Source organism: Rutidosis leptorrhynchoides, chromosome 1, assembly GCF_046630445.1.
Source record: "Rutidosis leptorrhynchoides isolate AG116_Rl617_1_P2 chromosome 1, CSIRO_AGI_Rlap_v1, whole genome shotgun sequence".
NCBI classification, from domain to species: Eukaryota; Viridiplantae; Streptophyta; class Magnoliopsida; order Asterales; family Asteraceae; genus Rutidosis; species Rutidosis leptorrhynchoides.
Window position 1 is genome coordinate 569105003 of NC_092333.1, and position 72089 is coordinate 569177091.

Sequence of the window (72089 nt, forward strand, 5' to 3'; positions counted from 1 at the left end):
GCTAACCAGTTTAATTTCTCGATTCCGACATATATTATCTGCTGAAATTAATTTACCATTTGCTAATTCGAGTAAAAATTTACTATCCAAAGGCGTCAATGGACAACTTAATTTAGCACAAAAATCTCTACTCATATAGCTTCTATCCGCACCCGAATCAAATAAAACGTAAGCAGATTTATTGTCAATAAGAAACGTACCCGTAACAAGCTCCGGGTCTTCCTGTGCCTCTGCCGCATTAATATTGAAAACTCTTCCGCGGCCTTGTCCATTCGTGTTCTCCTGGTTCGGGCAATTTCTAATAATGTGGCCCGGTTTTCCACATTTATAACAAACTACATTGGCATAACTTGCTCCGACACTACTTGCTCCGCTATTACTCGTTCCGACACCATTTGTTCATTTCGTTCTATTAACCCCTGGTCCGTAGACCTCACACTTCGCCGCGCTATGACCATTTCTTTTACACTTGTTGCAAAATTTGGTGCAGAACCCCGAGTGATACTTTTCACACCTTTGGCATAGCTGCTTCTGATTGTTGTTGTTGTTGTTGCGGTTATTATTGTTGTTGGGATGATTGTTGTAGTTGCTGTTGTTGTTGTTGTTGTTGTTGTTGGGCCGTTTGTTGTAGTTGCGATTGATGTTGCGATTGTTGGGATAATTGTTGCGATTATTGTTGTAATTGCTGTTGTTGTTGTATTGGTGATTCTTATCACCGTTTTCCTCCCACTTTCTTTTGACTTGCTTCACATTGGCCTCTTCAGCAGTCTGTTCTTTAATTCTTTCTTCAATCTGGTTCACTAGTTTGTGAGCCATTCTACATACATGTTGTATGGAGGCGGGCTCGTGTGAACTTATATCTTCTTGGATTCTTTCCGGTAATCCTTTCACAAACGCGTCGATCTTCTCTTCCTCATCTTCGAATGCTCCCGGACACAATAGGCACAATTCTGTGAATCGTCTTTCGTACGTGGTAATATCAAATCCTTGGGTTCGTAACCCTCTAAGTTCTGTCTTGAGCTTATTGACCTCGGTTCTGGGACGGTACTTCTCGTTCATCAAGTGCTTGAATGCTGACCACGGTAGTGCGTACGCATCATCTTGTACCACTTGCTCTAGATAGGTATTCCACCATGTTAACGCAGAACCTGTGAAGGTATGCGTAGCCTACTTCACTTTGTCCTCTTCATTACACTTACTTATGGCAAACACCAATTCGACCTTCTCGGTCCACCGTTTCAATCCGATCGGTCCTTCGGTTCCATCAAATTCCAAAGGTTTGCAGGCAGTGAATTCTTTGTAGGTGCATCCTACACGATTTCCTGTACTGCCAGATCCAAGGTTATTGTTGGTATGTAGCGCAACCTGTACTGCAGCTATGTTTGAAGCTAGAAAAGTACGGAATTTCTCTTCATTCATATTCACGGTGTGTCGAGTAGTCGGTGCCATTTCCTTCAAAATAGTCAAATGGAACATGTTAATCATACAGAATATTAAGAGTAGTTAATAGTATTTCGTAGCATAATATGAACTCATTTATAAAAGCTTTTTCTTCATATTAGCGTTTTATAAGTTTAAATTCGGGTAGTACCTACCCGTTAAGTTCATACTTAGTAGCTAATATACAATTCAACTACTACAATTCTATATGAAAAACTGATTGTAATAATATTTCGCGTTCAAACTTTTATACAATATTTTACAAACTTACAATACCGCTTATTTTACATAAAGCATGAAATATAGCACACAATAACTTTGATACAAGATAGTTGTGAAGATAATTCTAGCTAGTACACAAGTCGTTCAGCAAAGGCAATAAAGACACGTAATTCATACGTCCAGAAACAAGTCATGCATTCTGGTTTTACTAGTACTACTTCCCATCCTTGGCCTTGTGGAACATAACCGTTATGGCCGTTGATAAGACAGCGTGTTGTAACGTCGTCAAAGGGACGAGGGTTACGTAATGACCAACAGTCTCGTAATAACCTAAAAACCTCATTTCTTACCCCAATTACCGACTCCGTCACTTGTGGGAACGTTTTGTTTAATAGTTGTAGCCCGATGTTCTTGTTCTCACTTTGGTGAGAAGCGAACATTACTAACCCGTAAGCATAACATGCTTCTTTATGTTGCATGTTAGCCGCTTTTTCTAAATCACGAAGTCCTATATTCGGATATACTGAGTCAAAATAATTTCTTAACCCGTTGCGTAAAATAGCATTTGGGTTCCCCGCAATATATGCGTCAAAGTAAACACATCGTAACTTATGGATTTCCCAATGTGATATCCCCCATCTTTCGAACGAAAGCCTTTTATAAACCAATTCATTCTTGGAACGTTCTTCGAATGTCTTACAAACTGATCTCGCCTTAAATAGTTGTGCCGAGGAATTCTGACCGACTCTAGACAAGATTTCATCAATCATGTCTCCGGGTAGGTCTCTTAAAATATTGGGTTGTCTATCCATTTTGTGTTTTTATACTGTAAAATAGACAAGAGTTAGATTCATAAAAAAAAAATACTTATTAATACAAGCAATTTTTACATATATCATAAAGCATAAGCACACTATATTACATAAATTACACCACACAAATACAACTATCTTATTCCGACTCGCTCGTTTCTTCTTGTTCGGTTTTGGTTCGTTTTGCCAAGTTTCTAGGGATATATGATGTTCCCCTAATACGAGCCGTCGTTGTCCACACTGGTTTAGAAAAACCTGGTGGTTTAGAGGTTCCCGGGTCATTGTTACAACTTAAGGACTTCGGGGGTTGACGATACATATAAAGTTCATCGGGGTTGGAATTAGATTTCTCTATTTTTATGCCCTTTCCCTTATTATTTTCTTTTGCCTTTTTAAATTCAGTTGGGGTAATTTCTATAACCTCATCGGAATTCTCGTCGGAATCCGATTCATCGGAGAATTGGTAATCCTCCCAATATTTTGCTTCCTTGGCGGAAACACCATTGACCATAATTAATCTTGGTCGGTTGGTTGAGGATTCTCTTTTATTTAACCGTTTTATTATTTCCCCCACCGGTTCTATTTCTTCTTCCGGTTCCGATTCTTCTTCCGGTTCCGACTCTTCTTCCGGTTCCTCTTCGGGAACTTGTGAATCAGTCCACGAATCATTCCAATTTACATTTGACTCTTCATTATTATTAGGTGAGTCAATGGGACTTGTTCTAGAGGTAGACATCTATCACATAATATCAAACACGTTAAGAGATTAATATATCACATAATATTCATATGTTAATAATATATAGTTTCCAACAAAAATGTTAAGCAATCATTTTTAAAGAAAACACGGTCGAAGTCCAGACTCACTAATGCATCCTAACAAACTCGATAAGACACACTAATGCAAATTTTCTGGTTCTCTAAGACCAACGCTCGGATACCAACTGAAATGTCCCGTTCTTATTGATTAAAAACGTTCCATATTAATTGATTTCGTTGCGAGGTTTTGACCTCTATATGAGACGTTTTTCAAAGACTGCATTCATTTTTAAAACAAACCATAACCTTTATTTCATAAATAAAGGTTTAAAAGCTTTATGTAGATTATCAAATAATGATAATCTAAAATATCCTGTTTACACACGACCATTACATAATGGTTTACAATACAAATATGTTACATCGAAATCAGTTTCTTGAATGCAGTTTTTACACAATATCTTACAAACATGGACTCCAAATCTTGTCCTTATTTTAGTATGCAACAGCGGAAGCTCTTAGTATTCACCTGAGAATAAACATGCTTTAAACGTCAACAAAAATGTTGGTGAGTTATAGGTTTAACCTATATGTATCAAATCGTAACAATAGACCACAAGATTTCATATTTCAATACACATCCCATACATAGAGATAAAAATCATTCATATGGTGAACACCTGGTAACCGACATTAACAAGATGCATATATATAAGAATATCCCCATCATTCCGGGACACCCTTCGGATATGATATAAATTTCGAAGTACTAAAGCATCCGGTACTTTGGATGGGGTTTGTTAGGCCCAATAGATCTATCTTTAGGATTCGTGTCAATTAGGGTGTCTGTTCCCTAATTCTTAGATTACCAGACTTAATAAAAAGGGGCATATTCGATTTCAATAATTCAACCATAGAATGTAGTTTCACGTACTTGTGTCTATTTTGTAAATCATTTATAAAACCTGCATGTATTCTCATCCCAAAAATATTAGATTTTAAAAGTGGGACTATAACTCACTTTCACAGATTTTTTACTTCGTCGGGAAGTAAGACTTGGCCACTGGTTGATTCACGAACCTATAACAATATATACATATATATCAAAGTATGTTTAAAATATATTTACAACACTTTTAATATATTTTGATGTTTTAAGTTTATTAAGTCAGCTGTCCTCGTAAGTAACCTACAACTAGTTGTCCACAGTTAGATGTACAGAAATAAATCGATAAATATTATCTTGAATCAATCCACGACCCAGTGTATACGTATCTCAGTATTGATCACAACTCAAACTATATATATTTTGGAATCAACCTCAACCCTGTATAGCTAACTCCAACATTCACATATAGAGTGTCTATGGTTGTTCCGAAATATATATAGATGTGTCGACATGATAGGTCGAAACATTGTATACGTGTCTATGGTATCTCAAGATTACATAATATACAATACAAGTTGATTAAGTTATGGTTGGAATAGATTTGTTACCAATTTTCACGTAGCTAAAATGAGAAAAAATATCCAATCTTGTTTTACCCATAACTTATTCATTTTAAATCCGTTTTGAGTGAATCAAATTGCTATGGTTTCATATTGAACTCTATTTTATGAATCTAAACAGAAAAGTATAGGTTTATAGTCGGAAAAATAAGTTACAAGTCGTTTTTGTAAAGGTATTCATTTCAATCGAAAGAACGACGTCTAGATGACCATTTTAGAAAACATATTTCCACTTTGAGTTTAACCATAATTTTTGGATATAGTTTCATGTTCATAATAAAAATCAATTTCTCAGAATAAAAACTTTTAAATCAAAGTTTATCATAGTTTTTAATTAACTAACCCAAAACAGCCCGCGGTGTTACTACGACGGCGTAAATCCGGTTTTACGGTGTTTTTCGTGTTTTCAGGTTTTAAATCATTAAGTTAGCATATCATATAGATATAGAATATGTGTGTAGTTAATTTTAAAAGTCAAGTTAGAAGGATTAACTTTTGTTTGCGAACAAGTTTAGCATTAACTAAACTATGTTCTAGTGATTACGAGTTTAAACCTTCGAATAAGATAGTTTTATATATATGAATCGAATGATGTTATGAACATCATTACTACCTCAAGTTTAGTAGTTAAACCTACTGGAAGTGACAAGAAATGATCTAGCTTCAAAGGATCTTGGATGGCTTGAAAGTTCTTGAAGTAGGATCATGACACAAAAACAAGTTCAAGTAAGATTTTTACTCGAATTAAGATAGTTTATAGTTATAGAAATTGAATCAAAGTTTGAATATGAATATTACCTTGAATAAGAAAGATAACCTACTGTATATAACAAAGGTTTCTTGATCTTATATGATTACTTGGAATGGATTAGAAAGCTTGGAAGTAAATTAGTAAACTTGAAGGGATTTTTGAAGTGTTCTTGAAGTGTTCTTCCTATGATGATTATAGCTTGATTCTTGAAGTGATTTTTGATGAAGATGATGATTAACTACTGGAAAAATACGTTCATAATAGTGTGTATGTGTTGAGAGAGAATTAGAAAGAGAATTGGAAGTGAAATGGAGTGAATGATGAGTGGTAATTGGTGAGTGGTGAGTGGGGTTAAAAGGAGTTCTAGTTAGTTGACTAGCTCATGGTAGAAGTTAAAATTGATTAGTCATACATGACATAATCAAGAGTGGAATCCCATGCTAGTTTCTATTGGTATATACTCATAGTAAGTACGTTTTGAAGCTGTGTATAATACGGGTAAGAATACGACTAGAATTCCTGATGAAAGAAAAGAATGGAAAAGTAACTGTAACCATTTTCGTTAAGTATGAGTGTTTTGATATATGTCTTGAAGTCTTCCAAAAGTATTTTAATACATCTAAATACACTACATGTATATACATTTTAACTGAGTCGTTAAGTCATCGTTAGTCGTTACATGTAAGTGTTGTTTTGAAACCTTTAAGTTAACGATCTCAATTAATGTTGTTAACCCATTGTTTATTATATCTAATGAGATGTTAAATTATTATATTATCATGATATTATGATATATTAATATATCTTAATATGATATATATACATTTAAATGTCGTTACAACGATAATCGTTACATATATGTCTCGTTTCGAAATCCTTAAGTTAGTAGTCTTGTTTATATGTATATAACTCATTGTTAATATACTTATGGAGATACTTACTTATCATAATCTCATGTTAACCATATGTATAACCATATATATATCGTCATGTCGTTTTTACAAGTTTTAACGTTCGTGAATCGCCGGTCAACTTGGGTTGTCAATTGTCTATATGAAACATATTTCAATTAATCAAGTCTTAACAAGTTTGATTGCTTAACATGTTGGAAACATTTAATCATGTAAATATCAATCTCAATTAATATATATAAACATGGAAAAGTTCGGGTCACTACAGTAATCCTTCAATTATCATTATTTATTATCAATAACTATTATTATTATTAATTATTATTATTATTAGAAATTATCATGATTATTATTAATGTTATTATTATTATTATTGTTACCATACTTATAATTATTAGTATTATTACCATATTTATAAGTATTATAATTATTACTATCATTAGTATTAGTAAAAGTATTATTTATATAATTATTATTAATTTTGTCATTGTAAGTATCGTTATTAATATTATGATTATTATTATTGTTGACATTGTTACTATTATAGTTATTATCATTAATAATATCATATTTATATTTAAAAGTGTTAGAAATATTATCAACATTAATATTTTTATAAGTGTTATTAATAATATTATAAACTGTATCCTTTAAATATTATCATTATGATTATTATTATTATTATTATTATGAAAACAATAAAAATTATTTTTATTTTCATTAATATTAGTATTAGTATCATTTTATAATTTTTAGTATTATTATTATTATTAACATAAGTATTATTATAAATATTATTATTATTATTAACATTATCATATTTATTACTTTTATTAATATTATTATTATCACTACAATTATATTATTACTTCTATTAATATCATTATAAGTAGTATTGTTAATGAGTATTATCATATAATTACTAAAATCATTATCATAACTATCTGTCACGGACTTATCTCGATAAGCTCACGTGCGGCACTTAGTCTCTACTAAGTCAGCCTTACTCGGACCTTATAACGATTCAAGTAACCAAAAGAGAAAATATTATAGAACAAGTGGAATTGAAGAAAATACTTATATTGCTTGAGAATGCTTTACAAGAGAGAATGTTTGAGATTTGAGGTGTGGTGTGCCAAATGAGACCACCCCTATTTATACTACTTCTAACACAAAATGGATGGCTAAGATTAATCTAAATCAATGGTTAGAATCTAAGTACTAGAAACTTCAAGTATATACATGGAGATAGATATTTCCATGAACATTCCATACCATTCCATGGAAGAACTCATGGGAAAGTTCTAGGGAGCTTCCATGATGTTCTTGGGCCTTCCATGAAGTTCTTGGGTTAAAACCCTTAACTGGGTCATAATCTTAGTGGGTTGGGCCACAAACTTATTGGGTTGTGACATTCTCCCCCACCTAAGCTCGCGACATCCTCGTCGTGTGATCCTCGTGATACTTCTTGATTTTGTCTGTGAACTGCCACAATAAGTCTTCAGCTTCCCAACTTGCTTCACTATCGGGCAAGTTACGCCACTTAACTAGGTATTCTTTATAGCTCGGCACACCTCGTCTCCGTACCGTTCGATGCAACAAGATATCTTCCACTTCACGATCGAATGAAGTCGCAACTGCCATTGGTGCTCGTTTGGAAACTCCTCGTTCTGGGTCTTCCTCGTCCCCATGATAAGGTTTTAGAAAACTTACGTGGAAGACTGGATGAATCTTTAATTTGGGCGGTAGTTGAACTCGATAAGATACATTCCCAACACGTCCAATTACCGGGAATGGGCCTTCATATCTCCGGATCAATCCTTTGTGCACCTTCCTAAATGTTTTGAATTGTTGAGGTAAAAGCTTCACCATCACTTGGTCCCCAACTTTGAACTCAACATGTCGTCTTTTCTCATCCGCCCATTTCTTCATTTTCTTGGCCGCCTTATCTAGTGATGCTCGCGCCAATTCGGCTTGTTCGTGCCACTCCTTCATCGTTCTATAAGCGGCTGGGCTGCTTCCATCATATGAAGCGGCCAAAGCATTCGGGGTCAATGGTTGGCGTCCTGTCACCAACTCAAAAGGACTCTTCCCCGTGGACTCACTCCTTTGCATGTTATAAGAGAACTGAGCAATATCAAGAAGCTTAGCCCAATCATGTTGATTTGCACTTACATAGTGTCGAAGATAGAGCTCCAATAGTGCATTCACCCTTTCCGTCTGTCCGTCTGTTTGGGAATGAAAACTCGTGGAGAAATTCAAGTCCGTCCCCATGATCTTGAACAACTCCGTCCAAAAACGCCCTGTGAACCTCAGATCTCGATCACTTACTATCACATGCGGTATCCCCCAATACTTCACCACATTCTTGAGAAATAGTTTTGCGGTTTCATCCGCGGTAACTTCGGATGATGCGGCTATGAAGGTACCATACTTAGAAAACCGGTCTACCACGACTATAATACTCCCACACCCTTCTGACTTAGGTAAGCAAGTAATGAAGTCCATGGAAACACTCTCCCATGGTCCTTTCGGTGTAGGTAGCGGCTGTAATAGTCCTCCTGGTTGGCGTTGCTCTATCTTATCTTGTTGGCATATTAGGCATGTTCGCACGTACGTCTCTACGTCGTCTTCCATCCTTGGCCAATAATAAGTGCCTTCTACTAATGCCAGTGTCCTCTTAATACCTGGATGACCAGCCCACTTTGAATCATGACACTCCTTCAAGATTGTCCGTCTAAGATCACCCCACTTAGGCACATATAACCGGTCTCCTTTGGTGAATAATAGATCACCCTTGAGCCAAAACCTTCGCGTTTTCCCATCTCGAGCCAATCCAACAAGGTTTTTGGCTATAGGATCATGCTCTAATCCCTCCTTTATACGATCCTGAAGGAAGAATTGTGGTTTTGTGATCGCTGCAAACTCCGCCTTACGACTTAGGGCATCAGCTACCACATTGGCTTTCCCAGGCTTATACTCCAACACATAGTCAAATTCAGCTAAGAAGTCTTGCCAACGAGCTTGTTTGGGACTCAACTTCTTTTGGTTTGAAAATAACTCGTTGCCACATTATCCGTCTTGATCACGAACCTTGATCCCAAAAGATAATGCCTCCATGTCCTCAAACAATGAATAATCGCTGTCATCTCTTTCTCTTGCACAGTGTACTTCCTTTCTGTCTCGTTAAGTTTTCGACTTTCAAACGCGATTGGGTGACCTTCTTGCATTAGAACTCCTCCAATAGCAAAGTCCAATGCGTCTGTGTGTAACTCGAACGGAATGGTCACATCCGGAAGTCTCAACACCGGTTCTTCCATGACAGCTCCTTTCAACTCCTCGAATGCTGCTTGACATTTCTCATCCCACATCCAAGTTTTATTCTTCTTTAACAATTCTGTCAATGGAGCCGCTTTCGCCGAGTATCCCTTGATAAAACGACGATAGTAGTTTACTAAACCAAGAAAAGATCGTAAATCAGTCACCTTCATTGGTGCCTCCCACTCTTGAATTGCCTTGACCTTAGCCCCGTCCATGAGTAACTTCCCATTTTTAATTCGATGTCCAAGAAAATCCACCTCCTCTAATCCGAAAGAACATTTCTCTAGCTTCACATACAACTCGTTGTCCCTTAGTACTTGGAATACTTGCTTCAAGTGCCTCACATGATCTTCCATGGTATCGCTATACACGACTATGTCATCCAAGTACACCACGACAAACTTGTCGAGGAACGGGTGGAATAATTTGTTCATCAAAGTACAAAATGTGGCAGGGGCATTGGTTAAACCAAAGGGCATGACTAGGAATTCATAAGCGCCATACCTCGTCACGCATGTGGTCTTAGCCACATCTCCTTCGGCAATTCGGACTTGATAATATCCCGATCTCAAGTCTAACTTGGAGAAGTATCTCGCCTTCCCAAGTTGATCGAACAAATCAGCAATAAGTGGGATTGGGTATTTGTTCTTGATAGTTACCTTGTTGAGTGCCCGGTAATCTATACACATCCGCAAGGACCCATCCTTCTTTCTTTGAAATAGCACCGGAGCACCATACGGGGATTTTGACGGTCGGATGTATCCCGCATCCAGCAACTCCTTGAGTTGTCTTCGCAACTCCTCTAACTCGGGTGGTGGCATTCGGTATGGGGCTTTGGAAGGTGGTTTTGATCCCGGCTCCAACTCGATCGCATGGTCAACCTCCCTTCTAGGTGGTAACTTCTTTGGTAACTCCTTGGGCATGACATCCTTGAACTCATCAAGGACCTTCTCAATTTCCTTGGGTACCTCTAGTTTTCCCTTATCTTCGACCGTCTCTTACTTTGCTACTGCTAAATAGCATGTCTCATTCTTGTTGTACCCCTTCTTGAATTGCATGGCCGAAAGTGACTTGGATGCACTCTTGCTTCCACGTTCGGTTGACACCATACAAGTCTTCTCACCATCCAAGATACACAGTGAATTAGCAAACGGCATAGGAAAACCGCGTACCTTATCTAGGAACTCCATCCCAAGTACCAACTTGAAGTCGTCCATAGGCACGACTGAGAGATCAATCATTCCTTCCCATTCTTCAATCTTCACATATACGTCTTTAGCCACCCCACTAATCGGTCTGGCACTCGTGTTCACCGTCTTCATCATGCCACTCTCTTTTGTTTCCTTAAGTCCTAGCCTTTTGGCTTCATCGGTGGAGATAAAGTTATGAGTTGCTCCCGTATCCACCAAAGCTCGTAATCGATCTCCACAAATGTTAATATCTACGAATTGGAGTCCTTTAGCCACTACCTTGGGTATCTCCGTCTTGGCCTTGATTGCGTTGAGGATATGCATTGATCCTATGCACCGCTCCTCATCCTGACAACCCGCCTTTTGAGCTTCCATAGCATGAAGGCTAGCTTTCTTTGGACAATCTCGGGCTCTATGCGGTCCATCACATATGAAACATCCATCATTCTTGTAAGAAGTTTTTATGTTCTTGTTATTCCCGGTTGGTGGTTTACGTGTATTATCATTCCTTGATTGGGCGGGCTTATCTCCCCCACCTTTCTCATGGCTCACCTTCTTATCTTTTGACTTGAACGAATCTTTCCTATTAGCATGGTCAACTAGTGCCTCCGCTTGAGCAATTGCGGTGGCAAGGTCTTGGACTCCTCGTCTCTCCAACTCCGTTTTAGCCCAAGGTTGCAAACCATCGAGAAAATAGAAGAGAAGAATATCATCGGGAATATCTGGGACCTCCAGGCTAAGGTTCGTGAATTCTTTAATATACTCCTGAATCGTCCTGGAATGATGTAATTTACATAGACGACTCATCGCATCCTTTTGAGCATTCTTGGGGTAGAATTGATTCTTAAGTTCAGTAAGGAAATCATCCCAAGTATCAATAGTAACCGTACCTTTCTCGATATCTCCATATCGACGACGCCACCATAACGCTGCGGTATCCTTCAGGTAACGGGTTGCCGTCTTGATCTTCATTGCATCATCCACTATGTTGACTCCCTCCAAGTATTGTTCCATCTCCCATATAAAATCATCAATCGCTCGGGCTTCCCGCTTCCCCACGAACGGCGACGGCTTGGGAACGTCCACCTTCAGAGCATTGCATCCAGTGTTGCCACCCCCACTAGCCATGAATCTCAAACAAGAGTTCATGTTGGTTTGTAAATCCACGAGGCGTTGGTGAATAGTGGAGACCTCCCCCTCCATTTCGCCTCGCAATTTCGTAATCTCACCCATGAGCATACCCCTTAAGTCATGGATCTCACGTCGCATGTCAACGTCTAGCACGTTGATTGCACTCTTGCAATCATCTTTCAATTCGTCAAAGTCCCCGTCCAAACCATCCAAACTTTGGTGGACGTCTTCGACCTTTGCTTTCACGTCGTCCATGGATGTCTCTACATCCATGATCCTCTTGTCCAAGTTTGCGACAAAGTCTTTAGACGTACCTTGGTTCTTCTTGGCTCCTTGGCGAGTCTCTACCCGACCACGAGTCTCATCACCTATCACACCACTTGTTGCGCTTACATTCTTCTCTGTCTCGGTTGCCATCTCCTTGAATCGACCTTGCTCTTGATACCAAATGTCACGGACTTATCTCGATAAGCTCACGTGCGGCACTTAGTCTCTACTAAGTCAGCCTTACTCGGACCTTATAACGATTCAAGTAACCAAAAGAGAAAATATTATAGAACAAGTGGAATTGAAGAAAATACTTATATTGCTTGAGAATGCTTTACAAGAGAGAATGTTTGAGATTTGAGGTGTGGTGTGCCAAATGAGACCACCCCTATTTATACTACTTCTAACACAAAATGGATGGCTAAGATTAATCTAAATCAATGGTTAGGATCTAAGTACTAGAAACTTCAAGTATATACATGGAGATAGATATTTCCATGAACATTCCATACCATTCCATGGAAGAACTCATGGGAAAGTTCTAGGGAGCTTCCATGATGTTCTTGGGCCTTCCATGAAGTTCTTGGGTTAAAACCCTTAACTGGGTCATAATCTTAGTGGGTTGGGCCACAAACTTATTGGGTTGTGACATATCAGTAATAGTAAAATTAATATCTTTACAGTTGTTGTTATTAATATCATTATATTTATCACTAATAGAATTATTGACATTATTATTTTTATTAGTAATATTAATTATTATCAATATTATCATTTTACCATTACAAATATCATTTTAGTATTATTACAATTACTAGTTTTAACAAACAAATGATATATATATATATATATATATATATATATATATATATATATATATATATATATATATATATATATATATATATATATATATATATATATGTATATATATATATATATATATATATTTAATACATATAACATAACAAAATTAATATTTTCATATACAAAAGGAATACATGAAACACATATATATATTTTTGATATAAAAATGATATAACTAATAAATTTATATATATTTATTGTTCGATTACAATTATGTGTATTAATAAATAAATAAATGATATAGGTTCGTGAATCTGAGGCCAACCCTGCATTGTTCAATATCGTCATATGTATTTTTACTACAAAATACATTATTGTGAATTTCATTTGCTCCCTTTTTAAATGCTTTTGCAATATATATTTTTGGGACTGAGAATACATGCGCTGCTTTTACAAATGCTTTACGAAATAGACACAAGTGATCGAAACTACATTCTATGGTTGGATTATCGAACCGAATATGCCCCTTTTTAGCTTGGTAGCCTAAGAATTGGTGTTTATTATAATTGCCACCAATTGACGTGAATCCTAAAGATAGATCTATGGGCACTAACAAGCCCCAGTCAGAGAATTTGAACTGCTTTAGTACTTCGATTTATCATGTCCAATGTGAGTCCCGGAATGATGAGGATATTCTATATGCATCCTTTTAAGGTCGGTTACCAGGTGTTCACCATATGAATGAATTTTAATTCGCGAGTTACGCGTGTCAATATATGAAATCTTGTGGTCTATTAAAATGATGGAAATGAATGATTATGATAAACTAATGAACTCACCAACCTTTTGGTTGACACTTGAAAGCATCTTTATTCTCAGGTATTAAAGAAATCTTCCGCTGTGCATTTGCTCATTTTAAAGATATTACTTGGAGTCATTCATGACATATTTCAAAAGACGTTGCATTCGAGTCGTTGAGTTCATCAAGAATATTATTAAGTCATTTATTGATGGATATATTATGAAATGGTATGCATGCCGTCAACTTTCGATGAAATGAAAGTTTGTCTTTTAAAAACAAATGCAAATTTTGTAAAATGTATCATATAGAGGTCAGAACCTCGCGATGTAATCATATGTTATTGTATTCGTCCTTATGGATTAGGACGGGTCGTCTCATGTGGTATCAGAGCGGTGGTCTTAGCGAACCAGGTCTTGCATTAGTGTGTCTAACTGATAGTTGTTTAGATGCATTAGTGAGTCTGGACTTCAACCTTAGCTGCATGTTAAAAAGTTTTGCTTATCATTCTTAAGTCTAGACACATCTTACTGCATTGATTGCATGAATAGTGTATAGACAAAATTCATATCTTAGCGTATCTGTTACTGTAAACTTTTCCTGACATATTCCGTAAATTTCTCCGTATTCTACGAAATCTTTTGTTCTATATATATAGATATTCTATGTAATTAGAATACCATCCGATAGCCGAAAATCATTTTATACCGAAAAACCCTTTACTCAATCGTACGAAATGGAACTCGCCACTAGTTCAAGTTCTTCGGAATCCGACGCTATTCCGACATGGATGTTCACCTAAGCTCCAGAAGCAGCTTCACCAGAATGAATTAACCAATCAACCATCCCCAATCCATCTGATAGGTTCGTAGTCGACTTAATCAATGGAGACACGAAGAAGGCGATCCCTTCCACCAACTAAATTCACCTCTTGGTGAAGAACCTGAAACACTTACCGGCAAATAAGTCTGAAACACCATTTTCACCCTTATTTCCAGGATATCTCGTCACGATTATATTCTATCTAAAATTCTAAACCTCATTCATCCCCTTGTTCCTACCGACAATCATCCCGGAGTAATCGAAGAAGTCAACGAGCTTCGCTCTCGAGTAATCAATTTGGAAAACATGGTGCAAAACCTACCAGCTTCAGTAACAGCACCGGAAAACACCAGTACCACCAATAACATAAGCCTCAACATCACACGCCTCAACATTGCAATCTATACCTCGAGCATAATCTTCATTCTACATCTTGTTCTACATCGGTTATCTTCGTTCTTCATGATGATTATGTAATCTCTAATGTTTTAGAGATTATGTATTCTAGTTCTAACGGTAAATTAAATGAGTTAATATTATATCTACTCATTAAATCCATGATTACATCTGAAGAAAATATATATGTATATATATTTTCATAAAGATTGTAATTGAAAATTCTTTTGTACAAACTGTTAATGGTGAAAATATTTTAACGGGTAGGTAATACCCGAGGAATATTTAGATTTCACATTAATAAGTTACACTGTACATTCTTTGAATCTGATTCAACAGTCATTTACTATCTTACTTACATCCACCGATATACGTATCCGTCACCATAGAATAACCATTTTCATTCAATTTCATATTTGGATTTTGACCTATCAGAATCCAACAAGTGGCATAATGAAGAAAACATTTGACAAAATAAAATTTGTTAGAAACAAACAAATTAACTATGAGAAATTTTGTTAAGAATCCACGCTAACAAAATCCTAGCTAACTGTTCCTAGCTAACTGTTAACTCCGTATTACATTTTATTTATCGCAATTTATTTATCGCAATTTTAATTCTCGCAATTTTATTTATCGTCATTTAATTTCTGTTATTTATTTTACGCACTTTAAATATCGTCGTATAAATTAGGACACATATACAATGTTTTGACATATCATATTGACGTCATCTATATATATTATTTGGAATAACCATAGACACTCTATATGCTGTAATGCTCGAGTTCACTATACAGGGTTGAAGTTGATTCTCAAATAATATATATACCTTGAGTTGTGATCGATTCTGAGACATGTATACAATGGGTCATGACATGTATTAAATAATTCAAATATATTATATATTAATTGTTGAAATACTAATTGTGGACTACTAACTGTGGACTACCAACATTGGACAATTAAAATGAATTAAAATACTGATTATAACATATGAAGCTAAACAATTCTTCAAGTTTGCCACTTGATTTCTTCTTAAACCTCATTTGTATCTTGACAATTACAATCTGTGCTCAAACCTTTCATGATTCATGAAAACACCTCAATCGAGATGATGATCCAACCACATGTTATCCACAGTCACGCACCTGGGAGAACTTTCGAAATCCAAGTAGAAGTTTAATATGAATCTATGATCCATCGGCGTGTTATTACCGAAAATAACTTTACAATACCTCTCCAAAGTAGCCAATTTTGTCACAGCTCCAGCAAGTCAACTTCGCCTTTTCAATCGTACTAGTCTTATTATAACCTTGATGTATACGATTGCCCTTTCGTCATCACTACCGGAGAACCTTTTATATTCCACCATATTACCAGCAGCCGTACCAGCAACCTCGTTGCTCCTTGGCTTAGATCTCTTTGACAAATCACTATATTTATCTATCGAAGTCTTATCATGAACTCATCTACATCTTATAACGAGAATTACCCCATCAATTACCTGAAATTAGCAATCAGTATTTTGAAATCTCGCAGCATGTCTACGCCAATAATTACATATGTACATATAACGGACTTACATATTTCGAATGTGAAGTTTCTGAAAAACACCTCGAACTGCGGAATAGTTCTCGAAATGCTGATGAAGCAGCAAAAACTATAAATGACCTTAACAGTAAAAAGTTTGATGATAAAGAATAGTGTGTTGGCATAGCTCAGAAAAAGAGAAGGTTTGGAACTGGAAAACGGATTGAGCAAAGTATGAAGGAGGCTGTGGACAAATCACAAGGACGAAATCTACCTTCAAAGAATCCAAATGATTCAGTGTCTGCTGAAGTCATTAACGAATACCTTGCTTCTGACTCTAAACCCTTACGGAAAATATTCTTCATCATCCTCTGATATTAGAAATTCAAAGATATCATCGTATCTTGCATTATAAATATCCTCCATATTTCTGAAGATATTTCCATAATTATTTTTATCTGAAATCATTTACCCCTTCGCGATATCTGTATTACATCATAAAAGAAACTATTTTAGTTTCTAAATTCTGAAACTTTCAAGTTTAAAAATATAAATGTTTTTGAAGTGGTGTTGGGAGCTGATGCATGAGTTAGTATAATATAATGACACTTGATCAACATGATTATATTCAAGTAAGTCATGTTGAGTTTCTAATGGAACTTGATGATTCACAGACCTTAAGGTCATCAGGTGCCATGTTACATAACTCTTTCATTCTACTTAACCTCTAAACATATCAAGAAAATATTTTCTTGATATTTCTTATTTTCCGTGATTTCGAATAATTTAAAAATCAAATCGTGATATTACATTTCTTTCTGCTTAAAAATCTTAGTTAGGATTCATTCGAAACTTCATACCTACGAATTCTGGACCATTATTCGCTTGACTTAAAGTCGGGAAGAAGAAACAAAAGCATGGAACTCCAAAATATAAGGAAAAGTATGAAGCCCAATAACAACACAAAAATTACAAACCGTATGTATCAATGCATATAGCAATATAAAGACACGGGAGAACTAAAAACACTATAAATCCAAGTGTATAGTAAAAATAAATAGATTCTTCCGGTGATAGATGAAAAAGAAGAATGACAGATATGAAAGTTAAGAGTATATCAAGAATCATAACCGGATGGAGCATATTGACGAATGTTTTAAAGAATGAATTGAGGGAGAAAGAATAAAAGGTGTGAGTTGTAAGGAAATGAAGAGGGTGGATTTATAGTGAAATCTCAGACAGAGCAATCGAGACAGATCATTGCATTTAACGTAAGAGTATCCTAATTCCTTAATTACCGAAGAATCAAATCTTGTTACGAAGATTTTCTCCAAATCCCTTAAACTCTGGAAATCAATCTTATCTACGTCAAGAGATATGACAAATCTTCATTTACTCATTTTCACACTTCTGTGATAGCTTCACTCGTACTCTTCGAATAATCGAATTATTTTATCCATATTACTCCATGGTAATAAAACTCTATTTATCAACTCATATATGTCATGAAAACATTTTTATTGTTAGCTATGATGACTTTGATCAAATTTCGGGACGAAATTTCTTTAACGGGTAGGTACTGTGACGACCAGGGAATTTCCGACCAAATTTAAACTTAATCTTCATAAGCTTTCGACACGATAAGCAAAGTCTGTAATGCCAAGTCTTAAAAATTTTGAACTGTTATCATATATTAAATTACCTGGTGACTATTTTCGACGATTCACGAACCTGTAATCGTAAATAGAAATGTATATATAAATAATTATACATGTAAATAATTATATATTATAAATTAAATATACTAAAGAACTATTAAGTAATTATGACATAAAACTTAAACTTGTTATTTAAAACTGTTTATTTAAATATAGAAAGTAGATTGAATATACATAATTTATCAATGTTAACAAAGTAATAAATGTTATACCCCGGGATTATTTGTTTCAATATATATAATTAATATATTTATCTACTTGATAATTAAAACATAATTATATATATATTAGTTGAAATATATATGTATATCTGATTTCCATACAAAATTATTGATTGTATATAGATTGTAATATATTAAAATGTATAAATATTTAATATTCAATATGTGTTGTCATATAATATATATTATATAATTGGTAAATATTACATAATTAATAATATGTAGGGTTAATATGTTAAATGTAATTATAAGTTAAAAATATAGTTGTTATGTTAATATTATTATTACTTTCATTAGTAGTATCAATATTAATATTAATGTTAAAATCAGTAATATTAATAGTATTATTTTTTTTATACATAACATATAGATATAAAAATTTAATATATAAAATATTATAGTATTATTACTAATATTATTATTATCATTAATAATATTAGTATTATTATAATAAATATTATTATTATTACTAATATTATTGTTATAAATTTTATAGTTATTATTATCATTATTATTAATAATAATATTATTAATATTGCCATTATTATCATAAATTTTATTATCATTATCTATAATATTAATAAGATTATTGTTATTGTATTAAGATTAATTATGATATAAATGCAAATATATATAGACATTATAAATACAGATATACATATATACAAATCCATACGCGTTTTTATTTATTTAAAGTCTGTATCTGATTAATTTTTTTTTCTTCTTTCTGTTCTATTCGCCTGTGACTATCTGTCGAACCCACATCTCCATTATTAAATCAAACAGCTAATAATTTACGAACCCTTCAATTATCTAACACCTTTATCTGTTACAAATCACTTTCAAGTCCCATAAATTGAGGAATTTATCCGAAAACTGAAGAGATATGCTCGTTGTACCTCTGTTCGTTACACTTTTTGCTCATAACCCAAATTCGAATGTAATTTCAAAAACTAAAAATACCATTGTGTTAGGAATCCCTTATGTAATCTTTCTGTAAAGTTTCAAGATCCAATTCCATTTATCGAGCTTTAATTGTCAAGTCAAAGTTTTGGTTTTTTAAAAGTCAAACCGGTGTTCATCACGAAATTTGAATTCATTTTGAAATTTTTAGTTAAATTGATGATTAAGGAAGATTATATGGATGATTTGAAGGGTAGTTTGTGTTGAAATCTTTGTCCAAAACGATCTCAAAATGGTAATCAAATTTTTTTCCCATAATCCTCGTCGAACAGCAGGTTACTCAATTTTATTTTTATTTTTTTTCATTCTTTTTGTTAACCAAGAAACCCACTTTGTAGTTCTTTAATTAATTAAAGGTCGTATGCAAATACTAATTTCAAGTTTAGGATTGGTTTTGAGTCACTTTAGTTTGAGTTGATGAAGAAGATGAGTGATATAAGAATACGGGTTAAAAAGATATGAGTTCTGTTTTAATTCAGAAAACGGGCACAGCCCAGATGGTTAGGAGTGTTAACGGGGATTCAAGAGGTCGCGGGTTCGAGTCCCTCCAGTGGCGTAATTTTTTTTTAAATCTTGCTACAAAGGTTGTAATCCTTCAATTATCATTATTTATTATCAATAACTATTATTATTATTAATTATTATTATTATTAGAAATTATCATGATTATTATTAATGTTATTATTATTATTGTTACCATACTTATAGTTATTAGTATTATTACCATATTTATAAGTATTATAATTATTACTATCATTAGTATTAGTAAAATTATTATTTATATAATTATTATTAATTTTATCATTGTAAGTATCGTTATTAATATTATGATTATTATTATTGTTGACATTGTTAGTATTATAGTTATTATCATTAATAATAATATCATATTTATATTTAAAAGTGTTAGAAATGTTATCAACATTAATATTTTTATAAGTGTTATTAATAATATTATAAACTGTATCCTTTAAATATTATCATTATGATTATGATTATTATTATTATTATTATTATTATTATTATTATTATTATTATTATTATTATTATTATTATTATTATTATGAAAACAATAAAAATTATTGTTATTTTCATTAATATTAGTATTAGTATCATTTTATAATTTTTAGTATTATTATTATTAACATAAGTACTATTATAAATATTATCATTATTATTATTAACATTATCATATTTATTACTTTTATTAATATTATTATTATCACTACAATTATATTATTACTTCTATTAATATCATTATAAGTAGTATTGTTAATGAGTATTATCATATAATTACTAAAATCATTATCATAACTATTAGTAATAGTAAAATTAATATATTTACAGTTGTTGTTATTAATATCATTATATTTATCACTAATAGAACTATTGACATTATTATTTTTATTAGTAATATTAATTATTATCAATATTATCATTTTACCATTACAAATATCATTTTAGTATTATTACAATTACTAGTTTTAACAAACAAAGGATATATATATATATATATATATATATATATATATATATATATATATATATATATATATATATATATATATATATATATATAACATAACAAAATTAATATTTTCATATACAAAAGGAATACATGAAACATATATATATATTTTTGATATAAAAATGATATAACTAATAAATTTATATATATATATATATATATATATATATATATATATATATATATATATATATATATATATATATATATATATATATATATATATATATATATATATATATATTGTTCGATTACAATTATGTGTATTAATAAATAAATAAATGATATAGGTTCGTGAATCCGAGGCCAACCTTGCATTGTTCAATATCGTCATATGTATTTTTACTACAAAATGGGCTCTAGTTATTGAGTCAACAGCAAGCGTCGATTTATTGGCGACTTGACTGACTCTTAGAGCCTAAATTAAATTTCAGGCAGGATTTAAAACCCATGGAAATTTGATTTTACCATTTTCATGGCGTCTCAATTTTATTTTATTTTTTAAATAACTTTTTCCTACTTATTGGCCGGAGGTCCACTCGGAAGCAATCTCTCTATCCGTCGAATAGAGAGAGGGATGATTTTCTCTACTTTTGAGAGTGTTTTCACTTTAGGTGGAGAAATGACTTGACTTTATTCTCGGATAGGGGAAGGATTGTCTACATCTCACCTCCCCCATACACCACTTATGTGGTATTGGGTTTTGTTGTTGTTGTTGTTGTTGGTGTTGTATTTTTACTACAAAATACATTATTGTGAGTTTTATTTGCTCCCTTTTTAAATGCTTTTGCAATATATATTTTTGGGACTGAGAACACATGCGCTGCTTTTACAAATGCTTTACGAAATAGACACAAGTGATCAAAACTACATTCTATGGTTGGATTATCGAACCGAATATGCCCCTTTTTAGCTTGGTAGCCTAAGAATTGGTGTTTATTATAATTGCCACCAATTGACGCGAATCCTAAAGATAGATCTATGGGCACTAACAAGCCATAGTCAGAGAATTTAAACTGCTTTAGTACTTCGATTTATCATGTCCGATGTGAGTTTCGGAATGATGGGGATGTTCTATATGCATCCTGTTAAGGTCGGTTACCAGGTGTTCACCATATGAATGAATTTTAATTCACGAGTTACGCGTGTCAATATATGAAATCTTGTGGTATATTAAAATGATGGAAATGAATGTTTATGATAAACTAATGAACTCACCAACCTTTTGGTTGACAATTGAAAGCATGTTTATTCTCAGGTATTAAAGAAATCTTCCGCTGTGTATTTGCTCATTTTAAAGATATTACTTGGAGTCATTCATGACATATTTCAAAAGATGTTGCATTGGAGTCGTTGAGTTCATCAAGAATATTATAAAGTCATTTATAGGTGGATATATTATGAAATGGTATGCATGCCGTCAACTTTCAATGAAATGAAAGTTTGTCTTCTAAAAACGAATGCAATGTTTGTAAAATGTATCATATAGAGGTCAGAACCTCGCGATGTAATCATATGTTATTGTATTCGTCCTTATGGATTAGGACGGGTCATCTCAGAGATTGTCATGGATAACAATAAAAATGTTTTCATGACAAATACGAGTTGATGAAATAGAGTTTCATCATTATTGACTAATATAGATAAAACGATTCGATTATGTGAAACGTACGAGTGAAGCTATCACAAAAGGTTGAGATAAAGATTTAACTTTTGACGTAGTCACGTTGGATTTCCGGATTTCAAGGAATCTAAAGATAATCTTTGAAATCTATAAAAGATTTGATTCTCCGGTAATCAAGGAAATTATGATCCTCTTTGATTAATTGCGGTAATCTGCCTCAATTGCTATGTTTGATATTTCACTATAAATTGACCTCTTCCGTTCCATTATTTTCTCCACCTCTATACTTTCTTCCTTAATTCATACTTCCAAAAGAGTGTGAAAATGCTTAATCCAGTTCTGATTCTTGATATTTTCTTGGCTATCGTATCCTTCATTCTTCTGTTTCATCTTCCACCGGAGGAATTTATTTTCTTCTACTATTACCTTGGGGTTATAATGTTTTTAATTCTTCCGTGTCTTTATGTTGCAATACGTATTGATATACATGGTTTGTAATTTTGGTGTTGTCGTCAGACTTTATATTTTCCTTTATATTTCATAGTTCCATGCTTTTGTTTCTTCTTCCCGACTTCAAGTCAAGCGAATAATGGTCCAGAATTCGTAGGTATGGAGTTTCGAATGATCATAATATACAAAGTAGAAAGGAAAGATAATAGCACGATTTGATTTGTCAAATTACCAGAATATCCGGAAAAGACCGAATCATCAAGAAAATATTTTCTTGATAGTTTAGAGGTTAAATAGAATGAAAGAGTTGTGTAACATGGTTCATGATGATGGTATGATCTGTGAACCTTTTTCACGTTCCATTAGAAACTCAGCATGACTTACTATAATATAATCACGTTGATCAAGTGTCATTATATTATACTAACTCATGCTTCAATTCCCAACATTACTTCAAAAACATTCATATTTTAACTTCGAATTTTTTAGATTTTAGAAACTACAACAGTTTCCTTTATGATGTAACACTGATAGCGCGAAGAGATAAATGATTTTAGATAAGAATGGTTATGAAAATATCTTCAGAAATATCGAGGATCTTTATCATGAAAGATACGATGATATCTTAGAATTTCTAATATCGATGGATGATGAAAAAGATTTGTCCGTAAAGGTTTAGAGTCAGGAATAAGATATTCGTTAATGACTTCAGCAGATACTGAATCATTTGGATTCTTTGAAGGCATGTTTAGTCTTTGTGATTTGTCCATAGCCTCCTTCATGGTTTGCTCAATCCATTTTCCAATTCCAAACCTCCTCTTTTTCTGAGCTTTGCCAACACACTATTCTTTATCATCAAACTTTTAGCTGTTAAAGTAGTTTACAGTTTTTGCTGCTTCATCAGCATTTTTTAAAATTTCGAGAACTGATTCGTAGGCTGGGCGTTTTTCAGAATTTCATAATGGAAGATCATAATTATAAGAGATAATTGTTATATGTATGCATATAACTGTTGATGCAGAAACATTGCGAGATTCAAAATACTGATTAAAAATTCCCTGTAGTTGGTATGGTAATTATTGTTACAAGATGTGGATGAGTACATGATAGAGTTTCAATGAGTATAATGATTTTTTGGAAGGTCAAAGATCAATGAAGTTGTTGGTAAGTTTACTGCTAATGTGGTGAGATATAAAAGGTTCCCCTGTAACAATGATGAAGGGGTAATTGTTATAATAAGGCTTATTCGAATGAAAAATTGAAGTTGATTCGCTGAATCAGAATCGAAGAATGTAACATATTAATTGTGAATTTTATATATCTCTTGGGTATTACCTACCCGTTAAAAGTTTTACAAGTAATATTTTGTACCAGAGAATTTTATTACAGTCTTTATGAAAATATATGTATGTATATTTTCTTCAGATATAATACAGATTTAATGAGTTAATATCATATTAAGCTCATTTGATTTTCGGTTGGATTATAAATGAATAATCTCTAAAACATTAAAGATTTCATAATCTTCGCGGAGTATTTCACTAATGTAATCAATACTTCATTATTCAGTTTTATTGATATTTCCTCAGTGAATCATGTTGGTGCTCATGGAACTCTTGCTAACTTCGCAAGGTACGAATGATGTTTTCTAGAAAGTTTCGAGTACATCGAAAATGAAAGTGTAAAATTAAACGTGTAATTGAATAGTACACTTAGTTTATTATGAAAAAGGAATTCATTGAATTTGAAATAGAGATTGTAGTTAACGATGGTTATTTCGTTAATGAATGATGTACATCATTGCATATTAGTAATATGAACTAACCTAGTAGTACCTACCAGTTAAGATTCACACGTAATAGCTTAGTACGAAAAGATTTATTTTGATTTCAAAATTCATATATATTAAATATACGTATAATTTCTTCAGGGGAAATGAGTTAATACTTCATAACTCATTGATACAATATACGCGTTGTTGATTTGTGATGATGTTGTTGATTATAGAATTGGCGAAACTTGTAGTGCTACAGGTTTTGCCGGTGTTGGTGATACTGGCGGTACTGTTGATGCTGCTGGTAAAACAAGTCTAGCTTGTAAATCGTGCATCATTCCGGTCAGGGTTTCTACTCTTCCTTCTATCGTTTCGGTCCACTCATCTGATTTACGGTTACGGCTGGAATAGATAATCTCTAAGACTTTAGAGATTACATAATCGCCGCAGAATATTTCTCCAATGAAGTTATGAATCAATACTTCATCGGTTATATTTGTTGCTACTCCTTGGTATCTATGGTGAGTATGACATTGATGCTCGAGGTACAGATTGTGATGTTGAGGTGTGGGATGCGGATGTTATTGTTGGTGGTGGTAATGATACTGTTGGTGTTGATGATGGTGGTACTGTTGATGCCGGTGATGCTGCTGGTACTTGTAATCTTTGCACCATATTCTCTAAAGTCACTACCCGAGCTCGAAGCTTGTTGACTTCTTCTATTACACCGGGGTGATTGTCGGTTCGGACGAGCGGACGGATAAGATCTAGAATTTGAAATAGTATATAATCATGACGAGATACTCTGGAAATGAGAGAGAAAATGGTATTACGAACAGGTTCGCCGGTAAGTGCTTCAGGTTCCTCGCCAAGAGGGGAATGTGGTGGATGGAAGAGATCACCTTCTTCTTGTCTCCAATGATTAAGTAGACTACGAACTCATCCCCATTCATCCAGAATAGATGATGGCTATTTGGTTGATCTATTTTGGTCACACTGCTTTTGGAGCTCGAGTGGAAATCCATATCGGAATAGCTGTCGGAATCTAAGGAATTTGAACTAGATACATGATTCATTTTGTGTAATCAAGGAAAAGATTTTGTTTTTTTTGAATGAAATAGATTATAGGACTAATTTGGTATTCATCAATACATTGTTTACATATGTATTTATAATACCAGAATCCCATAAGTTATGGAGGATTTTACGGAAGATATCAGGCAAAATTTACTGTAATAGATATGCCAAGATATGAATTTTGTCTATACAATATCTATGCAATCAATGCAGTAAGACGCGTTTAGACTTAAGATGATAGACAGGTAATTTTTGACAAGAAATGATAAGTAAAAATCAGTAAAAACAAATACAGTCATAGTCCAGACTCACTAATGCATCCTAACAATTACCAGTTAAACACACTAATGCAAATTCTAGTTCCCTATGAACTCAAGCTCTGATACCAACTGTGATGACCCGTCCAAATCCATTTAGACGAATACATCATTCATCGATTTCACAGTGAGGTACTGACCTCTACATGATATGTTTTGTAAACATTGCATTCTTTTGAAAAGGCACACCATAATTGAATATCAAATTCCAAGGTTTTTGACGATTGATGATTTCTACATATAGACAATCACCGTAATTAATAGTTTACAATACTACATCAGTTGATAATGCAGTCAAAATAAGATACATGGTGATGATTTTGTGAATGCAACGTTTTCTCGAATAAAGTATGTATGACTCCATCACATAGCTTGTATCACATATAAGCAAATAGCGGAAGACTTCTAGGAACCTGAGAATAAACATGCTTAAAAGTGTCAACACAAAGGTTGGTGAATTCATAGTTTTAATGTTGCGCATAATCTGTATATGAAGGTGGATCACAAGATTTCAGTTGTTTCATCCAGAAACGTTTATCAAAATATTCTACAAGATTGAGCACCCTGATAACTTTACTTTAATGTATATAATAAGTACCCCTGCTTTAACATACATGCAACCAACATGTATAATACACGTAAACCAATGTGTACTAAACTCAAATAGCATACGTCTGTTTTATAGTTCAGGCTAGGGTTTCTATACCTGGAATAGACGGGGATGTCAAGCCCTATGGATCCATATACAACTACTCGCGCCCACCAGTTCTTATAGCTGGCAGTTACTAGTTACCAAAGCTAAGGGATTTTCGGTTCAAACTCAGTGTAGAATTTAGTATGTACTTGTGTCCATTGCATTTAAAATAAAGTGCATGTATTCTCAGCCCAAAAATATAGATTGCAAAAGCAATTAAAAAGGGAGCAAATGAAACTCACGCATATAAATATTGTAAAACAGTTATTAAAACTTTGCATGAATTCACAGTCCAAAAATATAGAGAGTAAAAGGGATCATATGAAACTCACCTTAGCAGCACATAAGGTCATTCACCGAAATGTGACCGAAACTCGGAATGCAAAATAACCGTAGATCTCAACCTAGAGAACATATGTTGGTCAATACATGTCTAACAAGCTAGGTCGAGCCATAGTGTATCACAATCCTAATGCTCGAGACCGACATGAAAAAGTTAACAAAATCATCTCAAAAGTCAACCTGACCCAATATGATCTTTAAATCTATACATGTTTATTATATTAACATAGTATAAGTCTTGATAATTGAACGAATTTATAGTTTATCAAACTCAAAACATTATTTTTTTAGGAGTTATATTATATTTGAATGATCATGGCAATTGAATATATTTTAACATTTCATATAGTTTCTCAATACTTGTAAAATCAGACTATAGTTTTTATAAGGCTTTGAAATATGATAAAACAGTCAACTTTCACAATTGTTCAACGAGACGTGCCTAATATAGAAATTCATTTACTCGATTAGTAATATCTAAAAATCCAATTTATCAATCTCATAGACAAGTTGTTTAAATATTAATTTGTAGTTTCAAACACAATTTCAATTAACGTAAAACATAATTCATTTGACCATAACTTTTAATCCGTTCATCGAAATCACACGATTTCTAAATCAAAAGTTATTAACTTTTTGCCAGCTTTCCAATAACATGCATATCATATACTTTATATCAGTAGTATATGTATTAAATTCGTGATTCATCATAAAACTATCTAACGACGAAATTTAGCATACAAGCATGCATAAACATATATACACTAGCACTAGACATGGATACACTATTAATATATAAAAGGTAAAATATGAATGCTCACGTATCAATATTGTGATTCAATATTGCAGGAAAGTACGTAGACGCAATGTAGATGATAAACATTAGGTTTGACTTGCGAACAATACCCACAATCATTACCCATAACCTCCATAGCTATAACCCATAGTTTTCTTAACTATATCCCGCTCGAAAAGCTTATTTTGAAATTGTTTGGACATAACCTCGTCGTAGTATTTTATGTATAATACTAATAATAATACAAATACTACTAATGATAATAAGATTAATACTAATATTAATCTTTAATAATAATAATAATAATAATAATAATAATAATAATAATAATAATAATAATAATAATAATATAAATAATAATAATAATAATAATAATAATAATAATAATAATAATAATTATAATAATAATAATAATATAAGTGTGTGTGTAAGAAGCCAGAAATCGATCGAATTTATAGAGAGTGCCTGACCCAGACTGCCATGCGATCGCATGGCTATCTAGGCCATTTCCCATGCGATCGCATGGGATGGCTTTTACAGCTCATATTGTTTTGTTGTTTTGCTTATCGACATAATTAAATAAATATATAATTTATATAATTTATATTAATTAATTATATATTATATTATATTCTCGTACCTAGTTAACTTGTAATTTTGGTTCCGATGTCTTGTACGTTTACGTTCAACTTATGTCCCAGTTCCGGTTTTTCGAACGTCCTTTCGTACGCTTAGCAAACTTGTACTTTACGTTTCGTGATTCGTACCTTTGTCAAAATATAGTCTTAAATTATCAATAAACTATATTAATCAAAGTGTATCTTGAACTTTCAAGTGTTTTGGTCATTTGCTTCTATAAATTAACGTCTTAATACATAATAATATTATTTTAAATCAAAACATTTTATATCTAAGTTAATATTATATTTTTATAACATTTGTAAAATATACATACATTTTCATTTTGAAATAGTGTTTTATTGTAGCAAAATGATTTTTACTGTAGCAAATAGTAGTTTTCGAAAACACTGTAGCTTTTCGGGTACCGTAGCAATTCGAAAATACTGTAGTAAATTAGTGTTTTACTTGTTCATCTTAAACGTTTTAGTTAACTTATCTAAATATCAATCGAATCAATAAACGAATGTTATTATCGTTTACTAAATAACTTGAAATTATATATATGTATATGTATATATCTTTATTTAATATACATAAATCAGTTTTTAAATACACATTGCAAGTTATTTATAATTAATTTTAATAATTAATATTCCAACTTATTGTATATATATACACAAATAGATGTTCGTGAATCGTCGGTCAATAGTCAAAGGTTAACTGAATATATAACATTAGTTCAAAAATTTTGAGAATCAAAAATACAGACTTTGCTTATCTTGTCGAAATCATATAAGGATTAAGTTTTAAATTTGTTTGGAAATTTCCGGGTCGTCACATGAAAAGAGGATTACTGACTTGGAAGAGGATAACAAGGCTCTTCGTCAGGAAGCGAAAGCGTTGGCAGATCAGAAGAAGAGGTTTGATGGTTTAAAAGCAGATTATTCTGATGTAATTGCCAAGGTCATTCCCCATGTCTGCAGGCAGGTTATTCGCAGTAAAGAGTTAAGCATGTTTGTTGGTGATGTTGTTCTTGCTAGCAAACTTGAGGAGAGGTGCAAATTGTTGACCGAGTTATCTGAGCAGGGCAAGCTTGAGCTTAGCAGCTATCCTGAGTATACCGATCAGGCTTCAGCCCTTGTTGATGCTACGTGTGCTCGTTTTGCTGATGCTGAGCTCAACTATGTCACCTCTGTTGCTGCTCACACTGATGTTAAGCCTGTGGAGCTCCTCGCCTTGGTTGAAGAGCAATGATCTTTGACGTTGGTTTGTTTTATGATCCTCTTTTGCTGTAGTGGCCTGTGTGCCAGTTACCTTATGTCTGGTGTACTTTTATCAGGCATGTGTGCCTGCTGATTCTGGGCTTTGTTGCCTATAAACAATTTGTACTCAGTATTTTGTGGGTCATCATGCCCATCTATGTGTTATTGCTCTATTTAACTTTAGGTAGGTTATGCCTTTGGGTTTTTTGGTTGCTTTTTGGTCATCTAGGTGTGACTCTTTAGTGCCGAAATATATGCACTTATTTCATTGTAGAATATTATCTTTTTGTGTATTGCTTAGGTATAGGGAGTATTCCTCTTGTGAATACTTTGCAATATCTTCGGTATACTTCCTGCACATTGCTTAAGTATGAGAGGTATTCCTCTTTTGCTTATTGCTAGAGTTTGACAAGTATTACTCTTGGGAATACTTTGCAATAGCTTCGGTATACCTCTTGGGTTACCTCTTGCATATCGCTTAAGTTTGACAAGTATTCCTCTTGGGAATAATTTGCAATAGCTTCGGTATACCTCTCGGGTTACCTCTTGCATATCGCTTAAGTTTGGCAAGTATTCCTCTTGGGAATACTTTGCAATAGCTTCGGTATACTTCTTGGGTTACCTCTTCCTCTTGGGAATACTTTGCAATAGCTTCGGTATACCTCTTGGGTTACCTCTTGCATATCGCTTAAGTTTGACAAGTATTCCTCTTAGGAATACTTTGCAATAGCTTCGGTATACCTCTTAGATTACCTCTTGCATATTGCTTAAGTTTGACAAGTATTACTCTATTAAGCTTGGTGTTTCCAAAAGATAGTAGGATTTCATTCAAATTTCTTGTGGTAGGAAGCGTGTGAGTTTCAACTACCCATTACAAATTTTCCTACTTTCATACAACTAAAAGTCTAGAAATAAAACTTTCGAAGGTTTACTCCGTTCCAGGTTCTGGGGACCTGTTTCCCTTCCGTGGTTTCAAGCTTGTATGAACCGTTCCCAAAGGTTTCAGAGATTATGTATGGGCCTTCCCAAGTTGGACCCATCTTTCCTTCGTATTCTACTTTGCTAGTGCTGTTGAGCCTTACAACATAGTCCCCTACCTTATATACCGATGGTTTGACTCGCTTGTTGTAATACTTTTCAATCGTTTTGTTGTATGCTGCTTCCCGAATCAGCGCAACTTCCCTTCTTTCTTCCATGAGGTCAAGATTAAGACGGAGGTTCTCCTCGTTTTCTTCAAGATTTATGGTTCTGTTGGTTAATACCTGTATCTCCGCGGGGAGTACCGCCTCAGTGCCGTAAACCAAGCTGTAGGGGGTTTCTCCGTTACTCCTTTTGGGGGTGGTTCGGTGAGCCCATAGAACTAGGGGGAGTTCTTCCATCCATCCTTGGTGGCATTTACCCAATCGCTTCTCGGGGCCTTTTAAGATATCCCTGTTCGTTCCCTTGTGGGTGGTAGACGGAAGTGAAGGTTTGCTTTATCTACAGTTTCTTGCAGAACCCCGGGAAGATACCTCCGGCGAATTATTTTCCATTATCCGAAATGATTTCTTGGGGTATCCCAAAACGGCATATGATGTGTTCCCAGACGAATTTTTCTGTATGTTTCCCCGTCATGGTGTTTAGTGGTTTTGCTTCCGTCCTCTTTGTGAAGTAGTCTATCGCAACTACCAACCATTTGTAACCTCCTGGAGCCTCGGTGAGTGGACCCGCTAGATCTATGCTCCATTTTGAGAAAGGCCATGCTGATAGCACCGATATCATCTCTTGCTTTAGCTGTTTTTGAACTTTAGCATGGATCTGACATGGCTCACAGGTTCGTAAGAGTGTGACTGTATCTTCGTGCATGGTTGGCCAGTAGTACCCCATCCTTAGTATCTTTGCCACGATTGACCTTGGTCCGGAGTGAAGTCCACATATACCTTCATGCATTTCTCTGATGGTCATTGAGGCTTTGTTTGGTCCGACACATCGAAGCCATGGGGTAAGGAAAGATTTTCTATACAGAGCTCCATTCATCATTTTGTATGACGGTGCTTTGATCCGGATCTTTCGTGCTTCCTTTTTATCTTCGGGTAAAATTCCGAGTTCCAAGTATTCCCTTATTGGCTTCATCCATGTGTTTTCTTATTCAGTGACTAAGTCGTAGACTTCCAGAGCTTCGATGGACCTTTTTTCTAACACTTCGACCAATACTTCTTTTTCAAGGTGCGCGAAGGTGATATAAGCTAATTTGCTCAGAGCATCTGCTTTCTTGTTTTGTGTAACGACCCGTCAAAATTGCTATTGACGCAGTACGTTATTCACTGGTTTCATTGCTAGGTATTGACCTCTATATGATACGTTTTGTAAACATTGCATTCTTTTGAAAAGACACACGTAAATGAATATCTAAATCCAAGGTTTTCGACATCTGATGGTTTCTACATATAGACAATCACCGTAAATAATAATTTATAATAATACATCCATTGACAATGCAGTCAAAATAAGATACATGGTGATGATTTTCTGAATGCAAAGTTTTCTCTAATAAAGCATGTATGACTCCATGCACATAGCTTGTATAACGTATAAGCAAACAGCGGAAGACTTCTAGGGACCTGAGAATAAACATGCTAAAAGTGTCAACACAAAGGTTGGTGAGTTCATAGTTTTAATATCCCGCATAATCTGTATATAAAGGTGGATCACAAGATTTCAGTTGTTTCATCCAGAAACATTTATCAAAATATTCTACGAAATTGAGCACCCTGGTAACTAAGCTTTAACGTTATAATAAGTACCCCTGTTTTAACATACATGCAACCAACATGTACAATACACGCAATCTAACGTGTACTAACCTTAAATAGCATACTTCTATTTTATAGTTCAGGCTAGGGTTTCTATACCTAAAACAGACGGGGATGTCAAGCCCTATGGATCCATATACAACTATTTGCGCCCACCAGTTCTTATAACCGGCAGTTACTAGTTACCAAAGCTAAGGGATTTTTGGTTCAAACTCAGTGTAGAATTTAGTATGTACTTGTATCCATTGTGTTTAAAATAAAGTGCATGTATTCTCAGCCCAAAAATATAGCTTGCAAAAGCAATTAAAAAGGGAGCTATGAAAACTCACCTGCCAACTTCAGAAATAAATCACAGAGATGTGACCGAAAATCGGAATGCAAGTAACCGTAGACCTCAACCTAGAGAACATATGTTGGTCAATAAGTGTCTAATAAGCTAGGTCGGTCCATAGGATAAGTATAGTCCTATTGCTCAAGTCCGACTCATAAATTTAGCAAAATTTAGCAAAAGTCAACAAAAGTCAACGCAAGTCAAAGTAAGTCAAATGTAAGTCAAACGCAAGTCAAACACATTCAACATGGTTAACACAAGTCAACAACCTCATAAAATTACACAAGTTGGTCAAATAGTCAAACATAGGTCAAACTTAAGTTATTCATTTTTACTTTGAAAAATTTATATTATTTACATATATGTATATTTTAGTATTTTGCAGCTAATTCCGGGTCTCACCAAATTCGATATAATACCTTAGGTTGTGACCATTGGAAAGTGTGTCATCCCACCTTTCTATAGATAGTTTATTTGACAAAGACGAAGTTACGGTTTTAAAGTTATGACCTCGCGAAAACAGTCTGCCGAAACATAAAATGCTGTTAAGTGTCAAAATCAGCAACGACTGTCCATTTTGTCGCTTGTTTTAAACCTGTTTAGACTCAACAAAATCATACATATAATATATCGTTAACTGATTTCAACTTACGAGTCCGCAAAGTAGACCCAAGAGTCATTTTTGACACTTTACCAAAACTAAAAGTCAGCCCCAACATCCTGTTTCCATGCTCGTTTTATACCAGTTTAGACTCAACAAAATCATACATATCTTATATCATTTTGAAGCTTCTCATATCTACTTTCTGACTCAATTCATAGTTTTCACCATAACTTAATCATTTACAATTTACGAGCCTACAAAGTGAGCCCGAGAGTCATTTTGACACTTTCACTAAAATAGTACTAATTCTAAACCATAATACTTGAGCATGTAAAAATCATGTCACAAGTCCAAAATGATATTATAGACGTGTTACATACCTTTGTTTTTCAAAATTTCGCATATGAGTCAAAGTAGACGAGTATGACCTAAATGGGTCATAAATACCCATTTTGACCAAAACATGCCAAAACTCATTTTTAAAACATTACAATCTTCAAACTTACTTAAATTGATATATCGGACGTGTCCAAGTTGCCCGTTACTCATTTCGATACTTTTTGGCTTAAATGGGTCAAGTGTCCAAACAGACGGTTTAAATTACATGGTTTATACTTATACAAAATTATCACTTTAGAACACTCCACACTATATGAAATAGTTAATATAAGTGTATTAAGTTCGTATAAAAAGTCTCAAGTCTCTAGCATTGGTCATTATTTTTATAACCCGAAACATTTGCAAAAACACACGTTTAAAATCATATTTACAGCAGCAACTTCTGTGATTTTTAGAAAAATCATCGCAACTCTAAATCAGTCACCGCCAATTGGAGATGCGGCGTTTTTAAGTGAAGAACCTGCACAATTTTTCCCATGACCTGTTCTGTCCCGAAACAGCCCCAGCAACCGCAAACGAACACGTTGGTCAAATCAGTTTTTAACAGCACTATAATAAAAATGTACAAAACTTTGAACGAGCGTATAGAGTTCAAGAAAAATCAAAATGACCCGATTTTTGAGTCTAAATTCAATAGCTTTTCAATATCTACAATCCTATCAGCCCAGGTTTTTAATTACTCTTCGTTAATCATGTCAAAACGTACTTTTTCAGCCAATCCCGAAGGGTACCTTATTTTAATCCTAACTTTCGACCCGTTCGCCCAATTTACGCAATATCCAAATGAAAATTTAACTAATTTTCGAGAGTAATTCATCTAATAACTTATCAGAAGCTCAAGTATTAAAACAATTACTTCATGTTAGACCAAATCTAATGCATGCGAAACCATTTTAAGCCAATACGGGTAACCAATATTCGAGCAAACATAACATGAGCAATATGTATCCATTTTACATGATATCCTAGCCTAATTTGAGTGATTTTTAATTATCTAACAGATGGTAAACAAATCACATTCCAAATCATAAAGTTTTTTGCCCAGAAAATTCGGATTTAAGCATAAACAAGTCAAAACTTCAAATAAGCATAACGAGAGCAATTCTTAACGAAATTTGATGATTCTTAAGCCTAAAATGTGTAATTTTTAATAACCTATCAGTTGGTTAAATTATCTAAGAAAACCATATAGTCAATGTTTGAAAAATAACATTTTGGTGCTGCTGTAACAGCTCTCACAGCAAACATGAAATATAATAATGCAATTAACATAACGCAAGCATCCTATACCCGATTCGAGTGATTCTTAAGCCTAAAATGTGTAGTTTTTAATAACCTATCATTTGGTTATCAGTTCACAAACTCAATCACAAAGCATATATCTCAAAAATTTCGGATTTCATGCAATAACATATTGAAACTACAATTAATCATGTCGGAAGCATCACAAAACGAAATCAAACGATTCTTGAGCCTAAAGTTATTAATTTTTCGAGAGGATTTTATCTTGATACATATAATTTACAGAAAATATGTCTTTCATATCAATAGCATGAAATATAAAAACGTGATTTCATTAAAACTACTCAAATGATCAATTAAACACAAATTCATTTGTAAACATTCAAGGACTTGAGCACTAGACACTATATTTCCCCTAATATGTAATAAAAACATGAAAACCCAAAAATTAGAGTTTTTAAAACTTACTCTAATCAAGAAATTGTTGGTATGGATGTGTAGAGCTCTTAGAGAGGAATCCGAATATGTAAACAATTTTATGATCAAGCGATTTCTTGAAGGTGTTCTTGAGGATGAAAGATTGATGATGAATAGTAATGGGTGTTCTTAAGAAGAGAATAAGATAGATACATATGTGTGTATGTTTGGTGAAATGAATCTAGATCAGAAATATAAGTAGAAAAGGGAAGTCATGGGTTTAAACTGTAGTAGTCACGGGTAGTTATAAGATATCACGGGTGTAATAATTTGGTAAACACGGGTATTATATCTATTTGAAATTATAATTATAGATGTCACGATTATTAACTGTATAGTCACGGGTTCTATTAAATTCTTATCTGTTATCTAAAACCCAATGTATTTTAACTTAATATGATTTACTAAATTGATTTATTTTGTATTAAAAATACATTTATATATTGTTCAAAACCTTTTAGAATTTTGACGTTATACTTAGTTGATGTGTTTCATAAAATACTTATTTATTATATTTTTAAATTAGATACTGAAAACATGAATGTTTAAACTAATTTTCTCAGGTTTAGTTTAAGAATATCCTAATTAATAAAAATGATTTTTAAAACTCAATTATTATATATCATAATAATTATTAAAATTAATAATCATACATTTTGTTGTCTTAAAATATATTTCTCTCGTTTCCACTAACCGTAGTGTTTTCAAAAAAAAAATCTAACCAATATTAATAATAGTATATTTAAAAAAAAACATACAAAATTGTAAATTTTAAGTAATGGTTGTTAATTTTTCAACGAAAAGCTAACGAAAAAAGTCGGGTTATTACATTACCTACCCTTTAAAGAAAATTTCGTCCCGAAATTTTGGTTGGTGTGATTAAACGGCGTTTAAGAAACAAGTGAGGATAGAAATGTTCGTCTTGACGTAGAAAGATCGAGTATCTTTTAGTTAAGTATGAAAGTTAGGTAAAACGAGATCATAGTCCTTAGATACGAATACCTTTGAATAAACTGCTAGGAGTGCAAGTGTGATATGATAAAGATTTGAAGGAAATTACGTGTGATTCAAATGATATCACCTATAGAGTCTCATTATATTCAGGTGTCAGTAGAGAAAATAAAGGAGTCATGTAACATGGTACGTGGTGAAGATAAGGTTGATCAAGCATTACCACCATCACGTTCCATTAGAACTTCCACATGACTTACCATAATATAACCACGTTGATTAGGCGTCATTATATTACACTAACTCATGCTTTCATTCCAACATTACTCTAAAATATTTATGGATATAAAACAAGTGTCGTTTTCCAGAATTTATAAATCAAAATGATTTCAAAAAGGGGTGTACTAAAAATAGTACGAGAATATAATATTTATTTTAATTAATAATATTGAAAGGGTAATGACGTAAGAATGTCTTTGGAACTATTGAGAATCTTCCTGAGTCGGATAAGACTTCTTCCGATTTACAATTCAAGATATCAGGAGTTTCTGAATCGAAGCACATAAGCACATAATATAACACAAATGATATCTATAAAAATATATAAGTAATAACTCACGTAGGAATGTCGAGAATTTCGAAAGTCCTAAATGACGCTTCCTGGTTTTTCAATAACCGAGGTGTTGAAAATGAACTCGCTTGAGAAGGAGAAGGCTTGTAATCAAAAGGAGAAATACTTTCTCACCGATAGTAATAATAATATTATATTAATGACAGAATATGCACATTATCACATATAAGTGTAATGACAAGGTTGTAGACTAGACCACTAATGTATCCAAACAGTTCAGGTCAGACACACTAATGCACCTAATTCCCTACAACCAATGCTCTGATACCACCTGTAACGACCCGTCAAAATCGCTATTGATGCAGTACGTTATTTACTGGTTTCATTGCTAGGTATTGACCTCTATATGATACGTTTTGTAAATATTGCATTCTTTTGAAAAGACACACGTAAATGAATATCTAAATCCAAGGTTTTTGACATCTGATGATTTCTACATATAGACAATCACCGTAAATAATAGTTTACAATAATACATCCATTGACAATGCAGTCAAAATAAGATACATGGTGATGATTTTGTGAATGCAAAGTTTTCTCTAATAAATCATGTATGACTCCATGCACATAGCTTGTATAACGTATAAGCAAACAGCGGAAGACTTCTAGGGACCTGAGAATAAACATGCTAAAAGTGTCAACACAAAGGTTGGTGAGTTCATAGTTTTAATATGGCGCATAATCTGTATATAAAGGTGGATCACAAGATTTCAGTTGTTTCATCCAGAAACATTTATCAAAATATTCTACGAAATTGAGCACCCTGGTAACTAAGCTTTAACGTTATAATAAGTACCCCTGTTTTAACATACATGCAACCAACATATACAATACATTCAAATCCAACGTGTACTAACCTCAAATAGCATACATCTGTTTTATAGTTCAGGCTAGGGTTTCTATACCTGAAATAGACGGGGATGTCAAGCCCTATGGATCCATATACAACTATTTGCGCCCACCAGTTCTTATAACCGGCAGTTACTAGTTACCAAAGCTAAGGGATTTTCGGTTCAAACTCAGTGTAGAATTTAGTATGTACTTGTATCCATTGTGTTTAAAATAAAGTGCATGTATTCTCAGCCCAAAAATATAGCTTGCAAAAGCAATTAAAAAGGGAGCTATGAAAACTCACCTGACAATTTCAGAAATAAATCACAGAGATGTGACCGAAAATCGGAATGCAAGTAACCGTAGACCTCAACCTAGAGAATATATGTTGTTCAATAAGTGTCTAATAAGCTAGGTCAGTCCATAGGGTAAGTATAGTCCTATTGCTCAAGTCCGACTCATAAATTTAGCAAAATTTAGCAAAAGTCAACAAAAGTCAACGCAAGTCAAAGTAAGTCAAATGTAAGTCAAACGCAAATCAAACACAGTCAACATGGTTAACACAAGTCAACAACCACATAAAATTACACAAGTTGGTCAAATAGTCAAACATAGGTCAAACTTAAGTTATTCATTTTTACTTAGAAAAATTTATATTATTTACATATATGTATTTTTTAGTATTTTGCAGCTGATTCCGGGTTCCACCAAATTCGATATAATACCTTAGGTTGCGACCATTGGAAAGTGTGTCATGCCACCTTTCTATAGACAGTTTATTTGACAAAAACAGAGTTTCGGTTTTAAAGTTATGACCTCGCGAAAACAGTCTCCCGAAACATAAAATGCTGTTAAGTGTCAAAATCAGCAACGACTGTCCATTTTGTCGCTTGTTTTAAATCTGTTTAGACTCAACAAAATCATACATATAATATATCGTTTTAAAGCTTGTCATAAATAATTTCAATACCAATTAATAGTTTTTATCCATACTTAACTGATTTCAACGTACGAGTCCGCAAAGTAGACCCAATAGTCAATTTTGACACTTTACCAAAACTAAAAGTCAGCCCCAACATCCTGTTTTCATGCTCATTTTAAACCAGTTTAGACTCGAAAAAATCATACATATCTTATATCATTTTGAAGCTTCTCATATCTACTTTCTGACTCAATTCATAGTTTTCACCATAACTTAATCATTTACAATTTACGAGCATACAAAGTGAGCCCGAGAGTCATTTTGACACTTTCACTAAAATAGTACTAATTCTAAACCATAATACTTGAGCATGTAAAAATCATGTCACAACTCCAAAATGATATTATAGACGTGTTACATACATTTGTTTCTCAAAATTTCGCATATGAGTCAAAGTAGACGCGTATGACCTAAATGGGTCATAAATACCCATTTTGACCAAAACATGCCAAAACTCATTTTTAAAACATTACAATCTTCAAACTTACTTAAATTGATATATTGGACGTGTCCAAGTTGCCCGTTACTCATTTCGATACTTTTTGGCTTAAATGGGTCAAGTGTCCAAAAGGACGGTTTAAATTACATGGTTTATACTTATACAAAATTATCACTTTAGAACAACCCACACTATATGAAATAGTTAATATAAGTGTATTAAGTTCGTACAAAAAGTCTCAAGTCTCTAGCATTGGTCATTATTTTTATAACCCTAAACATTTGCAAAAACACACGTTTAAAATCGTATTTACAGCAGCGACTTCTGTGATTTTTAGAAAAATCATCGTAACTCTAAATCAGTCACTGCCAATTAGAGATGCGGCGTTTTTAAGTGAAAAACCTGCACAATTTTTCCCATGACCTGTTCTGTCCCGAAACAGCCCCAGCAACCGCAAACGCACACGTTGGTCAAATCAGTTTTTAACATCACTATAATAAAAATGTACAAAACTTTGAACGAGTGTATAGAGTTCAAGAAAAATCAAAATGACCCGATTCTTGAGTCTAAATTCAATAGCTTTTCAATATCTACAATCCTATCAGCCCAGGTTTTTAATTACTCTTCGTTAATCATGTCAAAACGTACTTTTCAGCCAATCCCTAAGGGTACCTTATTTTAATCCTAACTTTCGACCCGTTCGCCCAATTTACGCAATATCCAAATGAAAATTTAACTAATTTTCGAGAGTAATTCATCTAATAACTTATCAGAAGCTCAAGCATTAAAAAAATTACTTCATGTTAGGCCAAATCTAATGCATGCGAAACCATTTTAAGCCAATACGGGTAACCAATATTTGAGCAAACATAACATGAGCAATACGTATCCATTTTACATGATATCCTAGCCTAAATTGAGTGATTTTTAATTATCTAACAGATGATAAACAAATCACATTCCAAATCATAAGTTTTTTTGCCCAGAAAATTCGGATTTAAGCATAAACAAGTCAAAACTTCAAATAAGCATAACGAGAGCAATTCTTAACGAAATTCGATGATTCTTAAGCCTAAAATGTGTAATTTTTAATAACCTATCAGTTGGTTAAATTATCTAAGAAAACTATGTAGTCAATGTTTGTAAAATAACGTTTTGGTGCTGCTGTAACAGCTCTCACAGCAAACATGAAACATAATAATGCAATTAACATAACGCAAGCATCCCATACCCGATTCGAGTGATTCTTAAGCCTAAAATGTGTAGTTTTTAATATCCTATCATTTGGTTATCAGTTCACAAACTCAATCACAAAGCATACATCTCAAAAATGTCGGATTTCATGCAATAACATATTGAAACAACAATTAATCATGTCGGAAGCATCACAAAATGAAATCAAACGATTCTTGAGCCTAAAGTTATTAATTTTTCGAGAGGATTTCATCTTGATACATTTAATTTACAGAAAATATGTCTTTCATATCAGTAGCATGAAATATAAAAACGTGATTTCATTAAAACTACTCAAATGATCAATTAAACACAAATTCATTTGTAAACATTCAAGGACTTGAGCACTAGACACTATATTTCCCCTAATATGTAATAAAAACATGAAAACCCAAAAATTAGAGTTTTTAAAACTTACTCTAATCAAGAAATTGTTGGTATGGATGTGTAGAGCTCTTAGAGAGGAATCCGAATATGTAAAAAATTTTATGATCAAGTGATTTCTTGAAGGTGTTCTTGAGGATGAAAGATTGATGATGATGATGATGAATAGTAATGGGTGTTCTTAAGAAGAGAATAAGATAGATACGTATGTGTGTGTGTTTGGTGAAATGAATCTAGATCAGAAATATAAGTAGAAAAGGGAAGTCATGGGTTTAAACTGTAGTAGTCACGGGTAGTTATAAGATATCACGGGTGTAATAATTTGGTAAACACGGGTATTATATCTATTTGCAATTATAATTATAGATGTCACGATTATTAACTGTATGGTCACGGGTTCTATTAAATTCTTATCTGTTATCTAAAACCCAATGTATTTTACCTTAATATGATTTACTTAATTGATTTATTTTGTATTAAAAAAATACATTTATATATTGTTTAAAACCTTTTAGAATCTTAACGTTATACTTAGTTGATGTGTTTCATAAAATACTTATTTATTATATTTTTAAATTAGATACTGAAAACATGAATGTTTAAACTAATTTTCTCGGGTTTAGTTTAAGAATATCCTAATTAATAAAAATGATTTTTAAAACTCAATTATTATATAACATAATAATTATTAAAATTAATAATCATACGTTTTGTTGTCTTAAAATATATTTCTCTCGTTTCCACTAACCGTAGTGTTTTCAAAAAAAAAAAAAAATCTAACCAATATTAATAATAGTATATTTAAAAAAAAATACATACAAAATTGTAAATTTTAAGTAATGGTTGTTAAGTTTTCAACGAAAAGCTAACGGAAAAAGTTGGGTTATTACATTTTGACTCCTCCTCACATGTTCGATTGTGAAGCTTCTGAAGCCTTCCATTAGTTCCTTGACCTTTGACAAGTAGATTTGTATGGTAGGTTATTTTGCTTCGAAGATATCTAAGACCTGGTTAGCGACAAGTTGGGAATCTACAAAGGCTTGCAAATGTTCGATTTTCATCTCTTTCGCTATTCTGAGCCCGGCGAGAAGAGCTTCGTACTCTGCTTCGTTGTTGGTGGTATTGAATTCGAAGTGCAGTGCATAAGTAAACTCTTGCCCTTCTGGGTTAATTAACATGAGCCCTGCCCCTGAGCCAGCAGAGCTAGAAGCTCTATCGGTGAATAGTTTCCATTCCTTTATTTCAACAGGTGGAGTGATAATCTGTGCGAAGGTAGTGTCACTCTCTTCGTTTGTCTCCGTAGTTTCTGCAATGAAGTCTGCTAATACTTGGGCCCTAATTGAATGACGAGCTTGGAAATCGATGTCATGTTCCCCGAGCTCTATGGCCCATTTGGCCACTCTACCCAACTTTTCTGGCTTCATGAGTACCTGCCTAATTTGCTTGTTAGTTAACACAATGATAGGATGAGCTTGAAGGTACCTCTGTAGTTTCCTTGCTGTGTGGACTAGAGCAAGCGTGAGCTTTTTGAGCTCTGGGTAGTTGGCTTCCACACCTTGTAGAACCCGGCTTACGAAGTATATTGGAACCTGTACCTTTTCTCGCTCTGCTACTAACACCACACTGATGCATTCTTTGGACGTTGCTAGGTAGAGATAGAGTGTTTCTCCTGGCTTCGGCGACGTCAGGGTTGGCAGGTTAGCTATGTGTGCCTTCATATCAACGAATGCTTGTTCTGCTTCTTCGGTCCATGATATCTTTTTTGTTCCCAAACATCCTTTTAAAACTTTGAGGAAAGGTAACTATTTTTCAGCCCCCCTGGACAGGAAACGGCTTAATGACGCTAGCGTCCCGTTTAACCTCTGCATTTCTTTGACTGTGGTTGGTGTTTTGAGTTGTTGTAGTTTGTCTACTTTCTCTGGGTTTGCTAAGATTCCTTTCTTAGTGATATAATATCCTAGGAACCTCCCTTCTTCTACCCCGAACGAGCATTTATTGGGGTTTAGCTTCATGTTGACTGTCTGAAGCGTATCGAAGGTTTCTTGAATGTCTTTCAACAAAGTGCTTTCTTCGGAGCTTTTGATCACCATGTCGTCAACATATGCTTCCAATGAAATGCCCCGTTCATATCGATTATAAACATTACATAATAATTGATTTCATTGCGAGGTATTTGACCTCTAAATGATACATTTTACAAACATTGCATTCGTTTTTAAAAGACAAACTTTCATTACAACGAAAATTGACAGGCATGCATACCATTTCATAATATATCCAAACTATAAATGACTTAATATGTCATCTACTTAATCATAATCTTGTTGAACTCAACGAATCGAATGCAATGTCTTTTAAAATATGCCATGAATGACTCCAAGTAATATCTTTAAAGTGAACAAATGCACAGCGGAAGATTTCTTTAATACCTGAGAATAAACATGCTTTCAAGTGTCAACCAAAAGGTTGGTGAGTTCATTAGTTTATCATAAACAATCATTTCCATTAATTTAATAGACCACAAGATTTTCATTTCTATTTCTCATAAACATCATCTCATATCAGGCATTTCGCACTGCATAGAGATAAAAATCATTCATATGATGAACACCTGGTAACCGACATTAACAAGATGCATATAGAATATCCCCAAAATAGAATCCTCTCGTCTGTATAATAATAAGTCGAAGTACTAAAGCATCCGTACCTCGGATGGGGTTTGTTAGGCCCATAGATCTATCTTTAGGATTCGCGTCAATTAGGGTTTACTGTTCCCTAATTCTTAGGTTACCAAGCTAAAAAGGGGCATATTCGATTCGATAATCCAACCATAGAATATAGTTTCAATTACTTGTGTCTATTTCGTAAAACATTTATAAAAGCAACGCATGTATTCTCAGTCCCAAAAATATATATTGCAAAAGCATTTAAAAAGGAGCAAATGAAACTCACAATACTGTATTTCATAGCAATTATGTATATGACGGCACGGAACAAGTGCAGGATTGGCCTCGGATTTACGAACCTATATTGGTATATGTATTTATATGTTGGTCAATATCTGTCTAACAATTTAAGTCAAATCGTAGTGTATCACAATCCTAATGCTCGAGACCGATATGCAAAAGTCAACAAAAGTCAACTTGACCCAAAATGACTTCTAAAATCTATACATGTTTATTATATAACTTAAATATAGTCGTCTTATATATTTAAATATATTTATTAGATTTTATTAAACTAAATAATACAAGTCATTTATTAATAAAGAAAAATTTATATTAAAATTTATATATGATAAAAATATACTTTTATATATCTCAAGTAATAAAATTTATACAGTTCACTCAATATCATAAAAATATAGTGGTATGTATTATTAATGTAATTGTATCACATATTTATTTGATAAAATAATATTTATGATAATAATAATGAGTAAAACTTGTATTATTTTGTAATAATAATAATTATTATTATTATTCTACAAATAAAAATAATAACAATATTTATTTACTAATGATGATATTATTTATAATAAAGTGATAATTCTAATCATGATAATTTTAATAATAACAATACTTTTTAATAATAACTATAATAATAATAATATTTTATATAAAAATAATAATTTTATTCAAAATGATAATTTTTAATAATAATAATACTAAAATGATACTAAAAATGATATCTTATAATAACAATGATATTTCTATTAAAAATGATAATTTTAATAGAATGATAGTTTTAATATTAATGATACTTTTAATAATAAAAATAATGATAAAAATAATGAAAACGATATTCTTACAATATTTTAATTTCATCATTTATTATAATGTATTAATGATAAAATTTTATGTTAATATATAGTAAAAATATATTTTTATATAGTAAGTATTATAATTTGTATAATGTTCACATAATATCTTTTTAATGATAAAAATGTAGTGATATGTATCATAATATATATTTGTATCAAGTATTTATTTGATTAAATAATATAATATTGATAATAATAATAATGAACCAAAAGTTGTATTATTTTATAATAATAATAATATTAATTATTTTAATAATAATAATAATAATAATAATAATAATAATAATAATAATAATAATAATAACAATATTGATATTTACTAATGATAATAATAATTTTTATAACAAATAATAATCTTTTGTAGTAATACTAATGTCATAATAATATTACTAATAATGATAAAAAAAATAATGAAAACGATATTTTTATCTAAATCATAATCTTAACAATATTTTAACTGAATCATGATACTTATACTCATTATTTCCTAATCGACTTGTTTAATAGCTTTTAGTCATCTTTTATATCGTATTCATAATAATGATAATAATAGTAATCATAATAATTAGATGATACTAATATTAGCTTTAATGATAATGATACTAATAAGTATTATAATAATATTAATGATAATACTAATAATTATAATAACAATTATAATAATAATAATAATGATAATATTAGTAATAACCTTAATGATAATAACGATAGTAATAACAATAATAATACTTATATTAATAACGTTAATGATATTAATAATAATAATAATAATAATAATTAAATAATAATAATAACGACGATAATAACGACGATAGTAATAATAATAATCATTTTAATAATAATAATACTAAAATTAATAATAATTCAGTTGACCATATCTTTTAATCCGTTCATCAAAACCATAAGCTTTCTAAATGAAAAGTTATTAATTTTTCGCCAGCTTTTCAACGACATGCATATCATATACCTTATCTTAGTAACATATGTATTAAATTCATGATTTATCATAAACTATTTAACGATGAAACTAAGCATACAAAACATGCATAATCATATACACTCGACTACTACTCCGGAATACACTATTAATATATAAAAGATAAGATATGAATGCTCACATATCAATATTGTGATTCAATATTGCAGGAAAGTACGTAGACGCAACGAAAATGATAAACGTTAGGTTGACCTCACGAGCAATACCCTCGAACAATGCCCATAACCTCCATAGCTATAACCCATAATTTCCTTAGCTCTATCCCGTTTGAAAACTTATTTTGAAATCGCCTGAACATTACTCCGTCGTAGTATTTTATGTATACTAATAATATCTTGAAATAATACTGAGTAAATATATATATGTAAATCGATTGAGAGAGTTTAGAGAAATATATTTTCAAGTTTCTATGAAATAATGAAACCTATTGAATTCTATTTATAATAGATTTTTGAATTATTAAAGTGAATTATTAACGCATGAATTATTAAAGTGAATTATTAAAGTATGAATTATTAAAGTGAATTATTAAAGTTAAAGTAAAGTAAAGATAAAGTTAAAGTATACTAAAAGTATAAAACTCTGTACGTATAATACGCGTATAAATATATATAATATTAATTTAAATCGTTATATATATATTCAATAAAATAAAATATAAATATCATTATCTTTATCATACTGGTTAAGTAATGAGTTGTCAAAAGTGGTTCTAGATATTTATAAAAGTTATATACGTTGTAATAATAAAGTTCTTTTTAAACTAAAAACATTTTTGTACGTTTGAAATTAAATCAAATAAATATGATAATTTTGTTTTCCAAAACTAAATATATTTAAGAATCATTTTGTTAAAAGGTTAAAATAATGGAAATCGTTATATCATAAAACGTTTTTAAAAAAGTAGAATTATATAAATTCATAATAGGTTTCAAGTTTTTAAATTACAGTCTGTTGGTGAAGCATGGAATAAAGTCAAAGGTTAAATAAACCTATGAAATCATCTTAATGAAAAATGTCGAGTTACTTAACTTGTCGATATCCAACATCTAAGTTATTTACACTCCACGTTCTTACTTTCATATTAAATAAAATGAAAGTTACCATAGTTATCTTATCAAGGTCACGAGGAAAATATTATAAAACATGAATTGGAAATTAAACAGGAATTTCCACTAACCCTTGTCTAGTTCCCGTTAATTGACACATTTGTTCTTACTTATAAATCACTTTATCATTATCCGAATGTTGTCAAAAAGAATAGATTTCTTAAATCACAGTGAACCTCATAACATAGACCCGTAATCATATCACAATGTATCTGATAATTCAATCATTTGATATTATATTTTAATTCCGTCGATAAATATATTAAACATATATTGAAACAAATACGTTTATGTAAAGTATTATACATCTAATACTTTGTTAACGTTTTCAATTAATATAACTTTATTATATATACATATCTATATACACATAAATGTTCGTGAATCGTTGAGCACAGTCAAAGGGTAATTGATTACATGAACACAGTTCAAAGTTTTTGAGATTTCAATATTACAGAATTTGCTTATCGTGTCGGAAACATTAAATCATATAAAGATTAAGTTTAAATTTGGTCGAAAATTTTCTGGTCGTCAAAGTACCAACTCGTTAAAGAAATTTCGTCCTGAAATTTCATTAGGATGGTCATGGCTGACAATGAGTATGTTTTCATGACGCATATGAGCTGAAAATTAAAATTTTATCATCAGCGAGTAACATGGATAAACAATTTGATTTTTGTGAAGCGCACGAGTGAAGTTATCACAAAAGAGTGAAATAAGTAAATGTAAGTTCGTCTTAACCGGTGACAGTCTCGGTTGATTTCTGAAATTCAAGGATTTTAGAGGAAATCTTCATAGTAAGATTTATTTCTTCGGTATTTAAGGGAATTAGGATCTTATTTGGTTAAATACAATAATTTACTTCGATTGCTCTGTCGGATATTCTATTATAAATCCACTCTCTTCATTTCCTTATTTCCACAGCTCATACCTTTTTTCTTTCTCCCTCAATTCATACTTTAAAGCATTCATCAATATGCTCCATCCAGTTCTAATTCTTGATATACTCCTAACTTTCATATCTGTCATTCTTCTTTTTCATCTGCTGCCGGAAGAATCTATTCACTTCTACTATACTCTTGGTTTTATAGTGTTTTTAGTTCTCCCGTGTCTTTATATTGCTATACGCATCGATATACACGGTTTGTAATTTCTGGGTTGTTGTTGAGCTTTATATTTTCTCTTATATTTCGAAGTCCCTGCTTCTGTTTTTCTATAATCATTGACATCCACAGTTAATGCTCTCTCCTATTTGCTGCGATTTATACTCCAATTTCTATTTCGGAGCTTCATTCTTTTGTTTTCTCTTTTTGCCATTAAGTACCGCAAGTAATGGTCCAGAATTCGTAGGTACGAAATTTGGAATAAACATAACTAATGTTCAGGTATTGTAATAGCACGATCTTGATTGGTTAAATTACCAGAATCCAAGAGAAAAGATAGAACTATCAGGGAGATATGTTCTCGATATGTTTGGGGATTAAGTAGAATGTAAGAGTCGTGTAACATGGCACATGATGACGTTATGATCTGTGACTCATCACGTTCCATTAGAAACTCATCATGACTTACTGTAATATAATCACGTTGATCAAGTTTCATTATATTATAATAACTCATGCTTCAGTTCCCAACACTACTTCAAAAATATTCATATTTTAAATTCGATTTTTTTTTCAGATTTTAGAAACTAAAACAGTTTCCTTTATGATGTAACGCAGATAACGCAAAGACACATATAATTTTAGATGAAAATATCTTCAGAAATATCGAGGATATTTATAATGAAAGATACGATGATATCTTAGAATTTCTAATGTCGAATAATGATGAAGAAGATTTGTTCGTAGAGGTTTAGAGTCAGAAGCAAGGTATTCGTTAATAATTTCAGCATATACTAAATCATTTGGATTCTTTGAAGGCAGGTTTAGTCTTTGTGATTTGTCCACAGCCTCCTTCATAGTTTGCTCAATCCGTTTTCCAGTATCAAACCTTCTCTTTCTCTGAGCTTTGCCAACACACTATTCTATATCATTAAGCTTTTGGCTGTTAAGGTCGTTTACAGTTTTTGCTGCTTCATCAGCATTTTTTAAAATTCAGGGTTAGAATTGATGATCATAATTCTAGGAGATAAATGTTATATGTATACATATAGCTGTTGAAGTATAAACGCCACGAGATTCGAAATACTGATTGCTGATTCTCGGTAATTGGTATGGCAATTATCGTTACAAGATGCAGATGAGTACATGATAGGGTTTCAATGAATAAGTATAGTGATTTTTCGGAGAGGTTTGAAGATCAATGAAGTTGTTGGTAAGTTTACTGCTAATGTGGCGAGATATAAAAGGTTCTCTGGTAACAATGATGAAGGGGTAATCATTATAATAAGGCTTATTCGAATGAACAATTGAAGTTGATTTGCTGGAGCTGTGACAAAACTATCTATTTTGAAAAGGGATTAAAAAGTTATTTTTTTTGGTAATAAATGCCAAAAGATCTGACACAGATACGTGTTAAACTATGACTTTGTTTCGAGAGTTTTTCAGGTGCATGACTGTGGGTAACATGTGGTTGGATCATCATCTCGATTGTTCATTATTTGAAGTGTCTTCAGGAACTTCGATGGGTTTGAACACCGATTGTAATTGTTAATATACATATGATTTTCTAGGATTTTGAATGATACACATATTTTTCTGGGTTCTATGAATAGAAATGATGTTCTAGCACAGTTTTGAAGTCAAAGTATATCTTTGAAAGATGTAGGAATCTAAAAGTGATGATACCAGTTATATCTCGAATTGAATTCTGAGATTTCAAAATCAGAATATGTAATTAGATTTGAATGAGTATGGTTGTTTTGATTTCTATAAAAGAATGTATATTGTTATGAAAGTAGGGAGTATAGTGGATGATTTGCTGAATCAGAATCTAAGAATGTAACATATTAATTGTGAATTTATATATCTTTCGGGTATTACCTACCCGTTAAAAGTTTCACAAGTAATCTTTTGTACGAGAGAATTTTATTACAATTTTTATGAAAATATTAATATGTATATTTTCTTCAAATGTAATACATATTTAATGAGTTAATATCATATTAAGCTCATTTGATTTTCAGCTGGAACTAGAAATGAATAATCTCTAAAACTTTATAAATTTCATAATCTTCGTGGATTATCACTTCGACGTAAATGAAATTATGAATCAATACTTCATTAATCATTTTTATTGATATTTACTTGGTGAATGATGTTGGTGTTCGTGGGATTCTTGTGAATTTCGCAAGGTACGAATGATGTTTCTAGAACGTTTCAAGTACATCGAAGATGAAAGTGTAAAATCAAACATGTAATTGATTAATACACTTGATTTATTATGAATTGGAATTCATTGAGTTTGGAACAGAGATTGTAGTTAACAATGGTTAAGTCGTTAACGAAGGATGTACATCATTGCATATTAGTAATATGAATTAACCGCGTAGTATCTACCCTTATTTAATTCATTCATAATAGCTTAATATGAAAAGATATACTATGGCTTCCAAAATTTATATACATAAGTTATACATATAATTTCTTCAGTGGAAATGAGTTAATACTTCATAACTCGTTAATATGACATACTTGTTGTTGATTAGTGATGTTGTTCGTGGTGATTATAGATCTGGTAGAGCTTGTGATGTTGTAGGTGCTATTGATGCTGGCGATGCTGACGGCACTGACGGTGCTGGTGATACTGACGGTACTGTTGATGTTGTTGGTAAAACAAGTCTAGCTTGTAAATCGTGCACCATTTCGGTCAGGGTTTCATTTCATCATTTCTATTCGCTCATTTATCTGGTTTATGATTAAGGCTGGAATAGATAATTTCTAAGACTTTAGAGATTACATAATCGCCACAGAATGTTTCTCCAATGAAGTTATGAATTGATACTTAATCGGTTATTGTTGTTGGTACTCCTTAGTATCTACGGTGTGTATGACGTTGATGCTCGAGGTACAGGTTATGATGTTGAGATGTGGATGCGGATGTTGTTGTTAGTGGTGGTAATGGTACTGTTGGTATTGATGATGGTGGTACTGTTGATGCCGGTGATGCTGCTGGTGCTTGTAACCTTTGCACCATATTCTCCAAAAAAACTACTCGAGCGCGAAGCTCGTTGACTTCTTCTATTACACCGAGATGATTGTCGGTTCGAACGAGTGGACGAATAAGATTCAGAATTTGAGATACTATATAATCGTGATGAGATACTCTGGAAATGAGAGAGAAAATGGTGTCTCGAACAGGTTCACCGGTAAGTGCTTTAGGTTCTTCGCCAAGAGGGAAATGTGGTGGATGGAAGGGATCACCTTCTTCTTGTCTCCAATAACTAAGTAGGCTATGAACTCATCCCCAATTCATCCAGAATAGATGATGGCTGATTGGTTGATCCATTCCGGTCACATTGCTTTCGGAGCTCGAGTGGAAATCCATATCGGAATAGCTGTCGGAATCTAAGGAATTCGAACTAGATACGGGATCCATCTTGTTTAATCAGGGAAATGATTTTTTTTATATGAATTAGAGTATAGGACTTAGATTTGGTATTCTTCAACACATAATTTACATATGTATATATAATACCAAAATCCCATAAATTACGGAGGTATCTTTGAAAAAAAATGTCAGGCATGTTTACAGTAACATATATGCTAAAATTTTGAATTTGTCTGTACACTATATATGCAATAAATGCAGAAAAATGTGTCAAGACTTCAGATGATAAGCAGGTAATTTCTGACAAAAATGATAAGCAAAACTTTTGATATGCAGACACGGTCGAAGTCCAGACTCACTAATGCATCTTAATAACTATCAGTTAGACACACTAATGCAAGACCTGGTTCGCTAAGACCACCGCTCTGATACCAACTGAAATGCCCCGTTCATATCGATTATAAACGTTACATAATAATTGATTTCATTACGAGGTATTTGACCTCTAAATGATACATTTTACAAACATTGCATTCGTCTTTAAAAGACAAACTTTCATTACATCGAAAATTGACAGGCATGCATACCATTTCATAATATATCCAAACTATAAATGACTTAATATGTCATCTACTTAATCATAATCTTGTTGAACTCAACGACTCGAACGCAACATCTTTTGAAATATGTCATGAGTGACTCCAAGTAATATCTTTAAAATGAGCAAATGCACAGCGGAAGATTTCTTTAATACCTGAGAATAAACATGCTTTCAAGTGTCAACCAAAAGGTTGGTGAGTTCATTAGTTTATCATAAACAATCATTTCCATTAATTTAATAGACCACAAGATTTTCATTTTCATTTCTCATAAACATCATCTCATATCAGGCATTTCGCACTGCATAGAGATAAAAATCATTCATATGGTGAACACCTGGTAACCGACATTAACAAGATGCATATAGAATATCTCCAAAACAGAATCCTCTCGTCTGTATAATAATAAGTCGAAGTACTAAAGCATCCGTACCTAGGATGGGGTTTGTTAGGCCCATAGATCTATCTTTAGGATTCGCGTCAATTAGGGGTACTGTTCCCTAATTCTTAGGTTACCAAGCTAAAAAGGGGCATATTCGATTCGATAATCCAATCATAGAATGTAGTTTCAATTACTTGTGTCTATTTCGTAAAACGTTTATAAAAGCAACGCATGTATTCTCATTCCCAAAATATATATTGCAAAAGCATTTAAAAAGGGAGCAAATGAAACTCACAATACTGTATTTCGTAGCAATTATGTATATGACGGCACTGAACAAGTGCAGGGTTGGCCTCGGATTCACGAACCTATATTGGTATATGTATTTATATGTTGGTCAATATTTGTCTAACAATTTAAGTCAAATCGTAATGTATCACAATCCTAATGCTCGAGACCGATATGCAAAAGTCAACTTGACCCAAAATGACTTCTAAAATATATACATGTTTATTATATAACTTAAATATAGTCGTCTTATATATTTAAATATATTTATTAGATTTTATTAAACTAAATAATACAAGTCATTTATTAATAAAGAAAAATTTATATTAAAATTTATATATGATAAAAATACACTTTTATATATCTCAAGTAATAAAATTTATACAATTCACTCAATATCATAAAAATATAGTGGTATTTATTATTAATGTAATTGTATCACATATTTATTTGATAAAATAATATTGATGATAATAATAATAATAATAATAATAATAATAATAATAATAATAATAATAATAATAATAATAATAATAATAATAATAATAATAATAATAATAATAATAATAATAATAATAATATTGTAATAATAATAATTATTATTATTCTACTAATAATAATAATAATAAAAATATTTATTTACTAATGATGATATTAATTATAATAAAGTGATAATTCTAATAATGATAATTTTAATAATAACAATACTTTTTAATATTAACTATAATAATAGTAATATTTTATATAAAAATAATAATTTTATACAAAATGATAATTTTTAATAATAATAATACTAAAATGATACTAAAAATGATATCTTATAATAACAATGATATTTCTATTAAAAATGATAATTTTAATAGAATGATAGTTTTAATTTAATGATACTTTTAGTAGTAATAATGATAAAAATAATGAAAACGATATTCTTAAAATATTTTAATTTCATCATTTATTATAATGTATTAATGATCAAAATTTATGTTAATATATAGTAAAAATATATTTTTATATAGTAAGTATTATAATTTTTATAATGTTCACATAATATCTTTTTAATGATAAAAATGTAGTGATATGTATCATAAATATATATTTGTATCAAGTATTTATTTGATTAAATAATATAATATTAATAATAATAATAATAATGAACCAAAAGTTGTATTATTTTATAATAATAATAATAATATTAATTATTTTAACAATAATAATAATAATAATAATAACAATATTGATATTTACTAATGATAATAATAATTTTTATAACAAATAATAATCTTTTGTAGTAATACTAATGTCATAATAATATTACTAATAATGATAAAAAAAATAATGAAAACGATATTTGTATCTAAATTATAATCTTAACAATATTTTAACTGAATCATGATACTTATACTCATTATTTCCTAATCGACTTGTTTAATAGCTTTTTGTCATCTTTTATATCGTATTCATAATAATGATAATAATAGTAATGATAATAATCAGATGATACTAATATTAGTTTTAATGATAATGATACTAATAAGTATTATAATAATATTAATGATAATACTAATAATTATAATAATAATAATTATTATAATATTAGTAATAACCTTAATGATAATAATGATAGTAATAACAATAATAATACTTATATTAATAACGATAATGATATTAATATTAATAATAATTATTATTATTAAATAATAATAATAACGACGTTAATAACGACGATAGTAATAATAATAATCATTTTAATAATAATAATACTAAAATTAATAATAATTCAGTTGACCATATCTTTTAATCCGTTCATCGAAATCATAAGCTTTTTAAATGAAAAGTTATTAATTTTTCGCCAGCTTTCCAACGACATGCATATCATATACCTTATCTTAGTAGCATATGTATTAAATTCATGATTTATCATAAACTATTTAACGACGAAACTAAGCATACAAAACATGCATAATCATATATACTCGAGCACTAGTCAGGGATACACTATTAATATATACTGTAAAAGATAAGATATGAATGCTCACGTATCAATATTGTGATTCAATATTGCAGGAAAGTACGTAGACGCAACAAAAATGATAAACGTTAGGTTAACCTCACGAGCAAAACCCTCGAACAATACCCATAACCTCCATAGCAATAACCCATAATTTCCTTAGCTCTATCCCGTTTGAAAACTTATTTTGAAATCTCCTGAACATATATCCGTCGTAGTATTTTATGTATACTAATAATATCTTGAAATAATACTGAGTAAATATATATATGTAAATCGATTGAGAGAGTTTAGAGAAATATATTTTCAAGTTTCTATGAACTAATGAAACCTATTGAATTCTATTTATAATAGATTTTTGAATTATTAAATTGAATTATTAAAGCATTAATTATTAAAGTGAATTATTAAAGTATGAATTATTAAAGTGAATTATTAAAGTTAAAGTAAAGTTAAGGTAAAGTTAAAGTATAGTAAAAGTATAAAACTCTGTACGTATAATACGCGTATAAATATATATATAATATTAATTTAAATCGTTATATATATTTAATAAAATAAAATATAAATATCGTTATCTTTATCATACTGGTTAAGTAATGAGTTGTCAAAAATGGTTCTAGATATTTATAAAAGTTATATACATTGTAATAATAAAGTTCTTTTTAAACTGAAAACGTTTTTGTACGTTTGAAACTAAATCAAATAAATATGATAATTTTGTTTTCCAAAACTAAATATATTTAAGAATCATTTTGTTAAATGTTTAAAATAATGGAAATTGTTATATCATAAAATGTTTTTAAAAAAGTAGAATTATATATATATTCATAATAGGTTTCAAGTTTTTAAATTACTGTCTGTTGGTGAAGCATGGGATAAAGTCCAAAGGTTAAATAAACCTATGAAATCATCTTAATGAAAAATGTCGAGTTACTTAACTTGTCGATATCCAACATCTAAGTTATTTACACTCCACGTTCTTACTTTCATATTAAATAAAATGAAAGTTAACATAGTTATCTTATCAAGGTCACGAGGAAAATATTATAAAACATGAATTGGAAATTAAACAAGAATTTCCACTAATCCTTGTCTAGTTCCCGTTAATTGACACATTTGTTCTTACTTATAAATTACTTTACCATTTTCCGAATATTGTCAAAAAGAATAGATTTCTTAAATTACAGTGGACCTCATAACATAGACCCGTAATCATATCACAATGTATCTGATAATTCAATCATTTGATATTATCTTTTAATTCCGTCGATAAATATATTAAACATATATTGAAACAAATACGTTTATGTAAAGTATTATACATCTAATACTTTGTTAACGTTTTCAATTAATATAACTATATTATATATACATATCTATATACACATAAATGTTCGTGAATCGTCGAGCACAGTCAAAGGGTAATTGATTACATGAACACAGTTTAAAGTTTTTGAGATTTCAATATTACAGACTTTACTTATCGTGTCGGAAACATTAAATCATATAAAGATTAAGTTTAAATTTGGTCGAAAATTTCCAGGTCGTCAGATCCAAGTTTCTCCCCAATTGCTTACGAAAAACTTTGTCTACCAACCTTTGGTATGTAGCTCCAGCATTCTTTAGTCCGAAGGGCATCTTCTTATAACAATAGATCCCCTTACTTGTGAAGAACGATGTCTTTTCTTCTTCTTCTTCGGCCATTTGAATCTGATGATAACCCTTGTAGGCGTCAAGAAAACACTTATATTTGTACCCGATTAGGGATTCCACCTTCCAAGCAATCTCCGGCAGAGGATAACAATCCTTTGGGTAAGCTTTGTTGATATTTGTGAAATCGACACACATTCTCCATCCTCCGTCAGATTTCTTCACCATGACGGGATTCGCAACCCAAGTGGGGTATTTTGCTTCTCGGATTATATCAGCTTGGAGTAATTCTTCGACCTCTTTGCAAGCAGCCTCATCTCTCTCGCTGGCGAGGTTTCTTTTCTTCTGAAGTATCGGCTCTAGGTGCCTGTATTCGTTGAGCTTATGCTCTGTGGAGAAGGTTGTTCCATCGATACTGAGCGTTCGAGGGATGCCGGTCATATCTCCGTATTCCCAAGCGAAGATATCAATGTTGGCTTGTAGAAGCTTGGGAAGCTTTTTCTTCGTTTCCATAGGTAGTGAACCTCCGATGGTCACTTTTTGCTCAGGGAACAGAGGGTTAATGGAGATTTTCTCTTCGCTCAAATCTTCTTCTCTAGTTTCAAGGATACATTCCCCTGGCCTTTCCTCTGTTTCCCTGATAGCCATGATTACCTTTTCTCGATCATAGGTCGAAGCTAGGGTACCAATCCCTTCGGGCGTGTAGAACTTTACTAATTGGTGTATAGTAGATGTAATTATTACCATTTTCATCATGGCTACTCTTCCTAGCAGAATGTTATGCTGTGAGGTGGACCGGACTACTACAAAGTCTAGTGTTTCAGTCCTAGATAACGGTGGTTCTCCAATGGTGAGATCGAGGTCTATCTCTCCGATAGGCCAGCATCTTTCCCCGGAGAATCCAACTAGAGGTACTCTTGGTGGACTTAGGCGGGCTTTAATGGCAGGGCTGAGCTGATTAAAGCAATGCTCATACATGCACTACCGCCATCCAGGTAAACTTGATGTACATCTCTCTCGCAGATCCGTCCATTGATTGTAACAGGTTTATCGGAGGGAGTGATGGTATCAAGTGCTGGGAAGGAGATCTCTTCCTAGTCTATCACTTCGCTTTTTCTTCCCCTCTTGTAGGTCCCTAGTTTCTCGACGGCGAAGCATTCTGTGACCGTCAGTATGGCGTTTTCTGCATTTGGTTTCTTTCTTCGGTCTTAGGTTCTTGCTTCGCTGTCTTCGAGTTGTGTATGCCCTTTACCAGATGCGTTAATTTTCCAGATCTGACTGCCGCCTCTATGGCCTGCCTCAACTATATGCAGTCGTCTATTTCGTGCCCGAAGTCATTGTGAAAGTCACAAAATTTGCTTGTATCCCTTATCTTCCCCTTGCTATTTATCATTGGTGGAGCTTTAAAAGTTTGGCAGTTCTTTCGGTAGCTAGGATCTCTTTAGGAGACTTCATCAATGTTCCGAGGATCTCGGGGGTGTTTTCCCTTCGGTAAGGGGAAAATTGTTCCGTTCGTTCCTTCTTCCGGGCCTCTCTTTGCGGTGACTTGCCTTTTCTTTTCACTTAAAACCTTGAGATTCTTCGTATACGAAGCTATTGGCGGTGTCTTTAGCATCTAACTAAACGTATGCCTTGTCTAGCAAAGCTTCGTAAGTGTCGGGGAGATCTCGACTATGATGCTCTACCAACGCTCGGGTCCTAAATTCGTATAAGAGTCCCGAGATTCTTTGTGACTCGGGGAGTCCTGGGATTTGTTAGGTTTCATCCGTATACTGGATGAGAAAAGCTCTCGAAGCTTCGTTATCCTTCTTCTTGATACTGTGAGCAGCAACATGGTTCTTCTTGTGTTTCTTTTGCTGGCTGAACTTCGACCTGAAAAGTCATTTAAGGTCCTCGAAACTCGAGATGGAATCCTTTGATAAAGAGTCGAACCAGATTCTTGCATCGCTTTTGAGCACGTATGAGAATGCATGGCAAGCTACGGCAGTGTCCCATCTTGACATTCGAGCCGCACCTTCGAAGACATTCATAAAATCATCAGGGTCATCTTTCCCCTCGTAATATCTCAGATGGGAAGGTATCTTCATCCCAAAAGGTAGCGGGTGGTTTTGTATTGAAGATACAAAAGGGGTTTTCTGACTTTTCCAGGATTGGTCAATGTATCCACCAACGTTTCCATTAGCTTCATGGTGAAGATTGTTCGCTACGAGGGCACCTCCACAATACACATTTTAGTAGGGTAAGCTAACCCACGGATTACCTCCGTTCCATATTTGCGGCCCCATAGGCAACGAAGCGTTTTGATGAGTCACCATGGGAATAACTCCTGTGGCTGGTGGGACCGTGCTGGTGTTAGGCATGTTTTGCGAAACAACAAGAAACGGACTCCCGAAGGTATATTGCTACGTAACTAGTCCTCTGGTGTTGCCCAACGAGGCACTGGTGGTTATCATTGAATGAGCCGGTTGCGAAGGCACCGGCTGAAGAGTGATGTTCGGAGGGATTGCCAGTTGTAAGATCTGGGGTTGGTTGGTAAGAGGGATACTTCTTGTTGGTCTTGCCTCCATTTCTATTTCTTCGTCAACGTCCTCGCTATCATACGTGAGGGTTCGCCGACTGAGGTGCCCCTCTTCTCGTATGTAACAACCCTGATTTTTCCGTTACTTCGATTAACCTTCCGTTAGTTTATTTAACGGCGATTATTTAACTTTTGTGCGTTTACGTGTAATAAATGCATACTTGATCTTCGGAGGGTTAAAATAATTAATATGGGTTGATATTAATTCAAATAAATATTTCGGATAATGAAATATGATAAAAACGATACGATTTTGATAATAGCTTTTTGAGCAACAAAACGCTCGGGTTTATTTTAATAATTAATTTTTATTAATTATTAACTTTTTAAAATATTTAATTTATTGATTTTTTAATAAATTAAGCGATTGTTTGCGTTTAACGATCGGGTTAGCATTCTGGGCCTTCGGTACGACTAAACGACACTTAAAACGGACCACGAATACGCGCTTTTGCAAAACGATAGCCCGGGATACCCATAGAGGGCCCCATTCGGCCGACCCCCTCCCCTCTCCCCTTATTTTGTTAAACTTTGACTACTTGAGGGACCTAAGTGCTAGATTGGTGAAACTAGGGCTAGATATAAATACTTGTGATTAACCTAAACTAATTAAACCCTCACAAACACATCATACCAGTCGACTTTTTTGGCTCCTCCCTCCCTTTGGCTACCGTCGACCTTCATCACCACAACCACCATCAATTTTCAATTTTTGATAAAACCTTGAACACGAAAGTTGCAATTCTCGATCTCCTCTACGCGTTGGTATAATTCTTTTAGCGATCTAAGGTACAATTACATGAACCCTAATTCTTAAAATCTGATTTTTATAAGAGTTTCATAGTTATGTTGTCAATTGCTCAAGTCTATACGCGTACGTGTTAATTGTTATCGTTATTTTAATTGTTTGATGCCCTAGGGTTTAAAAACGAATTTGTTTATGCATGATCAGAAAAATTAAGTTTTTAAAATGTTAATTATTATGTTATAATCAGATTCCTTGCGAAAAACTATTGAATTTAGGCTTTGGATTCGCTTGATTTTGTTTCCGTATGATTAAGTTATCTCGATTTGAATTATCGTTGTATTTTTGTTGCTTGATCAGAAATCTGGTATTGATAGACAACTAATTGGCATGTGAGACTTATACCACTGGAAATATAATTTAAAAACACTCAATTTAGACTAGGATATCATGTCGTTTGCTTATGTATAACCTGAGATATGCTTGAATTAGTGTAAAAGTAGTTTTATACAGCACTTGCATGAAAATAACCTTGTATGATAAAATGTGGTAACTTCTGTGATTAAATCTTTACATATTTGAAAATTATACAAAAATTACTTCACTTTGCATGGATATCATAGGCTAATTGTATCTAGATCTTCGGATAATCATGTGTGAATGTGACTAACTAAATGAGAATCGAATCTGTAACTTGCTCATGATTTTGTACTCTGTGGATTGTGTGTATTTCATGAGCATGTATGCTTCTGGAAAATGAAACTTAACATGATATTTGACTTATTGTTAGTTTATGTCAATCTCTGAAACCTTATGCATTGGGCACAATATAGCCATACTTTATGTGAATTCTGATTTGAGCTGAAAACTGAATGTTCAAGTTGCACGAATAAACTGTACAAATTGGCTAAATAAAATTTTCTAGATTTTTGATATGTGTTAATTTGATTTATATTTGAACTATGGCCACTGGTATTGTATCAATTTCATGTTCCTAACTCCGGTTATAGCCAAAATGAAATCAGTGCGCGGTCAGAAACTGAATTGGCAAACCCCAAATGTATCCCTTCTGATTCCTGACTTTTAATTGTCGTATGAGTCCCTGGATGGAATTTTTAGAATCGATTTTAAGTATATTTATGATCTGGAGTTTTTCATGTTTACTTGAATTTTTTACTATGAGATAATGTGCTAAGTATGCTACGTGTTCATGAACTTTGTGCATAACGATAAACTGAAATTGTGAAAATGATCATTCATGACCTAAAATGTATTGTTTGACTTAGGTTTGACATGTTGACCAATATTTGACATGAACCTACTGATGTTGACTTTAGTTGACCACATTGACCAAGTTTGACTTTCAGTTTGACTTCGGTTGACTTTGTTTGACTTGCATGATATAGTTGACTTTTACTTTGAAACGCGTCGAGTCGAGCAATAAGACAACGTACACTATGAAACAACACTTATTTAAGATACATATATTGACCAACCTAAATACGTATACTTCGGTTGCATTACTCGGCTATAAACCGTACAAGTTAATTGATCACTTTTCAATCCGAGCTTTATTCAAAGGTGAGTCTACAGTCTCACTTTTTACATGTTTTTAGGGATGAGAATACACGCCGTTATATTTACGTTTTCAAATGCTTTTGTATTGACATGAGTACTATATATTCATATTGAGTTTGTTCAAAAAGCCTCTAGCTTGTATACTTTTAATACCATTGGTGTAAGCACAATTTAGATGGACGGATCCGTTAGGTTGACAACCTCGCCCAAACAATATTAACTGTGGCGCATTTACTTTGAACATTAAATATATTTGAACAAGTGTATAACATTTTAGGAGGTAAAGGCGGGTATAGTGGCTTCTATACTCGGGTCATTGCTAGTATTCAGGTGCTCATATTATGCAAACATTTTGCGACTTTGTGTTGTACTTGTAAACTCTCGTGGTTAAAGAAATTAAACTAATTTTCTGATAACTGCTTTTCAGATACTGTTATACTTTTAAACCTGTAGATTCACCAACATTATTTGTTGACCTGTTTTTGCGTGTTATTATTCTCAGGTCCTTAAGAGGTATGCTTCCGCTGTGTTTGCTGCATGACTGGCCAAGGAGTCAGCATTTGATTTTAAAGAACATTATTTACTTTCGCATTTAAAACTTTTATACTGTTTAAATACTGTTGGCTAGTGGTTACGATCACAACAATGTTTCTATTTTGGGATTATTGACTTATGTTTTTGAAAGTTAACTTTTAATAAAATTAAATGCGATTGCTTTAAACGTCTTATATAGATGGCGTAACTATTAACTGTGAGACCTGTATTAACACGCCGTCAGATGATAATTTGGCGGGGTGTTATAGTTGGTATCAGAGCCAGGTTCGTAGGGAAACTAGGACTTGCATTAGTGTGTCTGATTTGGTCATTAGGACACCTTGATGAGTCTAGACTATGACCGGGACTTAGTCATTACATGAGTACTTTGTGAATAACGTTATTTACTTGATTAATCTGTTTTTCATGTGTTCTTGTACTATGAGTTAGATGTCACAGGATTCAGGAAACAGTGACAGCGACTCCAGTGTGGCTGAGGTGAATGCTCCTGCCCCAGCACCAGCACCTGCTCCGTATCAGATACCTAACCATCCCGTGAACCTTTATGCATTGGATTTGGTTCATACTAACCGTAACAAGGATATTGTTGATCGTGTTAACGCTTTGAGCGATATTGCAAGGATATATCCGCACCCCGATGATCTTGATAGGTTGGACGAAAGGGTCACATGTATAAATACTTATACGTACGAGGCTGAAGCAAGGTTCGTTGAGATGGCGGGATTGATAGCAGCCTTGACTGCCAGGGTTGCTGCGTTGGAGGCGGAACGTAATAGGCCGAGGAATGATGGACCTGCCTCCCATACCCGACAGAAGAGGAAGTGAAGGGTCGTTGACCATGAGCTTCTTTTCCTTTTTCATCCGCCATACTTTCTTTAATTGGTTATATAAGACTTACCGGGTGTTATAAACCGGGCTACTAGTACATGATGCTTATTGGTTGGTTTACTACTTTGGAATTTGGTTTATCACTCTTGGATTTTATTTATTATAATGGTGGTTTATGCTATTAGTAACTATTATCTATGCGGTAATATTCAATACTTAGTAACTTTGTATGATCATAATACTTGTGTTATGTTATACTACTACTATTGCTATTAATGTTACTACCTAGTGCTACTACCACTACTATCACTAAATAACACTAGTACCACTACTACTACCACTAGTGTTACTACTAACACTACTATCACTACCATCACTACTTACACTACTTCTCACTACTAGCGAATCTTTTCGTACTATTATTATTTACTAGTCTTCAACTCTCGTTGATATTATATTTTCATATATAGCGTTGTTTTGACACTGACCTGGTGTGTTTTTTTGTGTTGAAGATGCCTCCGAAGGAATCAACCGCCGCTCAAATCAGGAGAATGGTCGCCGAAGGAATCGCGGCTGAAAGAGCTGAACTACTGAGATAATTCAACAACGCTCGAAATAGTAATGATCGTGGTGGTTCGAGCAACACCAATGGAAACGGCACTCAAGGCCGTAATGGATGTTCTTACAAAACATTCACTAGTTGCAACCCACATCCTTTCAATGGAACTGAGGGACCAGTTAGTCTCACTAGGTGGTTTGAGAAGCTCGAGTCGGTTTTTCACATTGGTGGGTGTAATGATAACGACAGTGTAGGCTTTGCAACGGGCACACTGGCAGACAGTACGCTCACCTGGTGGAACAACGATGCTCAATCCCTGGGTCATGATCAGGCTTATGCCCTACCTTAGGACACTCTGAAGCAAAGAATGATAGAGGAGTATTGTTCGAGGAACGAGATTAAGAAAATGGAATGCGAGTTCCGAGGGCTGAAGTTAGTAGGCAACGATCTCACCGCCTATAACAAGAGGTTCTTTGAGCTGGCATTACTATGTCCTGAAATGGTTACTCCGAAAAGGCGTAAAGTGGAACTGTACATTAAAGGTCTGAGTGAGAATATTCAAGGCGGGGTCACTACTTTAAAACCCGCAAATGTGCAGGAAGCTATTGACATGGCTAGTTTACTATTAGATCAGATTGCCCAGAGAGGGAAGGGCACTACAGTGAATGAGAATAAGTCAAATGATGGTAAGAGGAAGTAGAACGGTGGTCAGGATAAAGATTCTAATCAACAGCCGTTCAAAAAGCAAGATTCTTATCGTAACAACACTCGAGTCACGGGGGCTAACTCCGGATACAAGGGTAAAAAGCCACAATGTCAGAAGTGTGGCAGGCATCATACCGGAAACTGCACTGTTCTCGTTTGTGACCGTTGTAAGAAGCTTGGCCACATGTCAAAAGATTGCAAGGTTAATCTCAACGGCCACACTAACAATAACAGCACTGCAAGCAACGCAAACAATGCTAATAATGGTAAGAACTGTTATGGTTGTGGACAGCCGGGTCATTTCAAGAAGGACTGTCCTAAGAACAACAATGGGAATGCTCGAGGTAGGGCGTTCAACATCAATTCTGCGGAAACTCGTGATGATTCGAAGCTAGTCACGGGTACGTTTTCACTCGATGATCAACCTGTTTATGTTTTGTTTGATACTGGCGTCGATAGAAGTTTTATATCTAAGGATATTTGTCACCTTTTTAAGAATCATGTTTCTTCCTTAGATAACGTGTATTCCATAGAACTAGGAAATGGTAACTTGATGAGAGCTGATAAGATTTATCGTGATTGTCCATTGACGTTAGAAAGTAATCCTTTTAACATCGATGTGATACCTATTAAACTGGGAAGTTTTGACCTTGTGGTTGGAATGGACTGGTTAGCTGATAACAAGGCCGAGATGGTCTGTGACCAAAAGGCTATTCGTATTCCTATTGCTGACAGTTAATCTATGATGATTTATGGTGAAAAGTATGGTTCACAATTACATCTCATTAACTGCTTGAAAGTCCAGAAGTATGTGAGAAAGGGATGTATCACGTTCTTGGCTCATGTAAGCCAAATTGTACCAGAAGAAAGGAGACCCGAAGACGTTCCTATAGTTAAGGAATTTCTTGAAGTTTTTTCGGAGGAATTACCTGGTCTCCCACCGCATTGAGAAATTGAGTTTCAGATAGACTTAGTGCCAGGAGCGGCACCGGTGGCTCACGCACCGTACAGACTCGCACCCCCAGAGCTTCAAGAGTTGTCTAGTCAATTGCAAGAGTTGTTAGGCAAGGGATTTATTCGACCGAGTTCTTCGCCTTGGGGAGCTCCGGTCCTGTTTGTTAAGAAGAAGGATGGGTCAATGAGATTGTGAAGTTTGTTCGACTACAGAGAGTTGAACAAGTTGACAATCAAGAATCGGTATCCGCTATCGAGAATTGATGACTTATTTGATCAGCTGCAGGGATCCAGTTGTTATTCGAAGATTGATTTGAGATCCGGTATCACCAATTGAGAGTCAAAGAAGCTGATGTCCCAAAGACAGCGTTTAGAACACGTTATGGAAATTACGAGTTTACAGTGATGTCGTTTAGTTTGATGAACGCACCAGCAGTGTTCATGGACCTTATGAACCGTGTGTGTAAGCCATACCTAGATAAATTCGTCATTGTGTTTATTGATGATATATTGGTGTACTCCAAGAACAGAGAAGAGCACGAGCAGCATCTACGTTCGATATTGACTATGCTTAGAGAAGAGCAGTTGTATGCAAAGTTCTCTAAGTGTGACTTTTGGTTACCGGAAGTAAAATTTCTTGGCCATGTTGTAGGGGCAAATGGAATACATGTCGATCCAGCAAAGATTGAGTCGGTTAAGAATTGGGAAACTCCAAAGACGCCAACACAGATTAGGCTATTTTTGGGTCTAGCTGGTTTCTACAGAATATTCATTGAAGGATTCTCTAAGATCGCCCGACCATTAACCGTGTTGACTCATAAGGGCAAGAAGTTTGAGTGGTCGGAACCGCAAGAGACCGCATTTCAGTTGTTGAAGGAGAAGGTAACAACTGCACCAGTATTGTCTCTACCCGAGGGAAGTGAAGATTTTTTTGTTTATTGTGATGCCTCACCTCAAGGAATGGGTTGCGTGCTTATGCATCGAAACAAGGTTATTGCTTATGGATCGCGTCAGTTAAAGATTCACGAGCAGAACTACACTACGCACGACCTTGAGTTAGGAGCTGTTGTCTTTGCACTTAAAATGTGGAGACACTACCTGTTTGGAACCAAGTTCACTATCTTCACTGACCATAAGAGTTTACAGCACATATTCGATCAAAAACAGCTCAACATCTGACAACGATGTTGGATGGAACTACTTAACGATTATAACTGCGAACTTCAATACCATACGGGCAAGGCGAATGTTGTGGCGGATGCTTTAAGCAGAAAAGAGTGAGAGAGACCTCTTAGGGTTAAAGCGCTTAACATAGTTGTCCGTACGAATCTCACATCACAAATCCGTGAAGCACAACAAGAAGCCATGAAACAAGAAAATGTCGATGTTGAATTTCTCAGAGGAATGGATAAGAAATTTGACATCAAAGAGGACGGAACATGGTACTTTCCTAACCGAATTTAGGTACCAAAGTTTGGTGGATTGAGAGAACTAGTGTTGGAGGAAGCACATAATTCGAGATACTCAATTCATCCGGGATCAGATAAAATGTACCAAGATTTGAAGGCGTTTTATTGGTGGCCGAATTTGAAAGCTGACATTGCTACCTATGTCGGGAAGTGCTTGACTTGCGCTAAAGTCAAGGCTGAACATCAAAATCCATCAGGATTATTAACTCAACCATAGATTCCCCAGTGGAAGTGGGAAGGTATTTCCATGGACTTCATTACGAAACTACCAAGAACGATGGGAGGTCACGATACTATTTGGGTTATCTTGGATCGTCTCACTAAGTCTGCACACTTCTTACCGATAAGGGAAACTGATAAAATGGAGAAGTTGACTCAGATTTACATTAAGGAAGTCATCTCTAGGCATGGAGTGCCTATGTCTATTATATCCGATCACGACAGAAGATTTACTTCTAGGTTTTGGCAATCATTACAGAAAGCAATGGGAACCCGTCTAGATATGAGTACAGCATATCACCCCCAGACGGATGGCCAGAGCGAACGAACTATTCAGACTTTTGAGGACATGTTGAGAGCGTGTGTTATTAATTTCGAAAACGGATGGGATAAGTATTTACCCCTAGCTGAGTTCTCATACAATAACAGCTACCATGCAAGCATTAAGGCTGCACCTTTCGAAGCATTGTATGGAAGGAAGTGTAGATATCCCGTTTGTTGGAGCGAATTGGGAGATAGTCAATTGACAGGTCCTGAGATTATTCAGGAGACAACTGAGAAAGTCCTAGAGATTCAGGAACGATTGAGAACGGCTCGAAGTCATCAAAAGAGTTACGTCGATGTTAGACGGAAGGACATAGAGTTCCAAGTTGGTGACAAGGTTATGCTTAAGGTATCACCTTGGAAGCGTGTTGTACGATTTGAGAAACGAGGTAAACTGAGTCCTAGATATGTTGGACCGTTTGAGATAACTGAAAGAGTTGGACCGGTAGCTTACAGATTGGAACTGCCACAAGCACTCAGCGGTATTCATGACGTTTTCCATGTATCCAATCTAAAGAAGTGCCTAACCGATGATAATTTGATTATTCCCTTAGAGGAACTACGTATCGACGGAAAACTTCATTTCATTGAGGAACCTGTTGAAATATTGGGCCGTGAGGTCAAACAGTTGAAGCAAAGCAGAATTCCTATCGTTAAAGTTCGGTGGAACGCGAGAAGAGGACCAGAGTTCACGTGGGAGCGTGAAGACCATATGAGACTGAAGTATCCGCAATTGTTTCCCGAGGAAACTACTTCAGCGGACGATCACTAAAATTTCAGGATGAAATTTTCAATAACTGGTGGGTAATGTAACAACCCTGATTTTTCTGTTACTTCCATTAATCTTCCGTTAGTTTATTTATAGGCGATTATTTAACTTTTGTGCATTTACGTGTAATAAATGCATACTTGATCTTCGGAGGGTTACAATAATTAATATGGGTTGATATTAATTCAAATAAATATTTCAGATAATGAAATACGATAAAAACGATACGATTTTGATAATAGCTTTTTGAGCAACGAAACGCTCGGGTTTATTTTAATAATTAATTTTATTAATTATTAACTTTTTAAAATATTTAATTTATTGGGTTTTTAATAAATTAAGCGATTGGTTGCGTTTAACGATCGGGTTAGCGTTCCGGGCCTTTGGTACGAATAACAACACTTAAAACGGACCACGAATACGCGCTTTTGCAAAACGAGAGCCCAGGATACCCATATAGGGCCCCATTCGGCCAACCCCCTCCCCTCTCCCCTTATTTTGTTAAACTTTGACTACTTGAGGGACCTAAGTGCTAGATTGGTGAAACTAGGGCTAGATATAAATACTTGTGATTAACATAAACTAATTAAACCCTCACAAACACTTCATACCAGTCGACTTTTTTGGCTCCTCCCTCTCTTTGGCTGTCGTCGACCTTCATCACCACTACCACCATCAATTTTCAATTTTTTATAAAACCTTGAACACGAAAGTTGCAATTCTCGATCTCCTCTACGCGTTGGTATAATTCTTTTAGCGATCTAAGGTATAATTACATGAACCCTAATTCTTAAAATCTGATTTTTATAAGAGTTTCATAGTTATGTTGTCAATTGCTCAAGTTTATACGCGTACGTGTTAATTGTTATCGTTATTTTGATTGTTTGATGCGCTAGGGTTTAAAAATGAATTTGTTTATGCATGATCAAAAAAATCAAGTTTTTCAAATGTTAATTATTATGTTATAATCAGATTCCTTGAGAAAAACTATTGAGTTTAGGCTTTGGATTCACTTGATTTCGTTTCCGTATGATTAAGTTATCTCGATTTGAATTATCGTTGTGTTTTTGTTGCTTGATCAGAAATATGGTATTTATAGACAATGAATTGGCATGTGAGACTTATACCACTGGAAATATAATTTAAAAACACTCAATTTAGACTAGGATATCATGTCGTTTGCTTATGTATAACCCGAGATATGCTTGAATTAGTGTAAAAGTAGTTTTATACAGTACTTGCATGAAAATAACCTTGTATGATAAAATTTGGTAACTTATGTGATTAAAGATTTGCATATTTGAAAAGTAGACAAAAATTAATTCGCTTTACATGTGGATATCATAGGCCAATTGTATCTAGATCTTCGGATAATCGCATGCGAATGTGACTAACTAAATGAGAATCGAATCTGTAACTTGCTCACGGTTTTGTACTCTGTGGATTGTGTGTATTGCATGAGCATGTATGCTTCTGGAAAATGAAACTTAACATGATATTTGAATTATTGTTATTTTATGTCAATCTCTGAAACCTTATGCATTGGGCACAATAGAGCCATACTTTATGTGAATTCTGATTTGAGCTGAAAACTGAATGTTCAAGTTGCACGAATAAACTGTACAAATTGGCTAAATAAAATTTTCTAGATTTTTGATATGTGTTAATTTGATTTATCTTTGAACTATGGCCACTGGTATTGTATCAATTTCATGTTCCTAACTCCGGTTATAGCCAAAATGAAATCAGTGCGCGGTCAGAAACTGAATTGGCAAACCCCAAATGTATCCCTTCTGATTCCTGACTTTTAATTGTCGTATGAGTCCCTGGACGGAATTTTTAGAATCGATTTTAAGTATATTTATGATCTGGAGTTTTTCATGTTTACTTGAATTTTTTACTATGAGATAATGTGCTAAGTATGCTACGTGTTCATGAACTTTGTGCATAACGATAAACTGAAATTGTGAAAATGATCATTCATGACCTAAAATGTATTGTTTGACTTAGGTTTGACATGTTGACCAATATTTGACATGAACCTACTGATGTTGACTTTAGTTGACCACATTGACCAAGTTTGACTTTCAGTTTGACTTCGGTTGACTTTGTTTGACTTGCATGATATAGTTGACTTTTACTTTGAAACGCGTCGAGTCGAGCAATAAGACAACGTACACTATGAAACAACACTTATTTAAGATACATATATTGACCAACCTAAATACGTATACTTAGGTTGCATTACTCGGCTATAAACCGTACAAGTTAATTGATCACTTTTCAATCCGAGCTTTATTCAAAGGTGAGTCTACAGTCTCACTTTTTACATGTTTTCAGGGATGAGAATACACGCCGTTATATTTACGTTTTCAAATGCTTTTGTATTGACATGAGTACTATATATTCATATTGAGTTTGTTCAAAAAGCCTCTAGCTTGAATACTTTTAATACCATTGGTGTAAGCACAATTTAGATGGACGGATCCGTTAGGTTGACAACCTCGCCCAAACAATATTAACTGTGGTGCATTTACTTTGAACATTAAATATATTTGAACAAGTGTATAACATTTTAGGAGGTAAAGGCGGGTATAGTGGCTTCTATACTCGGGTCATTGCTAGTATTCAGGTGCTCATATTATGCAAACATTTTGCGACTTTGTGTTGTACTTGTAAAATCTCGTGGTTAAAGAAATTAAACTAATTTTCTGATAACTGCTTTTCAGATACTGTTATACTTTTAAACCTATAGATTCACCAACATTATTTGTTGACCTGTTTTTGCGTGTTATTATTCTCAGGTCCTTAAGAGGTATGCTTCCGCTGTGTTTGCTGCATGACTGGCCAAGGAGTCAGCATTTGATTTTAAAGAACATTATTTACTTTCGCATTTAAAACTTTTATACTGTTTAAATACTGTTGGCTAGTGGTTACGATCACAACAATGTTTCTATTTTGGGATTATTGACTTATGTTTTTGAAAGTCAACTTTTAATAAAATTAAATGCGATTGCTTTAAACGTCTCATATAGAAGGCGTAACTGTTAACTGTGGGACCTGGATTAACACGCCGTCAGATGGTAATTTGGCGGGGTGTTATATCGTAATTTTTTGATAACGGCGCGTATGTTATCGTAGTTGTTGAGTATGAAAGTTTTCGATTAACGGCGGTGGCCCAGAATCACTCCGATCTGTGGTTATTGGCATAATAGGAGTGATAGGCGTCCGTGTCCTGGTTTCATGCTGGTCTACCTCAGATGGTAAAGAGAAACCGGGTGGTGGGTGATCAGATTCTGCCATGATCTTGTGTTTTTCTCAAACAAAGTGAATATTGAAGTGGGGTCCCACGGATGGCGCCAATTGTTTGTACAATTCTTGGCAACCCTTGTTAACGAAACAAGGATATTGAGATCTGATCGTTGAATGGACGATATAGCAGGATATTGTGATGAATGTATGATTGTTGGCGATTCCCCGAAGGTAGTACGAAGGTATCGTACTTTACGCCACCAAGATACGAAGGTAACTCATTGAGAGTATTGTATGTGAGTAATTATGACTTAGAGTAAATGTGTTCTCCAGAGATCATGTTCTCCTTTTTATAGGGTTAGGCAATAGCTCTATCACTAGCTTTCTAGGTAGATTCAGTCTTCGAGGCGATTTCTGATGAGACAAAGGGGACTTTCCCTTCGGCCGACTGCAGCTCCTGCTGGTTCAACAAAGCTACCCTGCAACATTCCTCTTTTGTCATTTGGATGTTAGTGTAAGCATATTTGGTTAACCCGCTTACTTCTCTCCTTCAGTTTAGGTAATCTTGCGACTTTAGGAGAAGTCCTTGTCCATTGATAACCGTGATCTCTTCGTCACTGTGTTCCTTCGTTACCATTGCTTTGTATAACGGAAGTGGTTCCGTACTGACTCTGAATATTGGGATTCTTCTTTGGTAGCATTCTTCTTTTATCATTTGGGCGCATTTATTTGAGTTTGAGGATATCCCGCCCTTTGTTTGTATTTGACATATGTGTTCTTGTGATCCATTCTTATGTCATTTATCCTCGTTAGGCGCGATATCTCCGTTAGCTTAGCTTCGTTTATCTTGT

General features: G+C 33.4%; 2 protein-coding genes across 2 annotated transcripts; both read right to left on the reverse strand.

Annotated features, from left to right (window-relative positions):
• Positions 1–30962: 30962 nt before the first annotated feature.
• Positions 30963–31436, reverse strand: LOC139844951 (uncharacterized). Its single transcript, XM_071835173.1, has one exon. The coding sequence runs from the start codon at positions 31434–31436 to the stop codon at positions 30963–30965; it is 474 nt and encodes a 157-aa protein (XP_071691274.1).
• Positions 31437–42333: 10897 nt separating this feature from the next.
• Positions 42334–57681, reverse strand: LOC139844961 (uncharacterized). Its single transcript, XM_071835182.1, has 2 exons — positions 56638–57681; positions 42334–43110 (listed from the first exon to the last, which is right to left on the reverse strand). Exons 1-2 carry the CDS (start codon positions 57679–57681, stop codon positions 42334–42336), a joined length of 1821 nt encoding a protein of 606 aa, XP_071691283.1.
• Positions 57682–72089: the final 14408 nt, after the last annotated feature.

What these genes read in the sequence shown, in the direction of transcription:
- LOC139844951 (XM_071835173.1), bottom strand. Translation starts at nt 31,436, where the DNA reads ATGGAAGAACTCCCCCTAGTTCTATGGGCTCACCGAACCACCCCCAAA.
- LOC139844961 (XM_071835182.1), bottom strand. Translation starts at nt 57,681, where the DNA reads ATGTATGAGCATTGCTTTAATCAGCTCAGCCCTGCCATTAAAGCCCGC. An exon ending in ACCAAAGGTTGGTAGACAAA is followed by an intron (nt 43,111 to 56,637) that starts GTTTTTCGTAAG and finishes GGAACAAAAAAG; the next exon opens with ATATCATGGACCGAAGAAGC.